The sequence below is a fragment of the Scyliorhinus canicula genome, chromosome 20 (genome assembly GCF_902713615.1).
Source record: "Scyliorhinus canicula chromosome 20, sScyCan1.1, whole genome shotgun sequence".
Classification (NCBI taxonomy): domain Eukaryota; kingdom Metazoa; phylum Chordata; class Chondrichthyes; order Carcharhiniformes; family Scyliorhinidae; genus Scyliorhinus; species Scyliorhinus canicula.
In genome coordinates this window covers 11,002,807-11,074,895 of record NC_052165.1, presented here as the reverse complement: position 1 = coordinate 11,074,895, position 72,089 = coordinate 11,002,807, and the positions used below count along the sequence as shown (strand labels likewise).

Here is a 72,089-nt window from a genome sequence, read left to right as displayed (position 1 = left end):
CCCTGATTTTGAAAGAAAGAGGTTAAAGGTTGTAACCGGTTATTAGTGAACACATTCTGCTCTTCTCTCTACTCTGGACCATGCTCCCCAACCCCCTCCACGCCTGAGAAAGCTTCCTCTGATCTTTTGCCCATTATAATAAATGTGGTGTTCGATTTTTCTATGTTTGATTACTATTGACTTACCATTGATGCTCACTGCTCTCGATTAGCTAAGCCTGGGTGTGGAGTCTGAGAAAAGTATAAGGAGAATTTGGCACTCCATTCCTGGCAGTGGGGACAGACGGGGAATACCGACCTAAAATATGCAGGAAATGAGAGGTGGGAGCACGGAACAGACATTTCAAAGCAGTGCGAATAAAATAAGCTACTCACGTAAAAATTAATGTAATCTCTGCATCGCTCTGAGATATAAAATATACAACAATAAGCACAGCTAAGCACTAGTGCTAGGGCACAGTGCCAAGGGGAAATATTAGGGTGTTGCATGAGGGGGGGCTGCGGTGAGGGGTTCCATTCTAATGTTTATGTATCGGAGAAGCTTTTAAAAATGGCGTCCTGGTCTTTAAAGAACTAAGTTGCTGGTGGAGCGGGCTATGATGTCGTGGGACCCGCCCCTTCAAGTTGTGTTAACTATATTCTGAGCAATATGGCGGAGGAAGCCGCCATTGGGACCAACGGCTTCGAAGCCACTTTTCACGTTGGATGCCACACTCTGAATAAAAAAGTCAAAACTCCACCCTCAGTTTTCTAAGTGCAGATTTCCTCTAAATTCTAATAAAGTCTGGAGTGTGTATCAGAAAACTGTCCCCTGACATTCAGCGACCAGGCTTCAATCTAGCTAGGAACCATGGCCTTTAATAGATATCATAGCTTGTATGCGATAAACTTGAGCAGATTAGATGCTATTTAATGACACCCTAGGTAAACTCTGGGTTTTTAATCTGTTTAAATGCTTCGCCATGTACTTTGCTTTTAATTCATCTCGGATTAATGCACACATTTTTAGAAGTTCCCTATTTAGCACAGTTGAAAAGTTATAGGTCAATGTTCAAGTTTGTTTCATTCATTATAAATGAAGAACAGAGAAGATAAGCATGGCTGTAGTAACAGCAAATGTACTGCACATTTATCTTAATTGCACCTTGCGATATCTTGGCAGGGAAGAAATACTTGCGCATCTGTATTGAGTTGTAGTACCCAACTAAACTGGTTTATTCTGATTTTTACTTTTATATATATGTATGGAAATGGTCACAATAGCATGCTCTTACATTTGATACTCATTAATGAAAAAGTTACACAATGTTCAAATTCTATACAGCTTATATACGTTTCTTGTTTTTCATTTATTTGCATACCCAACTTAGCAAATGATTTCCTACTCTGAAGAGGATGTTGTCCTTTTGACCCGAACTTGCAAAACTTGGGGAAGGACCTTGATCCATCCTGGTCTGAGTCAGAGGAAATGTTTTCTTTACCCAAGATTGTTTTGCCCTTGGCTTTCAATTTAATTTTGCACTTTATCAGGCATGTCTGTCTGATTTTAATTGAACTGCTTTCACAATTTAGAATTCATAGAATCCCTACAATACAGAAGGAGGCTATTCAGCCCATCGAGTCTGCACCAGCCCTCTGAAAGAGCATTCTAACTAGGCCCACTCCCCCACCCTATCCCTGTAACCCAGCACATTGATCATGACCAATCCACCTAACTCTGCACATCTTTAGACACTAAGGGACAACGTAACATGGTCAATCCATCTAACTTGTCTCAGAATAACCTAATTTGTATCTGAATAACTATTGGTACTCTGCTTGAATCCCAACTATCCACTTCATTTGATGTGCATGGTAGCACAGTGGTTAGCATTGTTGCTTCACAGCTCCAGGGTCCCAGGTTCGATTCCCAGCTTGGGTCACTGTGCAGAGTCTGCATGTTCTCCCCTTGTTTGCGTGGGTTCTTTCAGGGTGCTCCGGTTTCCTTCCACAGTCCAAAGATGTGCAGGTTAGGTGGATTGGCAATGTTAAATAGCCCTTAGTGTCCAAAAAGATTTTAGGTGGTGTTACTGGGTTATGGGGATAGGGTAGAGGTGTGGGCTCAAGTAGGGTCCCCTTTCCAAGGGCCGGTAAAGACTCAATGGGTCAAATGCCCTCCTTATGCACTATAAATTCTATGATTCAATGATTTTTCCCGACTCCCTTCTTCATTGTAAACTTCTGAAGCTAAAATGTGATCTAAATGTACAAATCTTACCGTTCCACTGCCAAACATCTTGATCAAATATGTGCAAGGACAACATATTTTCACGGCTCTTCCTGGTAGCCATTTCAAGCACAACACATACTGATCTTTGACCGTAACCTTCTGGTTTAACTTTAGATTCCTTTCTCTCACTCCTCCTCCATCATGATTCTCTTTGTGCCTGGACTGTTGCTTTGTCACTGACTGAGCCAAATGTTGCTTCAGCTTTGAAAACCTAGTTCTCGGCTGTCTTCTGAGAAATAATTCAGCTGGTTTCTTCCGGTGGATACCAAATTAGCTGAATAATGTTCAATGGTATTTTATGGGTGAGAATAAAGTTTGTAGTGCTGTTCCCCAGGGGTTGGTATCGGGACCCTTGATTTTCCTGATAAATATTAATGTCTAGACATTGACCTGCAGGGCATAATTTCAAAGGTTGCGGATGACACAAAACTTGGAAGTATTGTAAACTGACTGTGAAGAGGACAGTATTGAGCATCAAAGGGACAGAGATTATTTGGCAGAATGGGCAGATAGGTGTTAGATGAAGCGCAATGTGTAGAAATGTGAGATGATGCATTTTGCGAGGAAGGACATGGGAAGACAATCTAAAATAAATCCTGCAGTGAGTAATGCACTCCTTGACCTCCCAAAGCCTGTCCACCATCTATAAGGCACAAGTCAGGTGTGTAATGGAATATTCTCCACTTGCCTGGATGAGTGCAGTTCCAACAACACTCATGAAACTCGACACCATCCAGGACAAAGCAGCCCACTTGATTGGGACCCTTTCCACAAACATTCACTCCCTCCACCACCGACGCGCAGTGGCAGCCATGTGTGCCATCGGCAAGGTGCACTCACCAAGGTTCCTTCGACAGCACATTCCAAACCCACGACCATCTAGAAGGACAAGAGCAGCCGATACCTGGAAACTCCACCACCTGGAGGTCCCCGTCCTAGTCACACACCACCCTGATTTTGAAATATATCTCCGTTCCTTCACTGTCATGGGGTCAATGTTGGAATTCCCTCCCTATTAGCACAGTAGGTGTACTTACACCACATGGACTGCAGCGGTTCAAGAAGGCAGCTCACCACCATCTTCTGAAGGGCGATTAGGGTTGGGCTAGCCAGCGAAGCCCTCGTCCTTTAAAAAAAATGAAGAGCAAGAAGGTTATGCTGAATTTATACAAGACATTAGTTAGACCTCAGCTGGAGTATTGTGAATAATTCTGGGCATCACACGATAGGGAGGATGTCAATGCAATCCAGAGAGTTTAGAAAAGGTTTTGAAGAATGGCACCAGGGATGAGAAACTTCAGTGATGAGGATAAATTGGAGAGGTTGGGACTGTTCTCCTTGGAGAGAAGAAGGCGGAGGAGATTTGATAGAGATGTTCAAAATCGTGAGGGGGATGGACAAAATTTGTTCCCTCTCGCAAAAAGATCAAAACGAGAGGGCCCAGATTGAAAGCGATTTCCAAAAGAAGCAAATGCGATGTGTGAGAAAGCTTATTCACACAACGAGTGGTTGGGGTCTGGAATACACTGTGTGGTAGAGGCAGGTTCAATAGAGGCATTCAACAGGGCATTGGATGATTATTTGAATAGAAACAATGAGCAGAGGTGCGGGGACAAGGCTGCGCAGTGGCACTAAGTTAAGATGCTCGTTTGGAAAGTCACTGCAGACACGGTGGACTGAATTGCCTCCTTCTGCACTGTAACAAATCTGTGATTTGGTAACATTGTAAGGTGTGTTACATAAATCAACAAAGAAAATCACCACTTTGTGCCTCAATGGAAACTGACATGAGTTCCGATTGTTATCCATCATTTGCTCAACAAGAGCATATTTATTTGATGGGAAGCCATGATTGAGACACATGATCAACGATTGGGAAATGAATGAAATGAAAAATTAAAATCGCTTATTGTCACGAGTAGGCTTCAATGAAGTTACTGTGAAAAGCCCCTAGTCGCCACATTCCGGCGCCTGTCCGGGGAGGCTGGTACGGGAATCGAACCGTGCTGCTGGCCTGCTTGGTCTGCTTTAAAAGCCAGCGATTTAGCCTTGTGAGCTAAACCAGCCCACCACATCATCTCCACACCATCTCCAGTCAAATGGAAAGGCTGAGGCAGCGGTGAAAATTGCCAAAGGGATCATCAAAAAAGTGACTATATCCGGCACAGATGTACAGATGTGTAAGAGGCAGTGTTCGAGTGGAGAAACACACCTACTGAAGGCATGGAAAGTTGTCCAGTTCAGTGGCTAATGTGGCATTGCACCCAGACTACTCTTCCAATGGCTGAAGAACTACTGAGGCCAGAAGGAGTAACAGGAGTGAGTAACAAGATGAAAGTGAAACGACAGAATGACAAATTTCAGTTCAAGAAAGCTGCCAATTTTTTGCCAGAGCTGGGAGTTGGAGAGCTGGTATGTGATAAATGTAGAAATTGTTCCATATTGTACTTCATATTTGTAGCACTAATATTATTAAAAACCCTGGTTTAAAATATATACAGGCAGTATGTTTCTATTCTGCCTGTATATATAAGAGGCATACTGATTCCAGGGATGGCGGGACTGTCATATGAGGAGAGATTGACTAGGTTGGGATTGTTCTCGCTGGAGTTCAGAAGAATGAGGGGGGATCTCATAGAGACTTATAAAATTCTAACAGGACTGGACAGGGTAGATGCAGGGAAGATGTTACCATCCAATGATGGGGGTGTCCAGAACCAGAGGTCACAGTCTGAGGATTCAGGGTAAACCATTTCGGACAGAGATAAGGAGACATTTCTTCACACAAAGAGTGGTGAGCCTGTGGGAATTCATTGCCACAGGAAGTAGTTGATGCTAAAACTTTGAATATTTTGATTGGTTTCACAGGTCGGCGTAACATCGAGGGCCGAAAGGCCTGTACTGCGCCGTAATGTTCCATTGTTCTATTGTTTAACAATTTTAATGTGCTCTCTGCTCTCGTTATGATGCAGCGAAACTCTATTGTGTTTTTCCCAGTAATTCCCATTGAGAATTAAGAACGTTCCTGAACAAAACAAATCCGTTGTCAGTCACAGCTTCCTACGGGAACCGATAAGCAGAAAACAAACCAAAGAAAATATTTAGAGTTATTGTTCGATTTATTGGAACCCCTTCTACCAACTTGAATGACGATCACAGCGAATAGAGATTAGCTGTAGATAAGTGTAGTTTATATGTCAACTGTGTATTATTTAGGAGCGCGTGTTGAATACGCATTAGTAGTGTTAATACATTTAGAGCTTTGTTAAAGTTCGAGTTATTTTGTGGTGTTTGTGAACACTACACCAACCAGCCTGAATTTACCAACACAAAGATCACCACAGGAAGTACCATCTACTGAAGGAAATGAGGACACTTTTAAAGGCCACTCGCCTCGCCTCCTATTCTCCCATCCCCGGGGGGGGGGAGCTAGGAGCGGCGCCGGGTCATTTACGCGCGCCGGGCCTTGGCACCGCGTAAAAGCGGCGCCGCGTAAATTACGCAGTCGGTGCCGCGTAAATGATGTCACCCTCGCATGCGCAGGTTGGCAGGCACCAACCCGCGCATGCGTGGTTGCCGTCCTCCCCACGGATGGGGGAGTGATCTTGTGGGGCGGCGGAGCAAAGGAGTGCGTCCCTCAGAGACGCCGGCCCGCCGATCGGTGGGCACCGATCGCAGACCAGACCCCCTTTGAGCGCCCCCCAGGCGCTCGATCCTCCCTCCCCCCCCCCCCACCCCACAGGCCGCCCCCGCAGCATTCGCGCGCTGTTCACGCCGGCAACGACCAGGTGTGGTTGGCGCCGGTGTGAACCCGTCGTATTGGGTAGGCCCTCGGCTCATCCGGGCCAGAGAATCGCCGCTCGCCTGTTATAAACGGCAAGCGGCGATTCTCCGAGCGGCCTGCCGTAAATCTCGGCGTGCCGTTTTTTGGGGGGTGGGAGAATTGCATGCGGGTGCCAGGGCGGCGTGGCGGGACTTGCCCGGCGCCCCCCCCCGATTCTCCCACCCGGCGTGGGGGTGGAGAATTGCGCCCTGTCTCTTTAATTGTACACATGTAGAAAATAATACTTAAGTTGATCTTTTGTATAAATGTTTATTGTTGTTGTTGCACTAAAGATGTAAAGGGGGGAGAATGTTATGTTTCAGAGAATATATCCCGGCTGGTAAAGTGTCTCGTGATGTGTCAGCAGAGAGTGTTTGCGTGAGCTTTGAAATTCTCCATCTTAGAGTGGGGGACTCAATTACGAGAGGTCACAAGTTCAAGGTGAGAGGGGAAAAGTTTCAGGGAGATATACGTGGAAAGGTCTTTATGCAGAGGGTGGTGAGTGCCTGGAACGCATTGCCAGCGAAGGCGGTAGAGGCGGGCACGATAGCGTCATTTAAGATGTATCTAGACAGATACATGAATGGGCAGGGAGCAGAGGGATACAGATTCTCAGAAAATAGACAACACTTTTAGATAGAGGACCTGGATCGGTGCAGGCTTGGCGGGCCGAAGGGCCTGTTCCTGTCCTGAAATTTTTCTTTGTTCTTTGTTCTTCTTAGATTGTATGAGCAACACCTCTTAATAAAACCCGCTATCGTGTTTTGAAAGAACCCAGAGTGTAGGCACCTCCTTTCCTTTTTTTTCTCTTTGCGGCAACAAAGAAATATAACACCCGGCCACTGGACCAGCATGATTCATTCAATCGAATGAGTGAATGATGGAGCAGCAGATGATGAAGGAGCAAATAAGAGAGTCTAAAGGTTACCAACTTCAGGGCTAACCAATAAATGTAGTTTTTGCCTCTTTCAAAATTCAAAATACGATCACTGTGCCATTTAAGACCATAAGACATAGGAGCAGAATTAGGCCACTCGGCCCTTCGAGTCTGCTCCGCCATTCAATCATGGCTGATATTTCTCTCATCCCTATTCTACTGCCTTCTTCCCATAACCCTAATACCCTTATTCATCAAGGACCTATCTATCTCTGTCTTAAAGACACTCAGTGATTTGGCCTCCACAGCCTTCTGCTGCAAAGAGTTCCACAGATTCACCACCCTCTGGCTGAAGAAATTCCTCCTCATCTCTGTTTTAAAGGATCGTCCCTTTAGTCTGAGATGGTGTCCTCTGGTTCTAGTTTTTCCTACAAGTGGAAACATCCTCTCCACGTCCACTCTATCCAGGCCTCGCAGTATCCTGTAAGTTTCAAAACGATCCCCACTCACCCTTCTAAACTCCAATGAATATAGACCTAAAGTCCTCAATCATTCCTCATATGACAAGCTCTTCATTTGAGGGATCATTCTTGTGAACCTCCTCTGAATCCTTTCCAAGGCCAGCACATCCTTCCTTAGATACGGGGCCCAAAACTGCTCACAATACTCCAAATGGTGTCTGACCAGAGATTTATATAACCTCAGAAGTACATCCCTGCTCTTGTATTCTAGCCCTCTTGACATGAATGCTAACATTGCATTTGCCTTCCTAACTGCTGACTGAACCTGCCCGTTAACCTTAAGAGAATCGTGATCAAGGACTCCCAAGTCCCTTTGTGCTTCTGATTTCCTAAGTATTTCCCCATTTAGAAAATAGTCTATGCCTCCATTAATCCTTCCAAAGTGCATTAACCTCACACTTTTCCACTTTCTATTCCATCTGCCACTTCTTTGCCCACTCTCCTAGCCTGTCGAAGTCCTCCTGCAGCCACCACCCCCCCGCCCCTACTTCCTCAATACTACTTGTCCCTCTACAGTTCTTTGTATCATCTGCAAACTTAGCAACAGTGCTAAGATAACATCCTTGGGATCAAGAATGTGACACTTATCACTTGCCCCAAACAAAGCAGGAAGCTTACCATTCATTTCCCACCCCCCAAACATTGTTCACTTGCGGGAACATGCATTATAATTTGACACCTCTTGATGAAAGTTTCGCTCGTGCATACAGCTGACTTCCCCAGTATATGCCCATTAGCCTGCACTGTTCTCAGTTTCTCTGGCAATAGAATAGGAACCTTTGCATTTGTGTTGCATGCACAGCTCAGTCAATCCACCCACAATTATGAATAGCGCATAGTGCATTCAGTAGTGATTGCTAAGTGTAATATTAATTTGAATTTGTGAAAAGATTTGGATTTGATCTAATGAATGCTCAGTTCTCAGGATAATGTTTATCATTTCCACACTGGTTGAACTAAACGGCAGCTTATGTTGCTGAGCACGGGAAAATACAAGGGCTGCATTTGAGCTCCCACAGTAAAACTTACACATTCAAAAGTCAACAACTGTCTACTATCTGTATATTATTAACCAACGACCTTTTGAGTGCATTGCATATTTTTTTTGTAATAAATAATCTAAAGTCTATTACCTTCCACAATGCTATTTTTATACAGATGCGCCCATGCATTTCATAAACTTGCTGATCTTTGGCAGCTTTGAGTATTTGTTTCATTTTGAGCTTGGGGCATGTTGGATCAGCCAGAGCACCACAGATGTTAATTTATATATTTGACCTGCTATTTTTAGTTCCAAAAATCCATAAGTTATGCAGTTTATAATAACGTTCTGTGGCATTAAACATTTGGGCTATTTATCGTTTAGCAACAAATCCCATTTTAGACTCTGAATTTTTGCATGGTAATTACAGGCAAATGTCAGGAGATTAGTTTTTAGATCAAAAGTCGGGGAAGTCTGGCAATGAATAGAACCTTCTCTTCCGCATCAGCTGTGAAACTCATCAGTGTAATCTTTACTTGACAAGAACACAGTTGTCTAAAGAAGTTCACAGATAGTCACAAAATGGCTGCGGAACAGAAAGCAGCCATTTCGGCCCATCTACTCCATGCCAGCTCTCTGCAGTGTCTACTCTCCCCTGGACCTTTCCCCCAGAGCCCTGCAATTCTATTCCTTTTTGCAATAATTGTCCAATTCTCATTTGAAAGCCACAATTGAATCTGCTTCCATCACACTCTCAGGTAATGAATTCCAGATCCTAACCACTCACTGAATAGAAACGGTCTCTCCCTATGTTGCCATCGCATCTTGTGTGTCAGTCAGCTTAAGTTGGTGTCCCCTAGTCCTTGTTCCTGCTGACAACAGATCCGATTTCTCCCTCTCTGCTCTCTGCAGACCCCTCATGATTTTTAATGTCTCAAATAATGTCATTTTAATCTTAATTTCTCCAATTTGAACAACCCCAGCCTCTCCAATCTGTCCAAGTAACAAAAGTGTTTCATTCCTGGAACCATTCTCGTGAATCTTTTCTGCACCTTCTCTAATGCCTTGTAGAAACATCTTATTGAAACATCGAAAATTATGAAGGGAATAGATAGAATAGCTGCGGGGAGGCCGTTTCCACTGGTGGGTGAAAGCAGAACTAGGGGGCATAGCCTCAAAATAAAGGGAAGTAGATTTAGGACTGAGCTTAGGAGGAACTTCTTCACACAAAGGGTTGTGAATCTATGGAATTCCCTGCCCAGTGAAGCAGTTGCGGCCCCTTCATTAAATGTTTTCAAGATAAAGATAGACAGTTTTTTGAAGAATAAAAGGAATAAAGGGTTATGGTGTTTGGCGGGTAAGTGGAGCTGAGTCCGCAAAAGATCAGCCATGATCTCATTGAATGACAGAGCAGGCTCGAGGGGCCAGATGGCCTACTCCTGCTCCTAGTTCTTATGTTCTTCTGTTACGATCCGAATTGGATGGGAAGATCCCAGAAGAGAATTCTGGCTCAAAAGACCCTGGTGTTAACTTTTTTGTATAAAACATGGAGAAACAGAGTCACAGGTCTACTAATTAGTTTTAACAACAAGAAAAAGAAAACACTTATTAAACACGAAAAGTTGGATTATTTTACAATACACCTTTACTCCCCACCTTAGCTTAACAAATACACACACTTTTTAAGACTAACATGGATTACAAAGTACAAAGTAAGCTACAATGGTCTCATTAACACAAAGTCCCTTTTTAAGCACAGAAGCCAACTGTGGTGAAATACATGCACTGTGCTCTGAACCCAAGTTAGTGTCTTTGGATTTCTCCTCATACTGCCCCCAGATGATGATCAGACGAGAGTTTCCAAGCTCCACTCCCAGAAACACGCTTTAATATCTTCTCTCATAATAATGCTTTTCCTTAGCAGTTTGCATTCCAAAATCCAGTCCAGGTTTAACAAATGACTTTTTTAGTGGGCGGCACGGTGGCACAGTGGTTAGCACCGCTGCTTCAGAGCTCCAGGGTCCCGGGCTCAATTCCGGCCTCAGGTGACTGTCTGTGTGGAGTTGCACTTTCTCCCCGTGTCTGCGTGGGTTTCCTCCGGGTGCTCTCATTTCCTCCCACAGTCCAAAGATGTGCAGGTTAGGTGGATTGGCCATGCTAAATTGCCCCTGAGTGCCCAAAAGGTTAGATGGGGTTACTGGGTTATGGGGATAATGTGGAGGTGTGGGCTCAAGTAGGGTGCTCTTTCCAAGGTCTGGTGCAGACTCGATGGGGCGAATGGCCTCCTTCTGCACTGTAAATTCTATGATTTTCATTCCCTCAATATTCAGATCGACCGTGACCACACGATGCACATCATGCATGTGCGTGTCCGTTTCCCAGGGACTGTCCATGATCGTTACATCTTTGGGCACCCTCACATCCCAGATATTTAGAGGGAGAGCAATGGATGTAGGGATGGCTCCTCGGGGACAGGATGTACCCATTAAGGATGTGACTGATGACGCCGCTGCACAGAGCACGGGTTGAGGTGGAGACTCACTACAATGAGGCTCATACATCAATGCGTTTCTTATCGAGCAGGTGATTGGGCTGTTGAAGATGCGGTTGCGGTGCCTGGACTGGTTGGGTGGTCCCCTCTAGAATAGCCCCCAGAGGGTGCCCCGCTTAACACTGGTCTGCTACACTCTCCACAGCTTGGCGCGACAGAGGGGAGACTACCTGGACCAGAGGCGATGGTGGGGCCCCATATCTCCTCAAATGATGAGGAGGTTGAGGAGGGTGGCGAGGAGCAAACCACGAGGAGGAGGAAGGACCTCTGGCCTTGGCCAGGGCCCACAAAAGCCGTCGAGCTACGAACACCCTTCATAGCCTCTCGATTTGAGGATGAGCAAGAAGACTGGGGAGGGGGTGGTGGTGAGGAAATCACCTGCCGTGGGGGCTGTAATCTGGTCATTAGTGTGGTGCCAGCGGTACGTTTCGTGATGATGCCCGATTCCACAGGCAGGGCTGAAAATCCATTTGCCAGGCTCTGCAGGAGAATGATGAGGACTTGCATTGAGGATTAGGCCATACTCCCATCTTCCTCAGCGAATAGTCTGACTCCTGCCTGACAGAGAGCCGGACGCATCCTGCCAATGAACGGGCTTATCATGGAGTCTAGAGACGCAGAATGAGCTCTGATCTGCTACAGCCCCCTTCAAGGTCAGGGATTCTGTTGTGTTTCTCCAGCTCACCTCCGGGGTGAGTCAGCCTCTCCACAATTTGTCAGTCAATGAGAGGCCTCAGCATTGATGAAAACTTGGAGGGCGGAGGAGCAGTGGAGGGGCGGTGGGGGTGGCGGTGGGGGGAAGGAGCAGTGGAGGGGGTGGAGGTCAGGGGGAGGAGCAGTGGAGGGAGGGTTGGGGTGGGGGGTGGGGGGAGGAGCAGTGGAGGGAGAGTGGGGGGGTGTGAGGGGGAGGAGCAGTGGAGGGGGTGGAGGTCAGGGAGAGTAGCAGTGGAGGGGAGGTTGGGGTGGGGGGTGGAGCAGTGGAGGGGGGTGGGCGCCAACTGTTTCATCCCCTTCCTCGCCTTCCTATTATGTCTTGGTGTATCCTGAGCATCCACACCTGGGATTGAGGTGCTCTGCTGCCTTCCGCGACCTGTCGCCTGAGATCACCTTGGGGGGTGTCCCCTGGCGGGCCTGGATCTCGAGGGTCTGGGCCCACCTTTGGGCTGCACGGGTGTTGCAGTGCTGCCCTCCTTGGTGTGCGGGGCTGGAGGTGTGTTGTTCACAGTGAGTGGGGTGTCAGGTGGGCTGGACACATCCAGGTGCAGAGCCCTGAGCGACGCTCCTACCGATTCTCTTCCCTTCGGGTGCCCGGAGGTCTCTGTGCTCCTCCTAGGGAAAGAGGAGCAGCTGGTGTGAGATCCACAAGCCCCGCCATTCTCTGGCGCTGACCCCCGTGCATTCCCACTGGTTCTAGGACCATGCAGTTGAAGCCTTGCACCATGGGGCTCATGCCCACACACATGGAGGACATGAGCTGAACCATTTGTGGGCATCCCCCACCATACAGTACGCGTCCTGCGCCAAACTCCACTGCAGACTCCACCCGAGCAGCGTCGACCATGTTGCATTGGAGTGACGGCACCATCTCCTCAGACAGAAGCCCTTGCAGTCAGGGGAGAGATGCTGTCATTCCTTCCTGATCTTCTTTGCAGTTCCAGCAGCTCTGGGACAACTGGACCCATGGGAGTGTCATCGGCATGGAGTTCAGGAGAGTCCTGGGTTCCGACATCCTTCCGTGCTGGATCCCTGGAACGTTCCTTCCTCCGCCTGCAGTGGATCTTCAGCTGCGAGGTTCTCACCAGTGAGGTTCCGAGGAGCCTGCCTACTGGTTACTGCCTCCGAGGTATAATTATCTGCGCTGGTGTCCGAGGCTTCTCCTTTGGACATGCTCATCTCAGTCACTTCCAGGGGCCACACGGATTTTCCAGATGTTTCTACTGATTGCCCTGCAAGGGAAGGGAGATGGCATTAATACATCACGGTAAATGATGCAAAAACGTTTATTCACGGGAGGTTAGAGACATGCGTCATTACGTTTCTCACTTTTGCTCGCTACCCTCACTTCGCCATCAGCACAGACGCGGTCATGCCCCTCCCTGGCCAGCTCAAGGGCTCTTGGGGGAAGGGGGGGGGTGCGGGTGAGGGTGCAGAGGTGCCATATGACTCTGGCTGGCTGTGCCCTCTCACGCCGTTTCTGCTCGCTTTTCTTCCACGAGGAGAATGTAGGCGGGTGTCCTGCCAGTTCAGATGGTTGAAGAATGGCATGTGTGGGACTGCAGTGGGAGCGGGGATGTGAGGAGCTGTGTGGAAAGTGGGGGGGAGGGGGTGGTGCAGAAAGAGGGCTTGTGACAAACGGGTGGAGGTCATAATCTTTTCTTAGTAAGTTCAAAATTCCGCGAGAAACGTCGGCGGAATTTGAATCGTTTGTGTCACCTTTTGGGAAGATTGCACCCACTGTGAAACCGGTGGCATTTTCTGGAGCACGTGGGAATTAGCTTGCAACTTTACCATTCGGTTTTGGGCTGTGGGGCAGGCTCCCCTCGGCACACTTGGTGAAGCCACCTTGGGATTTTGTATCTCCGTGGCAGCCGGCACATGTAAAAGAAGGCAACACTGCATGCCACACTTACTCAGAACAGGATGGCATAATTTCATCGAATTTGACTTAGAACCATAGAATTCCTACAGTGCAGAAGTACTGCACTGGCCCTCTGACAGAGCACCCTAACCATTCCCAGCCCCCTCCCCCCCCACCTCTCCCCACCCACACTCTATCCTCGAAACCCCATAACCCCCACCGAAACTTCACATCTTTTGGACACTAAGGGGCAATTTATCATGGCCAATCCACCTAACCGGCACATTTTTGGACTGTGGGAAGTAACCGGAGCACAGGGAGGAAACCCACACAGACACGGGGAGAATGTACAAACTCCACACAGACAGTCACCAGAGGCCGGAATTGAACCCGTGTCCCTGGCGCTGTGAGGCAGCAGAGCTAGCCACTGTGCCGCTGTGCCGCCATCACAAGGCACCCTCAAGAAGATTAAGACTTGAGAAAGACTGTCTATGGCAACATCGCTGTCAGAAATGCCAATTGTGCTACATGGAGGGTGAGGCTAGAGGTTGCATTCCACCAGGATTGCAGACTGGTGCTGTAAAATGTTCCGTGACTTCGCCGGGCTAGGTAAAGTACTGCAGTGGACAGTTTCCCTTCTCCTTGGGTACTCTAGGTACCGGTACTCCCTTCAGTCACTACAAGGAACACTTGCTTAGCCAACCTTTCATAATGCAGTTATAACTTGGCATTTTGTATTAAAGCTAACTATACCCTTAACAACAATTGCATTCAACTCTAAAGTCCTCTTTCTATTTTAACAGACAGATATGCCATATTCTTTTCAGCTCTCCTCTGCTACTTGGCACACACCTCAATCTCCTTGCAGGAGATTGTAATGTTCAAAATAATTAAGCCGCTGGCGAACACTCTACTTTTGCCATGGGGAAGGAGCAGTGCTCCGAAAGCTAGTGTTTGAACCAAACCTGTTGGACTTTAATATGGTGTTGTAAGACTTCTTACTGTGCTGACCCCAGTCCAACGCCGGCATCTCCACATCTTTGCCATGGGAGATGGTGAGGTTGGAACCCCATTGCTACATCCACACTTTAGTTCTGGCAACACCCACATCATCACAAGCTCTCTCTGTCCTCTTAATGTCGGGGTACAGGGCAAGGGGTAATGTTCATCTATTCTTAGCTTCTATCCTCCTGCTTTGAAGATATACCACAGGAAAGGGGAGAACAATGGATGAGGATGATAATGAGGAAGAACAGCAACAGAGATGGAACCATGAGCGAGGATTCTGATGATGAGGTGCAGGACAAGGGCGACGATGACCAAGAGAGAGAAGTTAAACCCACCCATGAGTTCCTGGACAGACCAGCTACACCATATTCCTTACTCAACCTCTTCAAACACAGCTCCTGCATGACTTGCTCATTCCTATGCAGCCCCTTTAGTCTTACCCACGGAGAATGGATGTGTTTGTGAGGGTAGTGAGTGATTCGCAGAGCTCCAGAAAAACAGGAGGCATTTGAAATGGGTGATTATGTACTATCCCTCTGTGTGGAAACGGATGAAAAGACTGTCTTCAGCTTCAGAATTCACGGGATTCAGATGTCTGAGGGACATTGCTCCCTTTGTGCCCGGTTTGAGGTCAGTCCCTGAGGATGTGTGGTGCGACCATCAATTCACACGAGACAGAGAGTTGAAGTGAACAGTGCCTTTAATCAACTGGAACAGTGCCTGCCTGCGACTGCTCCGCAATGAGAGCCGCCTACAGGGCAGCTGCTCTTTATACCTCCCCTCAAGGGGGCGGAGCCAGGGGCAGAGCCCACAAGGGCACCAACATGATACAATCAGTGTAGTACAGTACAATGGTCCATAGGTGGAGCCCACGTGGGCAACAGCGTGATACAATGTAGTACAGCGGTGAATGGTTACTATAATACGTTCACCACAGTGTGACAATTGACAAACGCCACCCTTGGTCCCAGCTCTCAATGGTCCTACATGGCTTGGTGTCAAACTTTGCTTCATAACTCTCTATGAGCATCATGGCATACTTTATTACATTAAAGATGCTGGACAGGATTCTCTGTCCTGCCGCACCTGGGGCGGGATTCTCCGAGCCTCCGCTCCGAAATCCCGCTCGGCGTGGAGGCGGAGAATGGGCGGCCGACCCGAGATTGGGTCCGGCGCTGGTCCCCGGAGAATCGATGGCAATCGGGTGTCGCGGTCGACGGAGCGCAGGTTGGGGGCCATTGAAAGAGGCCCCCGCGGTGATTCACCGATTGCAGCTGGCAGAGTTCCCGCCGGCGTGGCTCTCTCATAGTTCCACCTGGCGGGCAGTCCGCATGGCGGCTGCGGGCTCAGTCCGCGGCTGCCCTGGTGGCGAGCGGGGGGGGGTGGGATCATTCACAGGGGTCCTCTAGGATGGCCAGGCTATCGATCGGGGGCCATCGATCCGCGGGCGTGTGCGATCTGGAGGGGGGGACCTATCTTCTTGGTGCCGGTCCGCGGTGTGAATCGGCCACGTCGCGTGGGGCGGTCAACTAAGGCCGTCGCTGTGCGCAGGCGCGGACCCCTTACTGGAAGTGCAGAGTCCCGTATCGGCAGCCGGAGCTGCAAGGAGCATTCCGGGCCTCTGCTGGCCCCCGGAAAATTGGAGAATCACCCTGGACTTACTCCAGGTAAGACTAGAGTGATTTGCGCGCTTTCTTTCGCAGGCGTGGGGATATAGCCCCATTACTGGAGAATCCTGCCCCCGTACTCTTGTGCAGCGCCCCCACCCCCCACCCCACCCAGGCAGCCGGACCCTCTTTCCCAGCAGGTGGCCAATGGTGATTCCTATTGTGGAAATCCCCACGCCGGCGGGAAGTCCGTGCGCTGCCGGCAAAGCGGAGGATCCGCTGATGGAGAATCCAGATAGCTGTATGAATATAATTTGCAGTAATATCAGTGAAGCTTTTTCCTTTCCCCTAGGTATCCAGATGGAGTGTGTGACAGCTCCTTTGGAACCTGGAGCAGACATTCACCGAGGTTGCAACCAGGGAGGAGTCAGTTTTCATCTCATTGGAAGTACAGGCTGCAACCCAAGTAGCAATGAGGGGGAAAGTAGACATTGTCCTACATGCCAGCTTCCAGTCCACACCAGCTACAATTGTCTGTCAGGGCTTCGGGGAAATAATAGCTGCCATTAGACCAGCCTCCCACTCATCCACATGCTCACTGATCCCACAGAATGATAACAGAAGGAGTTGTCCTGTCTGGCAAAGCTTCCTCAAAGAACGGCAGCACATAACTTTCTCCATAAAACACCAAGTTTGTGGAATGTGGCGGCTGACGCCAGGATGCCCAGTAACAAACTCTATGTTTGCAGACAGCTCCCAACTTCATCCAAGAAGAAGCTGTCAGACGTCAAAACAGAAATAGTCAGCAGATCAGGCAGCATCTGCGGAGTGCGACGGAGTTAAGATTTCCCATCATGCTGACCCTTCCTCAGGATGCTGCCTGAGCCGGCCCTCTGAGTATTTCCAGCACTTTCTATTTTCATTTCAGATTTTCAGCATCTGTGGTGTTTGGTTTTTGTGGCAGCTGTACGGGTTCCAATATCCTCAGTACAAAATGAGCAGTCAGCCAGTCTCACGATACCAACTCTCAGGTTGCACAGCGTTTGGCGTTAGAATAGGTGAAAGATAGGCATCTCCAAGCATTCCGGGGACGTTGCAGTGAGGAAAATAGTAGATGGTTCACTGTCGACTTCATTGTAAAATAAATGGATTGTGAGCTGATGCTCACGTGGTTGTTCATAGAGGCTGGAGTGAAACGGTAAAGGGCTTTGGTCTCATTTCCATCCTAGCCTGGGGTCTACAATGCCAGTGAGGTTAGTCATGGGTCAGAAGATAAAATTAATATCCCTGGTTTCTGACAATGTTTCATGTCATGATTTTGATGGGATAATATTGAGGACTTTTGGATCCCCCTTACCACCAATCAAAGCTGATTTCTAAAGGAGATTTTGTTTTAATTTACTTTCATCTTCAATGATTTGGTTTCCTTCACCAGTGAAAACATCTTGGGCTGGATTCTCCGCACCCCGACGCCGAAATTACGTCCGGCTCCAGTGCGGAGATCCAGTTCCACGCATGGAATCGGAAAAAGTGAAACGGGGAGTACGCCGCGGCGCATATCCCCCACCTGCGGCCATTGCTTGAGACCCGCCGCGCTATTCTTCGCCCCCGACCGGCCAAAGTCCCGATGGCGTATTTTAACATGGTACCAGCCGTTCGGGAAACTTGCGAGGCGGCTATGGACTCAGTCCACAGCCGCAATGGTCGGGGGCAGGCCGATCGGAGGGTGGGGGGGGGGGGGGGGGGGGGGGGTCTCATTCAGGACTGGGCCTTTATTGTGCGGGCAGTCCGGGTTGGCCGATTGGGGGGGCATTATTTCCGGGTCCAGCTCCGCGGTCGGAGTCCATCATGGAGCATGGCGCAGCCACTGGAGGCTGCCGCCGTGCACAAGCATGACCTCTGACCTGGAAGTGCGGGGCTTAGAGCTTCACAACAGCTCTCTGCTAGCCCCCTGCAAGGTTGTGAATCTGTGTCCTTTTACACCAGTTTTTCTGGGGTAAAAGGCCAGAGTTTTCACGACGGCGTGGGGACATAGTCCCTGAAACGGAGAATCCAGCCCCTAATCTACATCCACCCTGTCAACACCCTTGCCAATCTTAAAGACCTCTATCAAGTCACCTGTTAGTCTTCTCTATTCTATAGAAAGGAACCCCAGCCTGCGCAATCTCGCCCTGACAGTTGATCACACTCTGTTCCGTTAACATCCTTATTAAGCTCCTTTGGAACTTCTACTCCATTTCTCTGTTATGAAGAGAAGAACTGACCACGGATTTTATGTTCTTGGAGTATAATCAGAAAAATCAGAATTAATAGCCATTTAAAGGAATGTTTCGTTTTCAACCATTTTTGATTCACAGCAAATGTTTTGAGGCAATTTCTTAGTGTAAATGCCAGAGTCCCTAAGCACTTGTTTTTATAATTTTTGAAATATGTGTGTCTTTTTCTTCCACGACAAACGTGAGATTGTGATTTGTGTTGCTGAATGCAACAAAATTGTTAATTCACAGAAAGTATACTTGCACAGTATTCTTCAAAGGACATCATAAAAGTGACCTTTGAGCCCGGTGTTTTTTTGCATTTTGAAACAAGCGCTTTGCCTGCTTCGGAAAGTGAAAGAAGAGAATCATTATCCAATGAATCTCATAAATCCAGAAGGGCATTCTGAAAATCAGAATCTGGGTAGAGATAGTTTAAAAATAACACTTCAGCTCTGATGTAGTTTGAAGTAAGAATCCAAACTGTGGCCCCCCCGGGGGCTCTTTGAAAGGTGAAAGCAACTCTCTCTTCAAATCTAAAGAGCAAATTCAAAAAGCATTATATGTTGTTTTTGTTTACAGTGGGATTGTGCCCTTACCATTTCAGAGTCAGCACCGATGAAAGTATGTCCTTCTGTATGTAAATAGGAGCAACACAGTAAGCTATAGAATAAAGTAATAAAAATGACTGGAGCCTGTTTTGGGTGAGGAAGAACAAACAGTGCATTATCCATAGAGACCCTGGAGGTTAATCTGGCAGAAGACAGTCGCATAAATAGTTGCGATTTAACAACTATTAAATCGGTACTGGTCTGTCGACTTCTTGATAACAAGACTCTGCAGAATCACTGCTGTGATCAAACTGAGGAAAAGTGACGTCTTTTCAAATCATTAGCTCTCTGAAGTAATTGACGCACTGTGCAAGGGAAGAATGGTCCTAGCTGCGCCAATTAGATACTTCAGCATTCCTTGTCAGTTTATAAAGTCTTCTGCTTGGCTTCGAGGGCAGCACTCTTCTGAAGATTGGCCGCAGGGGGATAATTCAGCAAACGGCTGTGGAATTGTTGCCCTCGCAAACTTCAAGTGAACTACACACTCTTCGGTGATCCATTATGCCGCACATTTCAGAATATGCATATTGCAAGGTGAGAATTAGATACATTACGGTGAACAGTTTAGCCTTTGTGGTTGGCTTCAGCAGAGAAATTCATCTATTTTGCACTTTATCAAGGTGCACATGTCGCTCTGTATTCCCAATGACACAATGGCCTTCCAAGGAAAATTTGAAAAGGTTTCATTGGTTTTAGTATACTGTGTGTGTGTGTGCGTGTGCGTGTGTGTGCGTGTGTGTGCGCGTGTGTGTATGTGGACTAAGTGCAATTACAGTCTAACAGTGTGACCTCAATTTAATTCAGTTATTACCATTGATAATTCAAAGTATTTCGCTAAGCGATAAATTACTCAGAGTTTCAGGATATTGATTCATAGAAGTCATAGAATCCCTACAGTGCAGAAGGAGGCCATTCGACCCATCGGGTCTGCACCAGCCCTTGGAAAGAGCACCCTACTTAAGCCCATGCCTCAACTCCACTGTTGTAACCGAGCAACACCATCTAACCTTTTGGACACTAAGGGGCAATTTAGCACGGTCAATCCACCTAACCTGCACATTTTAGGGCTGTGGGAGGAAACCGGAGCACCCGGAGGAAACCTACAGAGACACGGGGAGAACGTGCAGATTCCGCAGAGACACCGGAGGCCGGAATTGAACCTGGGACCCTGAAGCAATGAGGCAGCAGTGCTAACCCTTGTGCCACCCTCACTTCCTTGTCAAACTAGAGGTGATATTTTTGCCATATTTAAAGATAGCTAGATTAATGGATTCAACAGATTTTATTACTTCAAAAATGTCAAAAGTTCAAATATTTATAATAAGTACTACAAATAGGTCAGCGATCTCTCAAATCAGAAGTATGGAGACAATGTCCAGTTACACTGGGTTAGGTGTGGATGGAAGAATTCCTCCGATGCTGTGCAGCAAACCCCTTTTTTCTAAACAGGTTTAGATTTTTATTGCGCATCATGCACATGGAAATCTTCTAGCTTATTATGGGGATTTAAAAAAATATTTTTGTATTTCAGTTTCTTTCTGCAGGGTTAGGGAGAAAACAATCTGTGTGGTTTGCCTAGACTCTGGAGAAACCTGGAGTGAAGTTGTATAAGACTACTAAAGGCAATAATTGAATAGTTTGTTGTCATTTTAACAAGTGGAAGTTAAAACCTTCAATAAAATTAAGCTTATTTGGTGATATTCTAAACTACAAATTGCACGATTCTGTTGACACACCTTCGAGTTATTGCACATCAGAGATCATCCATACAGTAATATTATCTGACTCGCGCAAGGTCTTGGAAATCCTTTGATATATAAAATGCATTTTGGAACTTCTTATAGAGCTGTGCAAAAGCAGAATTGTAGGATCCCTGCAAACATAACCCCAGTCAAACAATTGATATTACCATGTCCCTTTCGCCAATATTTCAGTTTTATAAGATCATAAAATCACGACAAATGCAGCAGGAGTAGGCCATTTAGCCCATTGGGCTTATTCTGTCATTCAATAAGGTCATGGCAGCCCTGAACCCCAGTCTGTCCCCATAACCATGAACAAAAATTTGTCCAACTCTGCCTGGAATATACTCAATGATTCAATCACCCACTGTACCCTGTGGTAGAGAATTCCAAAGACTAATTACCCTTTAACTCTGTCATTGCACAGATTATGCAACAGCAATAATGAAGACTTTGAAGCAGTTAAACGTCTGCTGCTTCTGTACTTGTTAGGTCCTAACTGTACTCAAGTACAGTGATCTCGACCAGAAATGTACCATTGTTGCCATTCACGGTGAAAATACATTGAATCGATTCTCTAACCATTGACTGTCACTTTTAAAATTATTTGTTAATGACAAGTCTTCCAAAGATTTTTACATTATTTTCAACAGGTTCAAACACACCTGGAAAACCCAACAAAGTACCATCTTCACCAGACACAGAGGCAACAGGTGAAACAGTACCTGGCCCTGGGCACCAAGCTTTCCAATCAGACACTCTCCATTTCTCACTCACACCCAGGAGAATCTGTTAGAGCAACACCTATTATGAGAAATGCCCTCATTCCCCCTGGCAATGAAAGTACGCCCGACAGTCCCATCACACTGCTGACCCTAGGAGCAAATCATGAAAATGAGGTAACCTTTCTTTTAGTATTTTCGCATCTCTTTTTTGCAATCAATTAGTTACAAAAGTATATGTGTTTCCATAATTTTTATTCAACATCTATTTACTTTGCTGATGAAATATTTCTGGGTTATAAAACAAACTATTTTCATCACTTGTTTTGAACAATGCAACAACTTATATGACACCTATCAGGTAATGAAGAGTCACAAGGTACTTTGTAGAACATTACAAAACAAAATCACATAAGAAGATATTAGGACAAACGACCATGAGCAAAGAGCTAGCTTTTAAGGAGTCTTAAATGAGTTAAAGTGGCGGTGAGGTACAAGGAGGGCACTTGAGGCTTGGACAACTGGACACACAGCCACCACGGATAGAGGGATTAAAATTGGGGAGTTTGCCAGAGGCCAGAATTAGAGAGTGCATATTTATTGGCGGGTCCTGGGGCTGGAGGAGATTATAGCGATCGGGAGAGGTGTGGATTTGAAAACAAGGATGAGGATTTTAAGATCGAGACATTGCTTGACAGGAAACGGTTGTAAGCCAGCAAGCAGAGGGGTGATAGGGGAATTGGATTTGCTGTAAGTTAACACAAGGAGCAGAGCTTTGAATGGACTCAGAAGGTCGAACCTGGGAGACCATCGAGGATTGTGTTAGAATAGTCGAGTCTCAGGATGCTCAAGGTATGGATGAGGTAAGTGCAGTTGATGAGCTGTGACGGGGGTAAAGTCAGGCAGTATTGATGATGTGCAAATAAGCAGTCTTAGCGATGGTTTGTTTGTTTTTGCCAATTCTTATGAATTTGTTTTTAAAGCTCATTACAGTACTAAATTAGTCTGGATATATTCTGAAATGCCACATTTTTGAGTAGTATCGTCTTCATTTACAGATGGTCAAATGCATTTTTTGTTTGTTTAAAAATACAGTGATGTCAATCCATCTAAAGTATATAATTCTGTTGTCTAGTTCTGCATTTTTCAGAGTGCAGATTTTCCACAGTGTAACGGAATCTGCACAGTCACTGCAGCTAAATAACTTGCAGAATGAGGTTTTGCATTGACTGTCAGAAATGTCTATGTAAATCACTGGACCCTTTTCACTTCGAGGAAGGTGCATGGTGAAAGTCTTCCGGCACTAACCATTCATCACTTACATGAATTATAATGACGAAAATGACCCTTCCGATTATACTTCAAGTGCATGGAAAAAATTGGGAAATACATTGACAAATGAGTTTTTATGTTGGAATTAGATTAGGTTAAGATATGGTTTCCAACATGCACAGGCTGCCAAGCTGACATTTTCATGAGTAACATCAGAGTGCAAGGAACACATCCAAGATGGTGAGATCAGGGCAGGAGACTCAATGCAATTTACCATATGTTATATACGCTTGGGGATTTATGAATTCCTCTTGAAGAGTCAGTCACATTATTTAAACTGCTACCAATTGGCTGCCATTTTAGCTCCTAAATGCAGATGTAAACGTTTATCAAAATGACATTATTTTTATTATAGTTAAAGAACAAGTCCTCTGTGACGCTGATTATGGACAAAGCAGGCTTTGCTGAAGTGCAGAACTTATTTTTTTTAATGTTCATTTTTTTCAACTAGATTTATTTTCATCACCGCTTTCCCATGCAGTCAGAGGACAGTGAGAGATTTTCCCCAAGTTGCCCATTAGAGCCACTGTCAGGGTGTCTTTTGTGACACTTTCTCCAAATGTTCTTTTCCCTTGTGGAGATACCTCGCCCGTTGCACACCTTGTCGGATTTTCATTCTGCGCACCAATAGTTTCCTCTTAAGTCATCGATACACAAGGAGTGTTTTTAAGTTATGTTCAATTATCGCTCTTCATGCAATTTGTGAGTACATTTTTAGATGGAATTTTAAAATGTCTTCTTTGGACTTCATAATGCCACAGACCTGTCCCGGCTGGGAATGCAGGTAGCTGTGTAACTTGTGTGACCCAGACAAAGTGCACATGAACCTTTGGTAAGAGGCAGGCCAGCAGATTGGCCAGGCTGAACCATCCCACATCCTATCCTCTCTGCGAGGAAGGGCAGAATTCCTGCTTGCCCCGTGGCAACGTCAAAATAGGCAACTTACAACATGGAGAATTGCAAGTAAAAGCCTGTTTGTATTATGTTGCATTGAAGCACCAAAATGCTGGACTCCCAATTCACTCAAATGTGCTAACCACTAGGCCACCATGCTGCCCGTTTTCCACAGTTTCTGTAGTGTGGAGGCTTTCGCCATTTCTTCTTGTAGCTGCTGGCGATTGCATTGCACAGTATGTGCCAGATGAATTGATGGACTTGCATTCTCCTGCAAGCAAGATGCTGCAGCTCACTTGAAACTGCGACTTTGTCAAAACATCCTAGATATTTCGATGTTAGGTCGTGAAAAGAGGCGATGATTAACTTCTGAGTTTGATCTGCCTTGTGATGGCTGGCTAATTCCATTGCGATTCTGGCGGGTGCAAGGTCCCGCCATGCTGGTAGACCTGCAACTGCTGGGCCTCTAGTCTCCACAATGGAGTTGTGGATAGTGCTGAAGGATGTTATAGGATACAGAGGGACATAGATAAGCTGCAGAGCTGGGCTGAGAGGTGGCAGATGGAGTTTGATGCGGAAAAGTGTGAGGTGGTTCACTTTGGAAGGAGTAACAGGAATGCAGAGTACTGGGCTAATGGCAAGATTCTTGGTAGTGTCGATGAACAGAGAGATCTCGGCATCCAGGTACATAAATCCCTGAAAGTTGCCACCCAGGTTAATAGGGCTGTTAAGAAGGCATATGGTGTGCTAGCCTTTATAAGCAGGGGGATTGAGTTTTGGAACCACAAGGTCATGCTGCAGCTGTACATAACTCTGGTGCGGCCACACCTGGAGTACTGCGTGCAGTTCTGGTCACCACATTATAGGAAGGATGTGGAAGCTTTGGAAAGGGTTCAGAGGAGATTTACTAGGATGTTGCCTGGTATGGAAGGAAGGTCTTACGAGGAAAGGCTCAGGGACTTGAGGTTGTTTTCGTTAGAGAGGAGAAGGCTGAGAGGTGACTTAATAGAGACATATAAGATAGTCAGAGAGTTAGATAGGGTGGACAGTGAGAGTCTCTTTCCTCGGATGGTGATGACCAACACGAGGGGACATAGCTTTAAATTGAGGGGTGATAGATATAGGACAGATATCAGAGGTAGTTTCTTTACTCAGAGAGTCGTAGGGGTGTGGAACGCCCTGCCTGCAACAGTAGTAGACTCGCCAACTTTAAAGGCATTTAAAGTTGGTCACTGGATAGACATATGGATGAAAATGGAATAGTGTAGGTCAGATAGGCTTCAGATGGTTTCACAGGTCGGCGCAACATCGAGGGCCGAAGGGCCCGTACTGCGCTGTAGTGTTCTATGTTCTATGTTCTATGAAGAACGTCTGTGACACACCCAGGAGGATTGACCATACTTGCACTCCAGGACCACGGATCCTGCACATGGAATGAGTGAATGTTTGTATTCAGACTTTCACTCTTGGCCCTCCACATCTGTTGATACATTTCTTTTAGAATTGGCAAGGTTAGTATCTTGGCACTTGCCCGTGTGTCAATTTTGGCCAATGGTGAGTAGCTGCCATGTTCTTGGAGAAGATAATTTGAATCTCGACGACCACCTCAGATTGTGTGGTGGTGTCTATGTATTCCATGAGAAGCCTAGATAGAGTGAAGGTGGAGAGAATGTTTCCACTTGTCGGAAAACCTAGAACCCGAGGGCATGGCCTCAGACTGAAAGGACGATCCTTTAAAACAGAGATGAGGAGGAATTTCTTCAGCCAGAGTGTGGTGAATCTATGGAACTCTTTGACGCAGAGGGCTGTGGAGGCCGAATCACTGAGTGTCTTTAAGACAGAGATAGATAGGTTCTTGATGAATAGGGGGATCAGGGGTTATGGGCAGAAGGCAAGAGAATGGGGATGAGGAACAAATCAGCAATGATAGAATGGCAGAACAGACTCGATGGACCGAATTCTGCTCCTATGCCTTATGGTCTTATGGAGATTGACGGTGTGAAACCTGTGTTCACCATTCTTTGTCTCATCGTGCATATCTTTGTCATATTCTGGTTTGTCAGTCACATCTTGTATATGTTTCGGACAGGATGTTGGATCTTCTGAATGCCTGTCAACACACGATGTGTATGGTCTGTTTGGATCAGTGCGTGGCTCTTCGTAGTTGCTTCAGCCATTGCTCATGCACTGCCACTACCATGGGCCTTTTCAGCCACATACCTTGCAGAATTGACAGAGCGCTGGGAATTTCCTTAGTGCATGCAAGAAGCCACAACTTCTACGTGCCTTGCTAGGTTTGGGTGTTCTGCAAAGTGTGTCAACAATTGAGGTGCTGCTAGGACCTGTAAGTCTTGTGAGGATGAAGCTTGCTAGTCCCACAGTTTGGTGTTCTCAGTCAGGTTACTGTTGTTCCACCCTCTCTTACTCAGCTTGGATATAGCAGCTGCAGCTTTTGCAACCCGCGTGTTGATTTCAGCATCAGGTCTCTCACCATAGGCTCTGGTATGAAAGTAGTCTCCTCCTGTAGATGACCTCAAGGAATATTACAGCAGCAAAGAGAAGAATATGCAAAAGAGTGTTGGTGCCAGAACAGTTTGCCTCCACTGCGGATTTCAAAGGGTTGTGATGTTGCCCTGGCGTATGTTGTTATCGAAAGTGGAGGAGGTCACATTGAGCAGCTTCAGCAGACAGCCAATTTTCTCCAGCGGCTTACATAGACCACCTCCGCTCACATGGTTAAAAGACTTGGTGAGATCGATGAAGGCAAAATATAGTGGTCTCTTTTGTGCACGGCATTGCTCTTGCAGCTACTAGACTGAGCAGGTCAATTATAGATTGTCCAGTTCTGAAATTACAACGGAGTCAAGATTCATGTGTTTCAGCCAAGATCAGCAGTCTGCCAAAGGCAACATGTGTTTCCCATGATGCTCAGCAATTAGGCGGCTTTATACTTGTTGCAATCACTGCATTTGCCCCGGTTCTTGTCCAGGGTCGCACATCTTTGCATCGAACGTATCCTGCGGCACTGCTCCCGCCCACTTGCAGATGCTGCAGGATTGCCAGTTTTGCATGGGTTCAGGCAGTATCGCATCAGCAGCTGGAGCTTTGTACGTGGAAAGCAAATAAACAGCTTTTCATGAGCACCTTGCAGCCCAGGCTAAAGTTTCAGAGGAACACAGAGATTGATAGGCCCTCAGACATGCAGCATGCAGGCCCACTGCCAGGTACACGCCCAAGCACACGTGAACCAAACTTCCAGCTATGAGCAAATCGTTCCAGTGCCTTGTGGATACATTAGGGGAGTTGAAGGTTAATGGAGTAAAGCTTGACAAAAAATCTGGGGCAGAGCCCAAAGGCGCACTGGTGTCTAAGTATGTCATATTTCCAGCAACTCCTGCAACCGAGCCGATCTCAAACGTAGTGCCTTGTGTTCCTTTGGATGCAACTGGGGAGGTCTTGATGTCTAGGCAGTCCAAGGTCTCCAGAAAATGTTCCCAAGTTTACACCCTGGAGACAAAACTCCGGTATCGCTACAGTGTTAGCACAATACAGGATGGCACTGCCAGATGGGCACTGCGCCAACCTGATGGTGCCATCCTGGAAGTGCCAACCTGTGCCAGTGCCCGGGCATGTCCCTCTCTCCCCAGGGGTTGAGGGCTATACTTATCTTTGTGCTGTTGGAGGGACCCCCTTATCTGGGGATGTTATAAATATAACATTCAAAAACAGATTAAAAATACAAGTGTTTTGTATAGACAAAGTCAAAGATTCAAGTCTGGACCTGTAAATACTTAATTACCTGCAAAGACTCGCATTCAAAGTATCGTCTTGCATCTTTGACTTTGTCTATATATATGTTTCTGGAACCCACCTCTTCATTCACCTGAGAAAGGAGCAGTGCTCCGAAAGCTAGTGATTCGAAACAAACCTGTTGGATTTTAACCTAGTGTTGTAAGACTTCTTACAATGAAGACATGGGCAATGCCATGACTTCACTCAGGATTTGTGATGTATGACACTCCCAGCCCATTCCCTATCGATGGTCATTTACAATGAAATTGAGGGCACGTTATGCTGAAAACGTAATTTTTACCTGCACAACACGTGTTGTTTTTAGATGGATGATGTTATCGATGATATAATCAGTTTGGAATCCAGCTGCTTCAATGAAGATTCTCTCGGTTATATGGAGCCACATTCTCTCATCAATAACACAGTAAGTACTAATAGAGGAAAGCGGGTCATCTTTAGCAGCCAGTCGATTTTGGGGCGCAGGGGAGTATCATGGGGAGGACTAAGGATCTGATGTTGGGTCACCTCCAAATGTTTTGTTCTTCCTTCTATATCTCTTAAAGTGGGTGAAAAAATGTTTCCTTGCCATTCTTCATAGCATTCTTTCATGAAAGCAGGACAAATAGTTCAAGTGATCGTGAACAGATGGAGAAGCTATTTCAATGCGGTCTGCTCCACAATGGAGAGACTAAACGCAGTCTGGGTGACCTTCAGTCCATTCGTAAACAGGATCCAGACCTTCCTGTCGCTTGCCATTCCACTCACCAGCCTGCTCTCATGTCCGCATGTCCGTCCTTGTCCTGTTGCAATGTTCCCCAGTGCAAACTGCAGGAACAGCTCTTCATCTTCCGATGAGGCACGTTTACAGCCTTTCGGACTTAACATTGAGTTCAACAGCTACAGACTGAACTCTCTCCTCCAACTTCACCTCATCTTTAATTCTATCAATTTATCTTTGTTTCTTCCATAGATCTGTTTTTCCCTCACTATTGTTCCTTCCTTCCCCCACCCCACTTGGGCCATTTGTTCCCTGTGCCTTTTGACGCACTGTTAACCTTCGTTCTGCCATTCGCACATTCTAATCTCTTTATGTGCCACTATCAGCCCCCTTCTTAGCCTTAATCACCCCCATTTATATTCCTTTTGTCTTTCTGTCCAGGACATCTTTGTCAATCTCTACCCTCCTTGGCCCCCTATCCAGCCCCACCGCTCCACGCCCCCTCCCCCATCACAATGCTATAAATCTGACCCTATTTCTGGTTTTCTCTAGTTTTGACAGAGTCATCCAGTCTCGAAACATAAGAACATAAGAACTAGAAGCAGGTGTAGGCCACCTGGCCCTTCCAGCCTGCTCTGCCAGTCAATGAGATCATGGCTGATCTTTTGTGGACTCAACTCCACTTCTCCACCCGAACACCATAACCCTCTACTCTTTTATCCTTCAAAAAACTATCTATCTTTATCTTGAAGATATTTAATGAAGAAGCCTCCACTGCTTCACTGGGCAGGGAATTCCATAGATTCACAACCCTTTGTGTGAAGAAGTTCCTCCGAAGAGGTTCCTCCTAAACGTTAGCTCCCTTCTCTCTCCACAGAAGCTGTCAGACCTGCTGAGGTTGTCCAGTATTTTCTGTTTTTGTTTGAGAAGCTATTCGAAATGGGCTGAATGGCCTCTTTCTGCGCTGTAACCTTTCTATGGTTCCGTTTACTCATGGAGATCTTGAAATTGTTGTTTAACATTTAGGTTGCAGCATTTTTATAAACTGTTGCAGATTAGTTGCTTTACAAAACACCAGAACTACATCATGTCATATTATTGTGCTTACTGGAGAAGGCTAAATCACTGTGATTTTCTGCCTGTTTCTAAATTTCCACAAGAAGTGTTAAAAATAAGCAACTGTAATTCTAATATTGATTTCAACGTAGGATTCAGCTTTCTCTGTGCGTGTTTGCAGAGCTGTCCTTGCCACATAACCCCTTCCCGCTCCCATGTAAACTGAATACTTGATCCTGTTTCTATGTGACAGGCGTCCTATGTTTGGTGTTCCACTGGGAGGAGAGAAAGGGGGAGTTGAATTCAACAAGCTGTTGGACATCATCAACATTAGAGTCACCTTCTATTCAAAAGCTCAGGTTACAGATTTCAACCTAACAGTTGCTGCTAAGATCGCTTAGGAGAGTTCGCTGTGAAAGTATAATATAAAAGTCTACTCAAAAAAACCCTGCCCTGAAGAGCATGTTTGTCCTCTAATTTGATGAGTCCAGACAGGCATCTTATTTATTTATTTTTAAATGTCACTACAGGTTTTTAACCCATCATTCCTGTAAGTGTTGAGGGGTTCTGACTGCTCACTGGAATGTTGCCACCGTCTACGGTTCATGCATGTTCTGCAACAATAAAGTGAAAATAGATTCTGTGACCGTTACTGTGTGTAGTTTTGGTCTCCTTATTTTAAAAAAAGATATAGGGTTGGATTTTCCGTTTGGAGACTTTTTCTCTCCCGTCGGAGTCGAATTGCAACTGTTTACGATGCCCCTCGGAGCGCAAATCGGCAGGCAATTCCGTATCCATTGCCATGCAACTTAATGCATGGCGTGGAATATGAGGGATTCCCGAGGGAATCCCGATATCAGGTGGCCATTTTGAGCAGGCAGCCCAATAACTGCTGGCCAGCCCCCGCGCACCGCAAAGCACCCGCGAATCCCCATCACCCCAGCACCGCACAGTAGCCCCTATACACCTGGATTACCTGGGTGCCGTCCCCCACCCCCAACTAGGGGGGTGTCCTGACCTGACCCCTCCCCCCTCAATGGGACCCCTGTAAAGGGTAACCACCCCCACAGAGATCCCTGTAACAGGAAGAGCCCTCACAGGGACCCCTGTAATAAGAAGAACCCCCAGGGACCCCCCCCACCAGACCCCTGTAATAGAGGACCTGAAAAAATGAAAATGTAAATCGCTTATTGTCACGAGTAGGCTTCAATGAAGTTACTGTGAAAAGCCCCTAGTCGTCACATTCCGGCGCCTGTCCGGGGAGGCTGGTACGGGAATCGAACCATGCTGCTGGCCTGCTTGGTCTGCTTTAAAAGCCAGTGATTTAACCCAGTAAGCTGAACCAGCCCCTTAGGGATGTCTGGAATAGGGAGACCCTCCACAGGGACCCCCTGACCAAAGAGGTTCCCAAAGAGATCCCCTGCTTAGAGGGACACCCCCAGGCCCCACCCTCTCCAGAAAAGAGACCCCTGCTAAAAGCGAGAGAGTAGTCCGGACAGGGGCAGTGAGAAGAATTACAGCTGTTAACACTTACCTTGAAGCTCCACATATCCATTCCTTGATGGAGAACAGCTGTGGCCTGAGGCACAGTCCTGCAATCAGGCTCGGTAGTAATGATTTTTCATGGTTAAACAATTGGTACCGCATTGGCACATCACACATGGAGAATGGACATTTGGGCATGATACTGTCGACAAACTTCAATCTTTAGAATTGTGGCTGATGTTTTCTGCTCTCTGGTCCATGTAAGTATCATTACCAAAGTATTATCAAAAGGGAGAGGAATACTTTTTCCCAAACTTACTGTCTCATTACCATATTGGAAATGACTTCAGTAATTGGAAACAGGAAATGACTTCAGTAATCTGAAACAGGAAACTGTCATTGAGTGGTTTTCAGTGCATGAGATACAGTGATGTTTATCCACATTATTTATCTAAATATGTTCAGTGTAAAATAATGGCACACATTTTGCAAAATGCAATGCCGAATGGGATGTGGAGGAACGACAATGGCACACCCAGCCTGGTCAATCTTACAGAGTCCTCCTGACCAACATCTAGAGGTTTGTGCCAAAATTGGGAGACGTCCCATAAGCTGGTCAAGGAACAGCCTGACATAATCATACTCGGGGAAACATAACTTACAGACAGTCTCCCAGACACCATCGCCCCTCTGGATTTCATCTCCCACCACATGAGGACCCCCCCCCCCCCCGCCCCAGAGGTGGTGGCTGAGTGGTATACAGTTGGAAGAATGCCCTTAACAATATCTCTGGACTCCATGAAGTCTCATAGCATCAGGTCAAACATGAGTGAGGAAACCTCCTGCTGATAACTGTTGCAATATACCTTTAAGGGATAGGAGCATGGCATCACTAGGAGGGAAGTGTGTCATGCGATCCAGTTTAATTTCACTTTTGTTTTTCAACAGAGCACATAAGCTCTGTTGCAAGCTTTATATTCAGGTGTGAGCGCTATAAAGTAATTTTTTTTCACGCGGCACGGTGGCACAGTGGTTAGCACTGCTGCCTCACATCTCCAATTCCGGCCTTGGGTGACAGACTGTGTGGAGTTTGCACTTCCTTACCGTGTCTGCCCTGGTTTCTCTTGGTTGCTCCAGTTTTCTCCCAAGGGCAAAGATGTGCAGATTAGGTAGATTGGCCATGCTAAATTGCCCCTTAGTGTCCAGAAGGATAGGTGGAGTTACGGGGTTTCTGGGATTAGGGTGAGAGTGTGGGCCTGGGTGATGTGCTCCTCCAGAGGGTCAGTGCAGACTCAATGGGCCGAATAGCCTTGTTATGCACTGCAGGGATTCTATATGTTCCCATGTGCCTAGTCTCAATAAATGAACCCGCAATGTGTTTGCACCATTCCTTATGAGTTATTGTCATGTTTATGATCATAATTACCACCTACCTCATTCAGTTGACGAATCAGAACTCTTCCGTGCTGAACATCACTTAGAGGGAGAACAAGGGGTCAAGAGATCACAGAACATACTCTGGAATTTCCATCACCAAGAGTGACTTGGTAACACCACTGCTGGCCAATCTCTGAAAGACATAACTTCTGGACTGGGCCTACGGCAGGTGGTGTGGGAATCAACAAGAGGAAAAAAAGTACTTGATCTGGTCTTTGCCAATCTACCTGTCACAGGTGGACATGCCCTACTGGAAACATTCTGGTATTCTTCAGTATTTAGAAACATTTGTGAACATTCAATACTGATCGGACTTCATAATTTGGAACGAGTGTTTCTTCACGTAAATAAAAGTTTACTTTATCATGATCACACCTGAAAGCACTCAAAAATATTCGGAAGCCATTGCTGCTTGTCAAGGTTGTTCAGAGGGATCATTAGTAATTGGAAGCACTTGGGAATTGAAGAAAACAACGCCTCCGCCAACCAAGAACATAAGGAACTGGTTTGGGTAGCAGTTACCACCACGCAGTTCTTGGGGAGATGGAGTCCTGTCTTCACATTAAGGGCTGTGGGGCACTAGCCAATGTGATAATTGAGATAGATTTGGACCAGATCTAGAAACTCACAATTGGGCATCCATGAGGTGCTGCGGGCCATCAGCAACAGCAGAATTGTACTCAATGACAATCTGTAACTTCATGGCTTGGCGTGTCTCCGCTGTACCATTACCATCAAGTAGGGTGACCAACCCTAGTTCAATGAAACGTGCAGGAGGGCAAGGCAGCAACAACACCAGCCAAACCTAAAAATTAGGTGTTAACCTGGTGAAGTTACAACACAGGACATTTCAGCACGTAATAGACAGAGCTAAACTATTCCATAACCGACGGATCAGATCTACCCTCTGCCATCCACTCGCATCCAGTTGCGAATGGTAGTGGATAATTAAACAACTAATTAGAGGCGGAGGCTCCAAAAATACCCCTAACCTCAATGATGGGGAAGCCCAGCACATCAATGCAAAAGATGGGCGGCATGGTAGCACAGTGGTTAGCACTGTTGCTTCACAGCACCAGGGTTCCAGATTTAATTCTTGCTTGCACATCCTCCCCATGCCTGCGTGGGTTTCCTCCGGGTGCTCCGGTTTCCTTCCACAGTCCAAAGATGTGTAGGTTAGGTGGATTGGCCATGTTAAATTGCTCTAAGTGTTTATGTAAAAAAAGGTTGGGTGGGGTTACTGTGTTATGGGGATAGGCTGGAGGTGTGGGCTTCGGTAGGGTTCTCTTTCCAAGGCTGGTACAGACTCTATGGGCCGAATGGCCTCCTTCCGCACTGTAAATTCTATGATTCTATGATAAGGCTGAAGCTTTTGCAACATTCTTCAGTCAGAAGTGCCGAGTGGATGATCCATCTCGGTCCCTTCCTGAGGTCCCAAACATCAGATGCCAGTTGTCAGCCAATCTGATTCATTCCACATGATATCAAGCAATGGCTAAAGGTACTGGATACTGCAAAGGCTATGGGCAATCGTACTGAAGACTTTTGCTCCAGAAATTGACGGGCCCCTAGCCAAGCTGTTCAAGTACAGGTACAATATCGGCATCTACCTGGTAATGTAGAGTATTACCCAGGTATATCCTTACGACAAAAAGCAGGACAAATTAAACCAGGCCAATTATCGCCCCACCTGTCTACTCTCAATCATGAAGCCATTGACAGTGCTAGTCTCCTTATTTCTGGAAGGAAGTAAATGTTTTGGGGGCAGTTCAGGGGTTTACGAGACTAGTAAATGGAATGGCAGCATTGTCTTATGAGGAAAGGATGGACAGACTAGACTCGTATCCACTGGAGTTTGGGAGAGTAAAAGGCAGCTTGATTGTAACATATTAGATCCTGAGGGGACTTGACAGGGTCACTTTGGAGCGGCTGTTTCCTCCTGTAGGACAATCTAGACCAAGGGTCACAGTTTAAAAATAAAGGGTCGCCCATTTAAAATGGAGATGAGGAGAAAGGTTATCTCTCAGAGAGTAGTGAGTCTTAGGAACTCTCTTCGTCAAAGAATATTTTTAAGGTTGAGCTAGATCGATTCAAGTGAATGAATGAGTATTAGGGGTAGGTGAGAATGTGGGGTTGAGGTTACATTCAGATCAGCCATGATCTTATTAAATCACGAAGCAGGCTTGAGGGACTGTATGCCCTACTCCTGCTGTGTCAAGCGGCAGTGACTCAGCGATAACCCGCTCACTGATGCTAAGTTTGGATTCCACTGCGGCCTCTCAAATCCTGCTCTCATTGCATCCTTGGCCTGAACCTGGACAAAAGAGCTGTCCTTTAGAGGCGAGACGAGAGTAACTGCCCTTATCTCTATTACGGCCTTGGTTCGGTTGACTGCTCCGCCTCACGCTGCAGTAAAAATACGGCCAATGAAAGGAGATAGCCTCCAGGTGAGAGATCGATGGAGGTGGGGTGGGAGTGGCACTTCACTCCGCCACTGACCCACCCCACACCTGTCATGACCACAGCTATGGTTGCTGTCTGTCTAATCAAGGGGTTGCCCCTCCACAATCAAGGGCTATAGCTATGGCAGTTTATAAATATTTTTTGAATTGGTCTACAGAGGGACATCCATTGCGACATAGGAACATAGAAAGGAGGAGGCCACTTGACCATTCGAGCCTGCTCCACCATTCATTATGATCATGGCTGATCATCAAGTTCAATTCTCTGATCCCGCCTTCCACCCATTTCCGTTGATCCCTTTAGCCCCAAGAGCTATATCTAATTCCTTCTTGAAATTACACAGCGTTTTGGCCTCAACTACTTCATGTGGTAGTGAATTCCACAGATTCACCACTCTCTGAGTGAAGACATTCCTCCCCACCTCAGTACTAAAGGGTTTACCCCTTATGCTCAAACTAAGATCCCTAGTTCTGGACTTCCCCACCATCCGGAACATTCCTTGATAAACCCTCTCTCTCTTTCTGCAGGAATTGACATCTTTCAATGATGGTGGGGCTGCCAATGTGTCATTGCTGAATGGCCTCTTATTGGCCCTTCAGCCTCAAAGGTCTTCACCCTTCCTTGATTGGGGCATCCTTGATTGAATAAGATATCTTCCCCACAGAGACCTTTTAAGCAAAACTAATGCCTTTAAAATGAAATGGAATGGAAGTCTTATTCAGTCTGGAATTGTTGAAAACAACTTAATCCTCGAGAATAAATGTTATTAATCACAGAATGCAGAGAGAGTAGGAAGGGCATTTGTGGATACTGTGAGCAGAGTGAGAACAGGTCCATTAGTCTTCCTTCCATTTTATACAGAGTAACCAGGCGTAAACCTATCTGTATGATAATGTTGCTGAAAGAGCTTCATAGTAATACCAAGCCAGGGCAATTCCATGACCAATCACAATCAAGCTGCCTGGTTGAAATTTTAAACAATGCTTGGCAGTTAACTGTCAGCCACCATCAACTGGTGCATTCTCTGTGGCAACATCTCTACCAATACAAATCTACTTGTCAACCAATCAGCACTTTCTTCTCATACAGTGCAAATTTGTTGTTTTCCCTGATGCTAGTATTCTTGCAAAATATCCTGAGGGTGCTGTGATGAATGTTGGAATTTCAGATAAATTGTATTATAGGCACCTGGTGAAGTAAGGGTTAAAAGCCTGGGTTAGTGTGTGTATGAATGCTGCAGTCATATTTTTAAAAATCCTGATTTGAAATGTTGGAAGCCAGGGGTGAAATGAAAGCATCATAAAAGACTTGGGATAATACAGTTTTGTTTGGATGAAGTGGCAGGGGGGGAGTTCCCTGTAGAATTAATTAGATTTCAGTTTGGTGAGGGGATGTAGTTATTGGGTGGAGCTAAGGTATCAGGCATTTTGCAGAATAGCAGGTCAGTGGAGCTTTAGATGAAGATGTGGGCAGAAGTCAAGATTTGCTAACACTGCAGTTCAGTTAAAAGTTTTGTCTGTGGACAGATTAGCAGTGTGGCTGGAAAGGTGAACAAACCAGCTGACGTAGCTTCTGAAGTTTCTGCATGGGTCTGACAGGATTCAGATATTTCCTTTAAAGCAGTGTCCAAAGATCTCTCTTCCACATAGAACATCAACGTAAGGCAGTATTGCTGAGTGCTAAATGTATTTTACCAGTGGATTAAGAGCTGAAAGCCGAGATATGTTTTTGTTTGACTGTGAATAAAGATAGCAGTTAAGGGTTACTGTGTCACTGCATTGATTAGCATTATTTAAGGGGTAATTGTAAGTTATTTTCTGGTGAGATGTTAAAGATATTTTATACTGTGTTAGGAATAAAGTTTGTTCTAATAAACCATATTCTTATTTCTTTGTGCAATCGCTCCTCGAGCGAGGTGTCCTTCCCTCACAGTCTTACAAAGTTAAAATATAATGTTGGGGTTTCTCTCCAGCATCCTAGCCACTCTTGGGATCTGTTCTGGGATCATAGCAGTGCAAAATGCTGCAACAAAACAAGGTCTGTTTTTTCGGCAGTACTTAACTTCTGCACGAGCAAGCAACAATATGTATAATAATAATTAAAAACTGAAAATGCTGGAAATACATAAGCATGATCCAGGCTATGGTTCGCACCCAATAAAAGCGGAAAAATGGGCACAACGGAAATACTAATTTTGGCCATTGTTCTTCATATTGAACAAATTGATGACTTCAAATGGTGCAGTGAATCTTTTGCTTATCGAACAATACACAATTCCAAAAACCAGTCAGTTGTAATGAATGAAAAAAAAACAAAGTGTTAAAAAGTGAACAGTATCATTAAGTTAGGCAAACCTTGCCACTATTTTGGTGCACATAATAATAAATGTTATTATTGTCACAATAATAATCGCTTATTATAGTTACTCTGAAAAGCCCCTAGTCGCCACATTCCGGTGCCTGTTCGGGGAGGGAACCCCCTTTAGTTGGTCTTGCTCTGCATTTCAAGCCAGCTGTTTAGCCCACAGTGCTATACCAGCCCAAGTGTGCTTACATTAACATTGCAATGAAGTTAGAGTGAAAATCCCCTCGTCGCCACACTCCAGTGCCTGTTCGGGTACACAGAGGGAGAACTCAGAATGTCCAATTAATCGAACAAGCACGAATTTCGGGACTTGTGGGAGGAAACCAGAGCACCACGAGGAAACCTACGCAGACACGGGGAGAACATGCAGACTGCGCACAGTGACCCAAGTGGGATTTGAACCTGGGACCCTGATGCTGTGAAGCAACTGCCCTAACCCACAGTGGCGCCCATTATCTATGAAGCACGGTACTCTATATGATTATTAGCTGATGATGCATTGCAATCCCTGACCACTCTTCAAGGTTGCAAGGTATTTGATGCATTATTCCTAGGTGTTAAGAGCATTACAACTAAAGGTGCTGCTGGTGACCACTCTGCTGAATTCAGCTGTGAAGGAAATCCTGAAACAAAGCGAAATTAAAGATAAAAGGCAACTTGCTATTACTCATGACAGGCCCTGCAAAGTAAAACCTCTTTCTAGCCAACTCGGGGTATTCCTTTCAAATATCAGATCGCGAAACTCATCTTTATTGATTTTCTACACCGCTGTTTAACTTCTGTTTAAATAGTTTCTTGCAAGCCGGCAAACATTAACAATTCCACTGCTTGGCGTAACATCAAAGAGCTGAGCGGCCTGCAGGAGAACGATTTTGCTCCTAAAAAATTCTACATCAGGCTAGTGTTAAAGTCCAGGGTGTCAGAGTTCGCTCGCTTGTGGGAATTGATGTGCAGCATATATACTCAAACTGCTGCTCACGCTGCCTCTCCCAGGAGGAAGGAAAGTTAAAATGAAAGACAAAAACAAAACAATTGCAATTGTGGAGCTAATAGAGCCACAGAAAATAAAACTGGTAAGAAATAGATTTTTTTCCTTCCTATTTGGACTGATGGATTTTGGAGATATTTTATTGAGAAATGTATGCAAAGTTAAAATATCTTACCTGAGAAAACTTTAATGGAGCACATTATTACCTCAGGACAGAATCACTGTACTGAATGCAGATTTCGGAAATGGCAGCAGCATTAGTGCATCAGGGCTAAGTGAGCAGCCAACTTGCAATGGCTTTGCTTATTCAAGTGGCAATGCAGATCTAAATCATTCTTGGAATTGTGCAGCTTTCTATATTTCTCCTTTAATCTAGTCGCACGAATTTGCTGATTATTTTCACTGAGCCCACAGCAAGTGACTTACTGTATTTTCAAAAGCTACCTTGAAAACATGTCTATGATGAAGCATGCTTGAAGAATGTCACTTGCCTTTTCAAAAGGACATCGGGCAGCAGAATTGACATAATATTGAAGTGCAGGATGTTGCGAAAATTAACTATGCAACATTTTTGGTCAATATGCAAGCACCCTGCAGTTTTTCAAACGCAGTTTAGATGGGGTTTTTTTGTCTCCTGTGAGGCCTTTCAACTTTCAAAGGTTATCAATAGATTATAAAGTAACCATGATGAATGCGAGAGCGCAAACGTCACGCCTTGTGTGATGTAATTATTCGTAGCTTTGCATCGATTTAATCACTGACTATAACATAGAATGAGAAAGTGGTTGAATTCTCATTTTTGGTATTTTACAAGGCAGTTTAATGGTGAGAATTCTCAAAAGGCAACGTAAAATCGATTGACAGCAAGAGCTTTGAACTTACCTTTCAAAAGAAACATTCCTATTTAAGTGTGCCGCTGCAATATTTTGCCCCTTGTGCAGGTTTCTCAAAGTATTAGAATCATAGAATTTACAGTGCAGAAGAAGGCCATTCGGCCCATCGAGTCTGCACCGGCCCATGGAACGAGCACCCCGCTTAAGCCCACGCATCCACCCTATCGCCGTAACCCCGTAACCCCAGTCAGGGCAATTCATCACAGCCAATCCACCTAACCTGCACATCTTTGGACTGTGGCAGGAAACCGGAGCACGGGGAGGAAACCCACGTAGACACGGGGAGGACGTGCAGGCTCCGCACAAACAAGCCGGGGATCGAACCTGGGACTCTGGAGCTGTGAAGCAACTGTGCTAACCACTGTGCTACCGTGCTGTCCAAATTTAAATAGTTAAAATTTAACATTATTTTTCCATGTAAAATAGCTGTCTCTAAAACTGGAATGTGTCACTGTTCAGTGGGGGAGGCTACCTTTCAAAGCTGCAGAGTCAGTCTGCAGTATTGCTGCAAACTTAATTTGGTATAGCTGCTAAATTCATCCATTACCTTTCGTGATTTGACTATTTTACATGGGGTTACACGCACAGTTTAACGTTGAACGGAGTTTGACACTTCAATCCAAGTTCCTTTCTCAGCAAATTCCTGGTGTCACGCCAGCCATACTTATTGGAAATGGTGGAACGATCTACTCAATGTGGAAATAATGGACAGGCATTGCAACATTTCTTGGGAGCTTTCACAAGTTAAAGATAAACATTTGAAGCTGGATAAGTCGAAATATTTGAGAGAAAGTGCAAGTTTAAAAGCACCCCCAGCAGGGGAGTTCTCCCTCGTGCTGCCCAGTATTTGCTGTTCAGCCAACATAACTTTGAAATGACTTTTTGGTCATTAAGTCATTGCTGTTTGTGGAACCTCATTGTGTGTAATTTTCACGCTGTGATTCCTGCAATGTAACAGTGTCGGCCTTTCAGAAAGTAACTTCAAAAGTTGGCTGTGCTTTGGGACATAGGTGCTGAGTTTAGTGCAAGGATTTTTTTAATGTGTGATTTCAAATAAAGGAAATACTTTCAGGAACTTAATTCCACACCTTTGAGAGGACCCAATTCAGTTTTTTCCAATTAAGGGGCAATTTAGCGTGGCCAATCCACCTGCCCTGCCCTGCTAACCCACTGTACCAACGTGCTGCCCATTCCACACCATTGTCGATATAAAATCTATTCTCCCCAAACAGGCGCTGGAATGTGGCGACTAGGGGCTTTTCACAGTAACTTCATTTGAAGCCAACTCGTGACAATAAGTGGTTTTCATTTCATTTCATTTCATTTCATTTTCAATTCTTCCCAAAACAGAATTCTTAACCTAGTCAACCTGGTCTCAGTGGTAACCCTCGTACCTCGGACTCGGAGCCTGTGGATACAAGCCCCAGCCTAGAGATCTGATCAAATAGGTTGGCACTCCACTGCAGCACTGAGGGAGTGCTGCACTGTTGGAAATGCCATCTTTCAGATCAGACGTTAATCAGTGTGGCACCATTCGAAAAAGAGCAGAGGATTTCTCCCAGTGTCCCAACTACCATTTTATCCCTCCACCAACATCACCAAAACAGATTATTTGCTCATCAATTTAATTTTACCTATCGGCCATGATAGCATGGCGGAGTGGACTCGTTGGGCCGAATGGCTTACTTCTGCTCTTATATTTTTTAAAGATATGAACTTAATGCTGTCTGTGAAAATATGCCCTCTGCAAATTGCAGGTACTACACTTCGAAAGCGTTCCATAAGGCGTAAAGCACTTTGAGATGGCCTGAGACTGTGAAGGTGCCACTTGAAGTCAAGATCTTTCCTTTCTCTCTTTGAATTACTTTCCTAGTTTGAAGCCATGCAGTAAAACCTCCTTGATAACTCATGAATAAATACACCTCGAGTGGCTAGAAATTCCTCCAAATATTCTTTATATCTTGTTATATCCCTAATTTATAGTGGCTACATAATTTACCAATGGGTTGCATGAAAATTTTGAAATAGTTTGGAGTCTATAGAATTGTACTCATCCATATCTACCTGGATATCTTCGTTAATGGTTCATATTGAATCAACTGAATTAGCTGAGATGCTACAGAGGAGAGTAAAATGAATGTTTCCTTGCCTGATCACTATCTACTTGGGGGCCACACAAGGCTATGTGAATGCAGCAACCTTTTCTGATATCTTCCTTGCTGCAAGACTGTACCTCTCTAGCCAACTCCCCATTGGCATGAAGAGGCAGGGAACTATCCGACTGGCGCAACATTCAATTCACTCTAACCTCATCGAGCTTCAGTATTCAGATGATGCTTGTGTGTGCGCTCACACAGGAACTGAAGTTCCATGTCATTATTAACTCCTTTTATGGGCCTTCCACTAAACCACTTGGAAAACGGAGGTTCTCTTTCAAACAACTCTCACAGCAAGACACTTCTCCCCAATAAGATAGCTCAATGGCAAAATTCTGGAAAAATGAGGCCCATTTTCCAGATCTTGGGAGCGTTCAATCGATGAAGACAGGTGCAGTCACAGATAGACAGGTGCAGGCACAGGTAATGAGTTTTATCGTCGTCTCCAACATGCCAGTTCTGATTTTGACTGACTGAAGAAAAGCGTTTTTGAGGGCCAGGATCTCAAACCCGCTACGGTCGTGGTTTCCTGAGCGGCACGGTGGCACAGTGGTTAGCACTGCTGCCTCACAGCGCCAGGGACCTGGGTTCAATTGAAGCCTTTGGTGACTGTCTGTGTGGAGTTTGTACGTTATTGCCTTGTCGGAGTGAGTTTCCTCCAGGATATCCGGATACCTCCCACAGTCCAAAGATGTGCAGGTTAGGTGTTGGCCGTGTTAAATTGTCCCTTAGTGTCCAAAAAGATAGGTGGGACTACTGAGTTATAGGGATAGGGTGGAGATGTCGGCTTGGGTAGGGTGCTCTTTCAAAGAGCCGGTGCAGACTCGTACAGTGCTCTTTCAGATGATCGGTGCAGACTTGTTGGGCCGAATGGCCTCCATCTGCACTGTGGATTCTAAGTGATCCCTGCAATCATATATGTTTTGGAGACTTGGACAAGATGGAGTGAGTCACGTTAAAGCACTGGAGCATTAAGACCAGCGCTGCCTTTTCACTATCTTTCAAATCTGATAGCAGGAAAGGCAGTCCAGCAGTTGCATCTTCTCGTGAATCACTCAAAGACAGCTCCACTAGGTAGGACATATCATTTTTGTGCCCGACACCTGACCCCGCAATACTATCACTCTACTTGGAACTTGACCAGGAGACACCCAAGCAGGACAACAAAACATTTTTGGGGTGTCCTTAAAAGCATCCTTCAAGAGGTTAAACATTTACACTGTTCTGAAGAATCCTTCACTTTGTTTCTCTCCCCACAGATGCTGCCAGATCTGCTGCGTTTATCCAGCAGTTTCTGTTTTTATTAATAATATATACTCAATGAGATGGAAGTGTTGATTGGTTGACAAATGGACTCTTAAGGAATAGTCATGGAGAATGCACCAGTTGAACTGATAACTGACAGTTAACTGCCAAGCTTTGTTTAAATTCAAAGCAGGCAGATGGATTCTGATTGGTTAAGGCGTTGCCCTGGGGAATGAACCATTACCTATTTTGTTCAGTTGAAGCAGGTGCAATATGTGTACATGTTTTTTCTGTCTGCAGAGAACATGGCTGTGTGCATGAATATATGTAGCTTCTAGCTATGTAACTGATCCATACTGTGAGCCTGACTGATAATCTTATGTTGGTTGTCAGTGTAATTTGTAGCACAATCAGGATTGTTTAGCAAGCGCTGTGCAATTGCTGAGTAATCCCTAATGTTGGACATTGTGGCTGGAACATCCCAGCCATTTGAGATCCCACTGTGGGTTTCACGTTCAATGGGAACCCCTGTTTACAATGGTGGGACTAGAAGATCCAGCCACTGGCCAATGACGGGCCACCTTCACTACCGTGAAAGATGTGGCGGCTTGCTGAGGAAACTCCTGCCTAGAGTATTGGGTTTCACAAGCACGGATAGATTGGGTATGGTCAGTAACCTGCCCATTGAGAACAGGGGAAGGGACGTGCTGTTTAATATGATACGTCAGTCTTTGGAATGTGTGGCCTACATAGGGCATTGAAATTCATATACTGCACAACTCATTTGAGTGATAGGCAGAATGCCTTTATGGCTTGACGGCAGCATCTTGTTATTGGAAAATACCATTCATGTTGTTACTGCATAGTAGCAGCTTGAAACAGCTAGCTTTACCTGTTGCTTAGTTTTTTGAGATACCTTACCCTTAGCTGAGGTAGACTAGGCACTCTGCAGGACCAAAGGTGGCCCATTCATGAGTTTGTATGAAATACAACGAGCAATGGTGGTCCGATCAGGGTAGCCATTGTCTCACAGGGTGGCTTTGATGCCTTATTTCAACATCAAGCTTGCGCAGTGAGCAAATGGCTTGGTCGTATTTACGAGGTTGTAAATAAGGCCAATCTTATCACATGTGGAACCTGTCGGAATCCGAACATTTGTATTCACCAATGAAGGTCGGCCGGCAGCAGGGCCCTTGGCAGAATTCTCAATGAGATACATCACCTACAAATCAGAGAAATGCAAGGGATAGGTTAGGTATGATTCCATCACAAACGTGCTTCTTGTCGAACAAATATATTTGCAAGAGCTGGGCCTGGAGAGGATTCCATGGCAACGTGATCTATTTGGACATATTTGGCATCATTTAAATTGAACTTAACTGAGCGAGTTTCTGAGTTCATGAGTTCATGAGTTCAATAAACACTGATTTCGCAAAATCGTGGTGGGTCTAGCTTGCCATGATATAGTGCTGCAGTGTAACTATGTGTGACTTCCTTGAGTTGAATATTGGTGAATAAGCTAGCAAGAGTCAAATGAGCACGACATCTCTGTTGATATGCGAGTCCTGTATGGTCCTTGCAAACGTGAAGGGATCCTTCACAGTGTTGCATGTAAGGACTGCCGGGTGATACACATATGATAGGATTCATCCTCACAATGCACTGCATTCCTATATGCATGGGTTGTCCGGGCCAAGCAAAAGTGATGTCACTTTATGCCCTAACCTATCTATGACTGGTTCTACACAACATGAATTGGCATGGTTGGGCAAGTTGCAACCAGTTTTGAACAAATTTTCCAGACACATATATGATCATTGAGTGATTTTCTAACCTTGAAGTCTAATTAGTTGAATACAAACAAAATCAAGATGGCCGGGCAGGTGATGTGGTGCAGCTGAAGCACCTAGGTCTGGTGGATACCTGTGTGATCCACGGAAAGCATATCTGCCAGAACGGTCAGTGGCTCGAGGAACATTGGTTCAGAGTTCATGAGCTGGAGTCTAAGCTTGAGACACTGCGAGGCATTAGGGTGGGAGAAGGTTATATGGAGACCGGCTCCTGCCCTTTTTGTGGCCTTGGTTCAAACATGGACAAAAGAGCTGGACTGCCCTCGACATCAAGGCAACATTTGTGACATCAAAGAAATTGAGCAAAACTAGAGTCAATGGGAATCAGGGGGTTGGAGTCATACTTAGCACAAAGAAAGATGGGTGTGTTTGTTGGAGGACCGAATATAGGTGTTCTTCAAGAACGTGTCCAAGACCCAAACATCTTCGGCTGCTTCATGAATGACCCTCCTTCCATAATAAGGTCAGAAGTGGGGATGATCCCTGATGATTGCACAATGTTTAGCACCATTTGCGATTTTTGAGATACTGAAGCAGTCCGTATCCAAATTCAGCAAGACCTGGGCAATATTCATGCTTTGGCTGAGAAGTAAGCTTGGCGCCTGACAATGACCATCTTCAACAAGACAGAATCTAACCACTGACCTTGGCATTCAGTGGCATTATTGCTGGAACCTCCACTAAAAACATTAATTGACCAGACACTGAACTGGACCAGCCATATAAATATTGTGGCTCCAACAGTTGGTCAGAGGATAGGAATTCCGTGCAGTGAGTAACTCACCTCCTGACTCCCCAAACCCATCGACAAGTCAGGAGTGTAATGGAATACTCTCCGCTTGCCTGGATGAGTGCAGCTCCAACAACACTCAAGAAGCTCAACACCATTGAAGACCATACAGCCCGCTTGATTGGCACCCCATCCACAAACATTCACTCCCTCCCCCACCGACGCACAGTAGCAGCAGTATGTACCAACTACAAGGTGCACTGCAGGAACTCACCAAGACTCCTTAGACAGCACCTTCCAATCCCACGACCACTACCACCTAGAAGGACAAGGGCAGCAAATGCATGGGAGCACCACAACGTGTAAGTTCCCCTCCACGTCACTCCCCATCCTGACTTGGAAATATATCGCTGTTCATTCACAGTTGCTGGGCCAAAATCCTGGAACTCACTCCCTAACACCACGGATGTACCGACACCATATGAACTATTGCGGTTCACAAAGGCACTTCACCACCACCTTCTCAAGGGCAATTAAGGATGGACAATAAATGTTGGCCCACATCCACCAAATTAAAAAAAAAGATTTGCATCTTTGAGACGCCCACACCCTTTAGACTGATTACATTTGATTTGCTGCATGGCCAGGCCAGGGAAGGCAAATATGGGGATCTTAAAGTTGGCAATGGAGGAGCCTCAGCCCTTGCAATTGTCTCACGTTCAAGGTCTCTCCCACCCCCTCCAACGGTAGCCTAACACATATTTTAAGTTTATTGAGAACTCCAGCATACAAAAGAGTCAGCAACATGTTAAAAACACACAAAAAACCATAATATGCTAAAAGCATTTACAAGACACCAAAAAAAAACAAAACCACCAGCTTCCAAGCCAGCACCCGCCCACCACCCCATCGGTAGCCCCACATCAGTGGAACGGTGCCCAAATTAGCAGCACAGGCCACTGGAAGAGGACACACCGGTGCAGGACACGGTATATGAGAGAGACAAGAGAGAGACAAGAGAGAGTGAGAGAGAATGAGAGAGAGTAAGAGAGAGAGAGAACACCCCTCCCCTCGCAAGAGGGGGCACAACCCAAAATGGATCCTTTAAACAATCCACAAGCAGCAAAGGCAGAATATGGCCACCTCTCCTCTACCCCTCCCCAACAATAGCCCCGCATCTGTGGAAAGGCGCCCAAAAAAGCAGCGGAGACCACGGCAAAGGACATGGACAATAATATATTTTAGTTTATTGACAACTCAATAATACAAAAAAATAGTCACCAACATGCATAAACAGAAATATATCAAAAGCATTTACAAGATACAAACCAGCAGCTCTCAAGCCAACACACACAAAACCTGTATGCTTCATCCGATGCCAGTGCTTATGTAGTTACATTGTGTACCTTGTTTTGCCCTATTATGTATTTTCTTTTATTTGCTTTTCCTTTCATGTACTTAATGATCTGTTGAGCTGCTCGCAGAAAAATACTTTCCACTGTACCTTGGTACACGTGACAATAAACAAAATCTAATCCAATCCAACAACCACCAACGTTGATCCCACATCAGCAGATAGGCGCCCAACGAGCAGCACAGACCACCGGAAAAGGACACACCGGTATAGGACACAGCTTGAGAGAAAGAGAGAACACCTCTCCCCTCTGGAAAGGCACCCAAACGAGCAGCACAGACCACCCGAAAAAGACATGGCCAAAAACTGCAGGGAGGTTGAACAAACTAACGAGGTGGAATAATTGCCAAACACCATCATAATGGTTAATTGATTGATCGATGCACAAGTGAGTGCTTACTTCACAAATTGCAGGGAGGAAGACAACATGGATTTTAAATAATTGGTACAAGGGCCATTCATTCAATTGGGAGGAAGCAAAAAAAAAAGTGATGTGGTTTCAGTGGGAGCTCTGTTTTTTTTCCCCCTGCCTGGTGCTAGGGTTAAGGACAACTCCACAGGGCTGGAGAGGAACTTGTGAGAGGGGAAGGATCCAGTTGTCATGGTCCACATGGCTACTGATGACCTAGGTTGGACTAAGAAAGAGTTTCTGCTGAGGGAGCATGAGGAGCTAGGAAGTGAATTAAAAAGTCAAACCACAAAGGCAATGATTTTTGGAAATGTACTGTGAATCTTTCCTGGAACTAATAAATTGCATATTTACTCCTTTATATAGTGCCTGTCTGCAAATGTTCTCTATCAGCCTTTTAAACTCAGTTCCAATGATAGAAAACTAACAATAGCCAAACCCAGTTCTAATAATTATATCAAACTACTTTAAATTGCAACTCTAACTTCAGATTAGTGTGAATAATTAATAAAACCTAAATTTAAATTTAAGTCTCAGGTAACCAGATGTGAGAAGATATACACTTAGTGTGCATTAACCATTAGGGCTTCAGAACAAGAGCTGGAAGTTTGGGATTAGACTGGCAAATCTTTTTCAGATAGCTTGCTTCTGTGCCACAAATCTTTCTATACTTAAGTGAAACACACTTCTTTATTTGAATGTCTTTTTTTTTGTGGGGGTGGGGGATAAGTATTTTCCAATGTGTTGCTGTAGTTCATTTTGCCTGAATGGCTCTTTCAGATCTCATTCTCTTTTTGTGGAATAATTGCCAAAGATCCATCATAATAGTTAATTGATTGATTTGATGCACAAGTGATAACTTCATAAATTACAGGGAGGAATAAAATCATGGATTTTAAACAGTTAGTTTCAGCTGTGACCTGTAATAAGTTGATTGTTTTCAATTAAGGCAAGGTGTAGTTGATATTTTTTTTAAAGAAAGCTGCCGAACACTCTTGAATAGGTGGTAATTGAGGCAATTGCTTTCAGCATGGTGGGTTATATTTAGTGATTCTCTGCACTCTGGTGTTCTCAAGCTGAAGAAAATCCTAAGCATGTTTTCATAGCAATAACATTGATCAGATAGTTACTCCTTGACACTATATTTTTTATAGAAGTTTTGAGTTCTTGCCTATTTTGTTCTCTTCTCTTGCTTTACCAGATGCCTTTGTCCAGCAGTATTCTAGATGTTTTTGGAGGAGATCAGGGAATGACTGCAACTACTATTGGACACGCAGGCGGTACTTGCTCTACGAACCTACCAGTAAAAAGGGAAATTACAGCTACACATTCTGGAAGTAAGTAGTGTATTAATCAGCAGTGTATTAGAAACCATTGTGGTCAAGCCTTTTGATTTTGAGATTGATTTTAAGGTTACATCTTGAAAACCTCTGATGGGACAAAGTATAGCTCCTTATTACATTAAAGTAGATTCAGCTGATTTATTCTTGTTTATACAAGTGCATTACAAATATGTCCTTTAATGTGCACAGGACTCTTTAGTATTACATCTGAGTAGACTTGTTGGGCTGATATCCGAGGGAAATAAATTAACTGCACTGTTTTCAAAAGTAGCATCCTATTTACAACATCCAAACGGACTGAATCAATTCTTGTTAAAGGGATATGGGGAACAGATCTGGAGATGGCTTTGAGATCAGGAGATCAGCCATGATTGAATGGTGGAGGTGGATCAAAGGGCTAAATTGCCCACTGCTCCTAATTCCTTTTTTGTTAAGGGTAGGCAGCATACTTCCTGGTTACTGACAACATGGACATCAGGGTTGTTTTTTAACTTGCTATGGTAGTAAACTCATTTGATGCAATGAGATCATATCTGTAAAGGTTGCTCCAATTATCTCTCATTTTGAGTTAGAATCTTCATGCATGAAATATGAACATAGCTTGATGTAAAAGAGTCCTAATGCTGGGCTTAAGGCAAGTGCACCAATGATAACTGGTCTACGTTCTGCATATTTAAAGCCATAACTACGCTATTATACATATCTTTCAGTGACAAATATACTGGCAGAGATTCATACTGTTCATGCTTTTGAATAGGACAAAAGAAATTTCGGTGCAACGGCTTCACCTCTTTATTGACATTACTATTCTCTCCTTCCAATGGCACGGTAGCATGGTGGTTAGCACTGTTGCTTCGCAGCTCCAGGGTCCCAGGTTTGATTCCCGGCTTTGGTCACTGTCTGTGCGGAGTCTGCACGTCCTCCCCGTGTCTGCGTGGGTTTCCTCCAGGTGCTCCGGTTTCCTCCCACAGTCCAAAGATGTGCGGGTTAGGTGGATTGGCCGTGCTAAATTGCCCTTGGTGTTCGAAAAGGTTAGGTGGGGTTACTGGGATGGGCTGGAGGTGTAGGCTTGATTAGGGTGCTCTTTCCAAGGGCTGATGCCGGCTCGATGGGCCGAATTGCCTGCTTCTGCACTGTAAATTCTATGAAATTGGAACACCTTTTATTTTTGTTCGGAAAAGTGAGTCCAAGAGGCGTTTTCCTTTTCCCCAGCAACGTTTAATTTGCCATGAAGTTCCAGCCCTTTGAATTACGTATTTACATTTCAGTTCTCTGGGACCAATAGCTACTGACAGCCAAGCCACATCCTGTTAAAATTGCATTCTGAAACAAGGAATTCTGCATTCATGCAGAGTATCTCTTAATATTTTTATATTTTGGATTCCTAATTCTCTTCTTTTTAAAAGAAAAACTTTGCATTAACTGTAGGTAAATGTAAAAAGTATTGGGAGTGCCAAGGAACGGTTCCCCTCCTAACATGTGTTCCGGTTCTTTTTACCTCTTGTTTGACACTGCTGTGAATATGGATGTCAGACTACAATCCTTGGCGGCTCCCACACACTGTTCAGAAGATCAGAACCTGATACTACAACCTGGTGTTGGTACAAAGGCAGCTGATGACTTGCATATATAATTCTGTAACTGGAACTTGTTCTCACTCATACTTTCTGATACAATGAAAAAATGTTTGACCTTTTGAGGACAGCATGGCAAGTGGAGGCTTGAAAAAGGAGACCGAGAAGGCGATACAAGTGATCTTGAGTTCAAGGACTGACCCCGCCTGCCAAGTGTGTGGTTGTGGCTCTAGGCTTAGCCTCATCACAGCCATATCACAGAAACCATGGCCAGTAATAGTTGGGTGGACAATCCTACCCGTTAGTGAGCCATTGCCAAAAAGACTCTCCGTCTCTGTCCTGTGCTCTTTCCCTCTTTCAGTCTGTCTTGTCTCCGTTTTAGCAATATCGCAATGATCTATGCTTCCTTTGAACTTCAATTCTTTTCCAGCTCTAAATAGAAAGAAAATCAGACCTTTCCTCATCCATCCATACTGACTGACAGCATTGAAATTGAACTTGTCTTTCAACACCTGCAAAGCTAAAGTTGTTTCATGACTCCATGGTTCCTTTCCTTCCTACACCTTTCATACATTGAGCTTTACGCCAACTTTGCTGCACCTCTTTATTCTGTGTCCATGCAATGGAGGTGACATAGGAGGGTTCAATGTGTTTCTTTTTGAACGTTCAATGTGTTTTTTTTTGAACAAGGGAGCACTACGTTATTTGAGCTATATAAGCCTTCATTCTGGTATGTGCGATCTATTCCCCACCTCGTTACAGGGAGAAGGAATCCCGTCCATTTAAGCTGCCCTGTTTGCACGTTCTTCAATGGAGTCCTAGGGAAAAGATGAAAGCTTAATCTATTGGAGAAGAAAAAGACTTCTATTGCATTCCACCAATTTAACATGCAAAGATGGTTTCAGCTGGTTTTTTTTAACCACTTTCATAACCAAGAATAAGACTCTCTTGTCTGACATTTTAATTAATATCATGCTCTATTAAAGTCTAATGAATTTAGGAAGCTAGTGAACGCCTGCCTTCACCATTTTAAATCAATATAGCAGTCTTTCAGATGGTGATTTATTTAGAACACTAGCTTATTATGAAAATTCACAATTGTGCACTTCAAGTAGCTTTCACTGATCCAACTGGATTAAGGTTGATTGCTGGGGTGATAAATACTACTTCTTTCTACATACTGTGGGTGGGGGCTTGTGTAAAGAAAATCTAATTTAAATTTGAAAAGTTCGATTTGGAATAAATTAAACCATTCTGGAATGGGGGCTGGTTTAGAAATTGCTTGCAAAAAATGCAAATTGGACAGGGAGAGGATGTTTCCATGAGTAGGAAAAACTAGAACCAGAGGCCACAGCCTCGGACTGAAGAGACGATCCTTTAAAGCTGTGATGAGGAGGAATTGCTTCAGCCAGAGGGTGGTGAATCTGTGGAACTCATTGCCGCAGAAGGCTGTGGAGGCCAAATTACTGAGTATCTTTAAGACAGAGATAGATGGGTTCTTGATTATTAAGGGGATAAGGCATTCTGGGGATGAGGAACATATCAGACTCGAAGGGAGTTGTTTAAGAAAGGTAGTAGGGATAATCCAGGAAACTATCGGCCAGTGGGTCTCGCCTCGGTAGTAGTTAAATTATTGGAGAGAACCCTCAGGGACAGGATTTATGCCCTTTTAGAAACAAATGGACTCATTAGTGATAGACGGCATGGTTTCGTGAAGGGGCAGTCGTGCCTCACTAACGTGAGTGTTTTGAGGAGGTGACAAAAATGATTGATGAGGGGAGGGTGGTGGATGTTTACATGGACGTAAGTAAAGCCTTTGACAAGATGAATACAGAACTGGCTCGGTCACAGAAGGCAGAGGGTAACAGTAGAAGGGCGTTTTTCTGAATGGAAGGTTGTGACTAGTTGTTTTCCACAGGGATCGGTGCTCGGGCCTCTGTTGTTTATAGCATACATAAATGACTTGGAGGAAAATGTTGCTGGTCTGATTGGTAACTTTGCGGATGACACCAAGGTTGGTGGAGCGGCAGCTGGTGTTGAGAATTGTCAGAGGATACAGCAGGACGTAGATAGTTTGGAGACTTGGGCACGTAAATGACAAATGGAGTTTAATCCGGCCAAATGTATGGTAATGCATTTTGGTAGGTCCAACATAGAAGGGATTCAGTAAATGGCAAAACACTGAGGAATATAGAACATCAGAGATCTGGGCGTGCAGATCCACAGATCTTTGAAAGTGGCAACACCAGTGGTCAAGGTGGTTAAGATAGCATATGGAATGCTTGACTTCATTGGACTGGGCATGCTACAGTTGTATAGGACCTTGGTAAGGCAGCACTTGGAATATTGCACACAATTCTGGTGACAACACTACAAGAAGGAAGTGGAGGCTTTGGAGGGTGCTGAGACAGTTTACCAGGATGTTGTCTGGCCTAGAGAGTGTTAGCTATGTGGAGAGGCCGACTAGACTCTGACTGTTTTCATTTAGAATGGCAGAGGTTGAGGGGTGACATGATGGGAGGCTTACAAGATCGAGAGGCATGGGTAGTGGATAGGAAGGCTTTCTTTCTCAGGGTGGAGGGGTCAGTCACCAGAGGGCATAACTATAAGGTCCATGGGGCAAAGTTTAGAGGAGATGTGAGAAGCAGGTTTTTTTTCACAAGAGGGTGGTGAGTACCGGGAACACACTGCCAGCAGAGGTTATGGAACCAGATACATTAACGGTGTTCAAAAGGCATCTTGACAAATGCATGGATAGGATGGGTACAGAGGGATATGGCACTAGGAAATGCTGAGGGTTTTGGCCAAGAGTGACAGATACAGGCTTGGAGGGCCGAAGGGCCTGTTCCTGTGTTATGTTCTTTGTTCTTTGTTCAAATGGCCTAATTCTGCTCCAATGTCTTGTGGGATGTGTTTATAAATGGCAATGTGAGGCTGTTGGAATGCTGGGCACAAGTTTATCAATCCGTAGGTTGATTGTTTCTCGTTTAAAATGCAATTCATGGTTTCTTGAAACTAACCACATCCTCATTAACTGCCACAGATGCTGAATCACGGGCACTTGTTAAAGAAAGACAAAAGAAAGATAATCACAACTTGAGTAAGTACGAAAAGAAAGCTAATCGAGTATGGACTATATTTAGAACATACAAATATCTATTCCAGTAGGCTACATTTAGGTTTAATTGTATTTGCCTGCTGCTTGTGCAGTTTAATTACATTTTGTGTGACTAGTTTAACCCTTTCATTAACAGTTGAACGAAGACGAAGATTCAACATCAATTATCGTATCAAAGAGCTTGGTACCTTAATTCCAAAGTCCAGTGATCCGTAAGTAAAGATGCATGTGACATTATATAAATGTACAGCTATGTGAAGAGTTAATGTCATGTTAAATCTAGCCACTAGATGGAGCTAAGGGACAGTACTATAAAAGGCACTGGCTGTTGAGCTTCTGGGGCAGTGAGCTGGAGAGAGTGGAGTAGAGCTGGAAGAGACTGGAGTATTGTAGAGCTAGAGAAGATAGAATATAGTTAGAATATAGAGATGGTTTTAGTGAGTGTAGTTTAATAATCTATTTACCATAGGAATAAGTGTCGAACTCGAAACCAAATAGTGTAAATAAAATTAGTTAGTTCATGAATAGAGCTTCAGGTGTCATTGTGATCACTACGTCTTTCATCCTGAAGTCAGCCTCACAAAGATCAGCACAATGCATACTGATAGACTGTTTTAATAACTTTTTTTTTAACAAACAATTTTATTGAGGTATTTTTCGGCATTGTAAACAGTTACAGACATCAACAAAAAGAAAGCAAAAAAGGCAAAAGTGTGAAAACATCAACGTAGAATCAATACTTCAATCGTACCATGCTGCACAAGCCCGTTCCTCTCCCATCGACGCTACCCGCCTATTTATCCCTCCTACTCTACTCTAATCTCTCCCCCCCCCCCCCCCCCCCCCCCTGCTGATGCTCACACTCCCGCAAAGAAGTCGATGAATGGTTGCCACCTTCGGGCAAACCCCTGTACAGATCCCCTCAAGGCGAACTTAATTTTTTCCATACCCAGAACACTCGACATGTCTGAAAGCCACAGCTCAGTCTTCGGGGGCTTTGAGTCCCTCCACGCCAATAGTATTCGTCGCCGGGCTATCAAGGAAGCAAAGGCCAAAACATTGGCCTCTTTCTCACCCTGGACTCCCGGGTCCTCCGAAACCCCCAAAATTGCCACCCCTGGACTCATCACCACCCTTGTTTTTAGCACCCAGGACATAATCCCCGCAAATCCCTCCCAGTACCCCCTAAGCATCGGACATGCCCAGAACATGTGTACGTGGTTCGCTGGTCCTCCTGCGCACATAGTGCACTTGTCCTGTACCCCAAAGAATTTGCTCATCCGAGCCGCCGTCATGTGGGCCTGGTGAACGACCATAAATTGAATCAGCCTGGCACATGTTGCGCTCGAGTTTACTCTACTCAGGGCTTCTGCCCACAGCCTGTCCTCCATTTTCCCGCCTAGCTCCTCCTCCCACTTGAGTTTCAGTTCCTCCGTCTGGGACTCTTCCCCCTTCATGAGCACCGTATAAATATCTGAGACTCTACCCTCTCCTCTTTTCCCTCTAGAGACTATTCTGTCTTGGATCCCATTGGCGGGAGGCGTGGGAAGGATGGGACCTGTCTATGGACAAAGTCCCGCAACTGTAGGTACCTGAAATAGTTTCCCCTTACCAGACCAAATTTCTTCTCCAAGCCCCTCAGACTCGCAAAGCTCCCCTCCAGGAACATATCGCCCGCCGCCATGCTCTAAACCCCCCATCCATACTCCCGGGGGCAAACCGATGGTTGTCACATATTGGTGCCCAGACAGACGCACCCACCTCCCTTACATGCCTCCTCCACTGGCCTCATATCCGCAGGGTCGCCCCCACTCCCGGGCTGGTGGGTGTTTTAATAACTTTTAACACTTTGGTTTCAGTTGAATTTCTGCTTAAACATTGATCAGTGGCGTGCAGAGGTCTGGTGATGCCCGGGGCAAATCTTGATTGTATGCCCCAAAGACTCAGAAAGAGAAATATTATGAGAAAGGAAAACATTTTGAATATAACTTCCCGTACCAGCCTCCTGAACAGGCGCCGGAATGTGGCGACTATGGGCTTTTCACAGTAACTTCAGTGAAGCCTACTTGTGACAATAAGTGATTTTCATTTCAGTGTAGATGATGTTCTAAACCGCTGTGTGCAGAGAGCAGTGAACGGTCTCTCCCCAGTGTGAACTCGCTGGTGTCTCAGCAGTTGGGGTGAATGACTGAATCCCTTACCACACAGAGGGCAGGTCAATGGCTTCTCACCTGTATGAACTCACTGATGTCTCAGCAGGATGGATGGCTGAGTGAATCCCCTCCCACACACACTGCAGGTGAACGGCCTATTCCCGGAGTGAACTCTCTGGTGTGTCAGCAGGTTGGTTAATTGAGAGAATCTCTTCCCACACACAGAGCAGGTGAACAGCCTCTCCCCAGAGTGAACTCGCTGGTGTGTCAGCAGTTGGGGTGAATGACTGAATCCCTAATCACACTCAGAACTGAGGGAGTGCTGCACTGTCAGAACAGCCTTCTTTCAAATAAGTTGTTAAACTTAGGCTCTGTCTGTCCCCATTAGGTGGATGTTGAAGATCCCACAGCCACTATTTTGAAGAAGAGCAGGGGAGTTACCCCCGTGTCCTGGTCAATACTAGGGGCTTTTCACAGTAACTTCATTTGAAGCCTACTTATGAAATGAAAATCGCTTATTGTCACATTCCGCATTCGCCACATTCCAGCGCCTGTTTGGGGAGGCTGTTATAGGAATCGAATCGTGCTGCTGGCTTGCCTTGGTCTGCTTTCAAAGCCAGCAATGTAGCCCTGTGCTAAACAGCCCCTGACAATAAGCGATTTTCATTTCATTTCATGTGTCAAACTGAGGGAGCAAAGGATGTCAATATTTTTGAGAGAGAGACCTGGGCCAAGCTTTCCAGAGTCTGAACCCTCCCTGGATTCACTTCCTTTCCCTTCAGTTGCTGCAACTGACCAATTGATGGTCAGAATGAAAAAAAAAAATGGAAAGGGGGAGAAAAGAAAGTGTTTTACTCACAGATGTTGGAGACAGGAGGAAGATTCCGTCGGTGTGAAAGCTCAATTATCACTCGTACAAAGCCCGCACTCTGATTGGCTGGAGAACCACAGTCCCTCCGGTCCTCAATCTTTTTTCATTGGTCAACATCTCAGCACGCAGATCAGGGGGCGGGGCCTTTCCCTGCATGTGAGGAGCTCCCCCTCCCTTGGACATGCGCAGTCCCGGGCTGCCCGCCCGTGCGGCGGATAGAGTGGTTTCCCCACCGCGGGGGAGTCTGGGAGCGCAGTCACCTCACCCTGACACAAGGTACGTGTCGGTAGTCACTGGATTTAATTGTGACGCCCCCCCCTTAGCAAAACAATTTGTTAAATTCAGGTGGAAAAATTTAGCCATCTGGGTGACATTGGGGAGAGTAATAGCCTCTGATTGATGCCCCCATCCAATGGATGCCCGGGGCCAACGCACCGTCGCCCCCCCCCCCCCCCCCCCCCCCCCCCCGCCCCCCGCCCCCCGCCCCCCGCCCCCCGCCCCCCGCCACTGACATTGATCAATGACTTGCACAGTCAAAATTAACTCGAGTTGTGTCCTCTCTCTAATAGTACTCTATATAGTTTGGTAATTGCTTTAAATAGGTTATCCTTCTGGAGTTAAATGCTTTGAAAATGGACACTTAACAACTGTAAATTGAATCATGAAAGGAACCAGTTACCTGCTATTTATGTAGATCCCAGATTCTATTTCTGGATACTATTAATTGTTGGTATTAAAGAATAAGATAGGCCAATGACAGAAATGCATTGTGGTTAACTCATTTTAATCCAAGTAATTAAAATTGGGTATGAAGGCAATGAGGCAAATGTTTGGTAGCATGTTGGGGCATCCAGTATAAAAACTGACAAGTGATGCTACAGTTGTATAGAACTTTAGTGAGGCCGCACTTGGAATATTGCGCACAATTCTGGTCTTCACACTACCAGAAGGATGTGGAGGTTTTGGAGAGGGTGCAGAGGAGATTTTCCAGGATGCGGCCTGGTCTGGAGGGTCGCGGCCTGGTCTGGAGGGTCGTGGGTATGCAGAGAGGCTGAATAGACTCGACTGTTTTCATTACAATGACCGAGGTTGAGGGGGGGATCTGATGGAGGTCTACAAGATTGAGGGTCATGGATAGACTGGATGGGCAGGCTCTTTCCCAGCGTGGAGGAGTTAGTCACTAGGGGGAATTGGTTTTAGGTCCTTTGGGTAAAGTTTAGAGGAGATGTACAAGTCAGGGTTTTTTTGCACAGAGGACGGTGAGTGCCTGGAACGCACTACCAGCGGAGGTTGTGGAAGCCGATACATTAATGGCGTTCAAAAGGCATAGCGACAAATACATGGGTAGGATGGGTATAGAGGTATATGGCACTAGACAGTGCTGGGGGTTTTGGCCAAGGGTGGTATCATGACCAGTACAGGCTTGGAGGGCCGAAAGGCCTTGTTCCTATGCTGTATTGTTCTTTGTATATTCAAATACTTTCTCATTATGTGCAAAAACGGGTTTGAAACCAGGCCGGATAGGATACTGATCTCCACTCTGTTAAATGGTTTGATTGACTAGACTTCTTGGTCCTGCCAAATTAACATGCTGTCTGAAATGATGCCATCCTCCAATAAGAGAACAGAGGTTGAGGATTAAGACGATTGAAAGTGTTTCAATGATCTGTGAATGTTTGCTGAGATACAAATATTGAATGCGATAATATCCTATTGTCTCCCCAGAATTCGCTTACCAGAGTCCATAACCGTCTCAATATTGTCATTATTGCTTTGACTTTTGAAGTAACCATTCAGCAATTAGCTTTTAATATTAATTGGAATCAATTTTTCCTTTTTTGTTTTTTTTGATAAAATTCTGCTGAGGCAGACTTTTATTAAAAGATGAACTTTTACTCTGCAGTGATGTGCGCTGGAACAAAGGTACCATTTTGAAAGCCTCTGTAGAATACATTAAGTGGCTCCAGAAAGAGCAGCATCGCATCCGAGAACTAGAAAACAGGCAAAAGAAGCTGGAACAGGCAAACCGGAGACTACTGCTGCGGATTCAGGTTTGTAAGGAGTCTGAAGGCTAAAATGTGTTGGCTGAACTCTGCAATCAGTGGGAGGGGAGGGAAGGGAAGGCAAACTTGCGTGCTTCCAGTGATCATTTGGTGAAGGAGAGAGTTTGCTTTTACTTTATCCTTTGTGATGTGGGTGTCACCGGCAAGACCAACAGTTATTGCCCAGTCTTGTTGCTCTTTAAGGTGGTCTTCAGCTGCAGTCCACGTGGTGAAGATTTTCCAGCAATGCTGGTAGATAGGGTGCCCAGGCCTGTCCCAGAGCAGTAAAGGTAATCAAAAGGGTCTATGACTTGGAGGGGAGCTTGCAGGTTGCGGTGTTCCCATTATGTTGCAGTAGGGGAGCTTGCAAGTTGTGGTGTTCCCATTATGTGTTGCACTTAGCCTTCTCGGTGATGATGGTCATGGTTTTGGGAGGTCTTGCCAAAGAAGGTTTGGCAAGTTGCCGCGCTGCATCATGTAGATGGTGTTCACTACAGCCACATTGCACCGGTGATGGAGGAAGTGAATGTTTTTAAGGTGGTGGTTCAAGTGGGCTGATTTGACCTAGAAGGTGTCCAGATACTTGGGGTTTTGTCGGAACAGCACTCACCCAGGCAAGTTGAGACCTCTGCCTTCATGGACGATGGAGAGGATTCGGTTGAAATACCCAGCTTTTGATCTGCTCTTGTAGCTGCAGTGCTTGTTTCTGGTCAATGACCAGCTCCTGCTGATAGTTCCCTCCACTCAGACCTGGGAGATGCTGATGTTCCAGGATTCAAAGCTGTTGAGCATCAAGGGGAAGGAGGTAAACGTCCGTTGCCCTCTGCTGTTGTGGCATGATGTTATTTGCCATTTGTCAGACCTAGCCTGGATGTTGCCCAGGTTTATCTTCCATGTGGGGAAAGACCCCTTCGTTGGCTGAGGAATTGCAAATAGAATTAAAACATCGCATTCATCGACTGAGTATTTTCAAACAAAGTGACCTCTAACCTTCTGACGGAGAGCAGTTTATTGAAGCAGCTGAAGAATGTTGGGCCGAGCATATTGCGAAGTTTGTTTGAGTTTATGATCCCTATTAATTTCCATGTTTATCAGGGCTTCCCGATGACGCATTGTCAAATGCCATCTTGGAGTCAATGACAGTCATTCACCCTGCCCCTGGAATTCGGCTCTTTGATCATTTTTTTGAACGAAGGCTATATTGAGGCCTGGAACCATGTGACTTGGGGAGACTCCAAGTGATTCTTGTCAGCATTATTGGCTTAAGAGTACGCTAATTGGATATATGGAGGTTATTGGTTTTGTCTATGATAAACGGCAGGACTCTGGAAGCACTGTGGATCAGAGGGACCTTGGTGTTCATGTACACTGGTCCCTCAAGGTAGCAAAGCTGGTGGATACAGTGGTGAAGAAGGCATATAGTATACTTGCCTTTATTAGCTGAGCATAAACAGGCAGGTTATGCTGGAACTGTATAAAATTTAGGTTAGGCCACAGCTAGAGTATTGTGTGCAATTCTGGAAACCACATCAGAGGAGGGATGTGATAGCACTGGAAAGGGTGCAGAGGAGATTGTCCAGGATGTTGCCTGGGCTGGAGTGTTAGTTATGAAGAGAGATTGGATAGACTGGGGTTGTTTTCCTTGGAGCAGAGGAGACTGAGGGGGGACATGATTGCGATTGTATAAAATTATGAGGGGCAGAGATAGAATAGACAGGAAGAAACTTTTCCCCTTGGTGGAGAGGTCCAGGTGTCACAGATTTGAGAGACGGGGCAGGAAGGTTTAGAGGAGATATGGGGAAAATATTTTTTTTTTCCAAGGGGTGGCGAGAGTTTGGAATTTGCTGCCTAAGAGTGTTGGAGGCAGAGACTCTCCTCACGTTTTAAGAAGTATTTAGATGTACACTTGCAATCCCAGGGCATGCAAGACTATGGACCAAGTAGTGGAAAATAGGATTCTAATGGTCAGGTGATTTTCAACTGGTGCAGATGTGATGAGCTGAAGGGTCTTTTCTGTGCTGTGAGGGCCTTTCTGTGCTGTGAGGGCCTTTCTGTGCTGTGAGTCTACGCCTTTATTGGCGAGATCCAATGGCCAGGCTGCGCCCAACTTGGCTGAGCCAGGAGACCCAACTCCCGGGATCTGCCCGGCTTGCCCTGCCTCGAGATCTAACGTGATCTCTCAAAACGTTGTGATGTAAAAATGGGCAGGATCACCATTGGCAAATCTGCATATTAGAGTGAGACAGCTAATCTGCTAATATGCTGCATGCCAAGACACCAGAGGCATTGGGATCTATCCCCTTCGCCGTGGAGATCTTGGGCGAATGCCGTACGGTACTGGTCTCCATAAACGGATACCAGGCGGAATGGCACTCTGGGTCTCCCAGGTGCATGCCCTTTGGGCAGGGTGGTACCCTGGCAGTGCCACCTAGGTGCCAGCCTGGTACTACCCAGATGGCACTGCCAGGGTACCAAGTCGGCACCACCAAGGCGCTAAGCTGGCCTTTTCCGCACTGGCAATCGGGTGGGGGGGGGGGGGGGAGAAAGAGGTCAGTTGGCCTGTCGGGGGCTCCAGAGATTGGGACGCTATTTAAAAATGGCGTCCTGATCTCTTGCTATACTGAGGAATGCTAGCGAAGCTCCATTGAGGGGCTATGTGCAGCTTTGGCCTCGTATTCCCCACTGAGGCCCCCTATTTAACCTGAGGGCCGTTCAATAGCATTGTGTTTCTCGGCACTGAGAGCCACGTGGCTAAATATGCTCGCTATGGGTCTTCGTTCCCATTTAGTTACATTTAGTTATATCGCACCCTGTGACTCTGACTGTGGTTGTTGCCTGCCAATTTTCCACATTCCGTAAGATATGGGAGCAGAATTAGTCCATTTGGCCCATTGAGTTGGCTCTGCCGTTCAATCATGGCTGATCTGTTCCCCATTATCCTGCCTCTCCCCATAATCCCTGACCTTCATATTAATGAAGAAATTCCTTATTGATCATGAACACCCTATTTGTGCTTAAGATGCTGTCAACCTTTTTAAAAAACGAGTGCCCAATTAAGGAGCAATTTAGTGCGGCCAATCCACCTACCCTGCACATCTTTGGGTTGTGGGGGTGAAACCCACGCAGAACCTGGGTCTTCAGCAGTGCTAACCACTGCACCACCGTGCTGCCCCGGGATGTTGATAACCTAAAGTGCTACCAAGCTGGATTTGAAATCAGCCAGAGTAGTTCTTTCTTAGAACACATGAACTAGGAGCAGTTTAGAGTAGGCAATTTAACCTCTCGAGCCTGCCCCACCGTTCAATACGATCATGGCTGATCTCATCATGACCTCATCTACACCGTGCTGCCCGTTCTCCGTAACCCTTCAACCCATTACCAATTTAAAATCTGTCTAACTCCTCAAATTTACTCACTGTCCCAGCATCCACTGCACTCTGGGGTAGCGAATTCCACAGATTTATGACGCTTTCGGAGAAGTAGTTTCTCCTCAACCCCGTTTTAAATTTGCTACCTCTTATCGTAAGAGTATGACCTCCTGCTTCAGGATGCCCCACGAGAGGAAGCATCTGCTCCACATTATCCATACATTTTATAATCTTGTATACCTCAACTTGATCTCTTCTAGAAATTCGAGAGAGTACAGACCTAAACTGTTCAATCTCTCTTCATACGACAAACCCCTCATCTCTGGAATCAACCAAGTGAACCTCCTGGTAGATGCCAGGTTATATTTACAGTACAGGCCCCCATACTACAGCCTGAATGTTGTCGGGGCCTATAAACTATGCTGTTTGCAGTAAGCTTAGTTGTTTCTTCATCAAGTGGAGTGAATCAAATTGGTCAACAAGTACAAACAAGCAAAGAGCTTTATTGGAAAGGTGTTTGCTCAACAGGCTGCAATGGTCGACTAATCGTTTGCCATGAAAACGTCAAGTGATGTCACCAACACATGTCATTGGGAATGCATAACCCTCCATAGCAGGCCAAAATTGATCATTCAAACTGGTATTTCTGACTGACGGGGGACTGAGTGATTCAACCTTCGTGTACTGGGTTCCATCTCCTTCCATTAGATATTTTATTGTCCACCAACATTCGTGACTGAATGTGACAAGATGACAGAACTTGCAACTGATCACCTGCTTATGGGTCATTTTAATTGACTCTGGCTATAGTATTCTGCTTTAACATTCATTTATTACTGTGGTGTGGCTTCCTCCAGTTGACACCTGTATTTAAGGCATGTCTGCTGCTGCTCCTGGCATTCTCTTTTATACCCCAAGGTTGATCGTGTTGTCAGTGATCCGAGTGATATATACCAGGTCCAGGTCATGAAGTCTCATAACTAAATCCCTCAGTCCTGGCACCATTAGAATCTCTTTACCCACTTAAGGCTTTTAATGCCTGGATTTGAGCAGACTTCCTCAGCTGAGGGGCGATCTACTCACCTGCGTCGTGATCGACTGGGAGCGCAGTGTGGCTGGTAGATGCCAGGTGTAGCCTCTCGTGGGCTAGCCGATAGCCAGTGCGCCTTGTGATATCTGGATCGTCCCAGCAATGTGCGTGACCAAGCTGTGCTCACTTAAGTAGGTTTTAAACGTACTCCAGCGAGCTCACCTGGGATCTCTTGGTCTCCCCACTGAGGCTCCAGCCAAGCGCCATACTGGTCCACACACTTGCTGACCAAGCAGAACGGCACTCTGGGTGGGGGTCTCCCAGGTCATTGTAGACGCCTGGGTGGCTAGGGACAGGACGCCTGGGTGGCTAGGGCCCTCTCCCTGGAATCTGGCTGCCTGAGTGGCACTGAAAAGCTGGCAGGAGCATCACCAGGCTGGCACTGCCAAGTGTTGGTGCCTGAAGATGCGCATGAAGGGAAGGTGGGGGAGGTGGGACATGCAGGTAAGAAGGGGCCTCTGGGGGTTTGGAGAGGGGTGATGGGGCTAGCAGGGAGGACTTAAAGGAATGTGTGGGGCCTGAAGGGGATGGGGGGGTATCTGCCCAGGGACCCCATAGTGTGATGTCATCACTTTGTGAGGGGGAGGGAGAGTTAGAAATGTCCAAATGTGTGGAGTGGTGACACTGCTCATGGCAGGGGCTATGGGAGCCCATTTAGAGATCGGGTCACCTTTCAAAATGGCGGCCCAATCTCTGAGGATCTGGTCTGGCCAGTTCAGTTCAGCTCTCCAGTGTTGTAAATTCCGAAGTGTGGGTTCTGCCAGGCAGAAACTCCCCAGACCCCAAAAAGTGGCTCAAGCGTGATTTAGATAGCAGTGGGGAAACCACAGCCACAAATGGCACTCTGTTAGATCTCTCCCCTTGGTTTTATAATTTTGCCTTCGGGCATGAGCTGTCCTTAGTGCTATAAGGTAGGGAGATCCAGGATTTTAACCCAGTGAATGAATAGTGGGAGAGTTCCAAGTTTGGGTGATGTGTGATTTGGAGAGAAACTTGAAGGTAGTGGTGTTCCCATTCATCTGCTGCCCTTTTCTTTCTAGATGGTAGAGGTTGCGGGTTTGGAAGGTGTTGCTGTTGTTAAAGGAGCCTCAATGAGTTGCTCCAGTGCATGTAGAGTATACAACCAACAAATACAACCATCTTCCTTTTTGTGCTAGGTATGTCAGAGTTTCCCCTCTCGTTCCTGTTGGCTCCAGTTTTTCTGGTAGTCTTTGATTCCACACTCCCCAAATGATGCTTTGGTGTCGATGGCAGTCATAATTGTGTCCCACAGCTTTTTGCATCCTGGGATGTTGCCACTGCATGCACAGTGCATGCCAAGAAAGTGGTCTTTGTCCCACCTCATATTGAACGACTTGAGCATTGTTTGAGTTTCACTCATCCAGGTAAATGGAGAGTATTCCATCGCACTCTGACTTGTGCCTTGTATTTGGTTGGCAGGCTTGAGGAATCAGGAGATGAATTACTCCCTTCAGAAACCCAGCCTTTGACCTGTTCTTGCAGCTACAGTATTTGTATGACCAATCCAGTTCAATTTCTGGTCAATGATAACTCCACTGATTTTGATAGAGGGGTAATTCAGAATGGTAATGCCATTCTGTCAAGGAGAAATGGTTGGATTCTCTCTTGAAGATGGTCATTGGCTGGAATTTGTGTAACGTGAATGTTAATTGTCACTTGCCCAAGACTGAATGTTGTCCAGGTACTGTGAAATGGTACTCAACCTCCAACTTCTGACCTTGTGATGGAGGGAAGGGCATCGATGAAGCAGCTCAAGGTGGTTGGGTCCAGGAACTCCTGGGATTGAGATATTGACCTTCAATAAATACAACTATTTAAATACAAAATTTCTATTTGGGTAACAGGTTTTATTCAGTCCTATGTCACTGGTTCCTTCTGCAGTCCACACGCAAGTTCAACTAATCGAGCACAATGAGCATCAATAACAAGCAGATTTGCACAATATACACTTTGCCACTTTCAGCACAAGTCTAAAGGTTGTCAAGGACTTGTTACATGTATGCATAAACTGCTTCAGTATTGGATTGAACTCATCACCCCACTCTTAGCCTACTGTCCCCCTTGTGACCATTTCCCTTTGTGCTTGACATGAATCTGAGACAGTAAAGAATTTTCCCTGATTCCTATAACGTTCAATTTTACTTAATATCGTACTCTGTCAAAAGCGGCATTCACTCTCTCACCTCCCCTCTGGAATGAGTATTTTTCTTCCATGTTCGGACCAAGGCAGTAATGAGATCTGAAGATGACTTGATGCATCCGCTGTGCTAGTGAACTATTTCTCCTGGAATTTTAACATTTTTGAAAATGCATTCTCTTGAACCTCTTTTTCCCTCTGATTCAATGCCTGGGATTGTTCATATGACAATGGCACCAAATTAAACATCAAACCAGCCTTGGTATTAAAGGAGAAAGTGTTTTTTTTCATATATAAAAAGAGTTTTGCAGAGTTGCTTTTGAGATTTGAAAATAGTTATTGTTTTATATTTTCTTCCATCACCCCGATATTCATTTTAGAAAAAGGGTGGTAGAAATGTTGAGCTCTGTGACTGCAAACTAAATATCTCTATTGAATTGGTAAGAAGTGTCTTGTAATTTTTCCCTTCTGCCCCCCAACACCTCCCAGAAAGTCATATTTGGTTATGGGCTCTTTAGTTTCACTTGACACTGTTGTAACTTGGTCCAAAAAGTCCGACATTCAGCGTGGATTAAGGATTGTGGGTGGGATTCTCTCAGCCCAGGCTGGGCCGGAGAATCGCCCCGACACCGGTCCGTCGATTCTCTGGAGAATGGAGAATCTGTGCCATTGGCGCTGGCACGGTGCCGGTCGGGGGCCCCCGTGCGATTCTCTGTCCGGCATGGGCAGAGAACAGGGGGAGGGGGGCCTGGCCTGTGATCGGGGCCTACCGATCGGCAGGCCGGCCTCTCGGGCTGGGGGCCTCTTTTGTTCCCCGCCGGCCTCTGTAGCCCTACTCCAAGTTGGTCAGTGCCGGCGCGGAGAAGGGAGCCACTGCGCATGCGTGCGTTGGCGCTGGTTCTCCTGCATGTGCAGACCCGTGGTGCCCATCTGATGCTGGCATCGGCAGCTCGAGCGGCGTGGGTCACTCCAGTGCCATGCTGGCCCCCTGTAGGGGTCAGAATTTCTGATCCTGAGGCCATGTTGACGCCGTCGAGTAAAGTGACCGTCTTTACGACGGCGTCAACGCTTAGCCTCGGGATCAGAGAATCCAGCTCTATTATCTTAATTTGTGATTTTATTTTGCGTTTATCAATGACTTGATGTGTCTAAGATGACTTCTTCTCATTTTCAGGAGCTCGAAATGCAGGCCCGAGTCCATGGGTTGCCCACTATGTCCTCGGCCCCGAGTCCAACGGAGCTGGTGACTCACCTTGTTAAGCATGAGTCCTACCAAGGGGACAATGGCCCTGATTACCTGCAGCAGCAAACCTTTCCTCAGATGTTGAACGAACTCAATGAAGGATCCTGCAGCTTCTTGGACCCCCTCTCCCATTTCACAGACTTGTCCTTCAGTGCTGCTTTGAAACAGGAAAACCGGCTTGATAACATTCTCATAGATAACACGATCTCTGATCCTTTGTTGTCTGCTGCAACGTCACCTGATGCATCGAAAGGAAGCAGCCGGAGAAGCAGTTTCAGCACAGATGAGGAATTATGAAAAGTATCATTATTGTGCGGTGAGGGACTATGATCATTTCACTTCTTTAAAAAAAAATGATTAAACGCACTTGAGCTGATTTGCTTACTGCTTGATGCCCTGTCAGCCGTTTGCACATCAAGTTGTTCAACTTTTATACTCTGAAAGGTTAGAATCCTCTCCACGTTTGCTGTTTATTTCACCTTTGGTGCTGCTATTAACAATCCTTCACGAGGGAAACTCGGATCTCGCGTTCACGTGGACAAATAAAACTTGCATATTTTCTGAAGAAATATGTAATGATGTGCACAATTAATAGGGAGTGTGCAGCTCCAACATTCCTTTCCAAGTAGATTTGCAAATTGTTCGGTATACTCTGGCTCGAATTGAAGTGGAACAATTATTATTCCATAATGGAAATGTTTTTTTTTTGTGGCGGAGAAACAACGAGGTCAAAATGCGGAAATACGAATCTGCCAAAACAGTCGGACAAATGCACATTAAACTATTTTATGCAAATACAGCGTGACTATGTCTTATCCAACAGTTACAGCCACTAGATGGACTATTGAAGGGTCAGCTGGAGTTGCACTTTTTTTCTAAATACAAAATAATGTTTGTATCATTTAGAAATTTCTGGTAAGGTTGTGTTTCTTCCCCTGTCGCCCACATCCTTTGCCAAGGTACCTTTTCAGTCCCAGCTGCATTGTTGTGCTTCAAGGGAGACAAAGATTCTCAGCTCAGCTGACTGGGTGTGGATTAGAATTGTGCATTACTGCCCATTCCTGTTTCGTTTTGACAGGAAGCAAAGAGGAGATGGGAGAGTTCATTGCGAGAAATAAGTGCCCAAATGATGCAAAAAAGAAAAAAACTTAAAAAAAAAAAAATTATTGGAATACTGAATCTTTCTTTCTGGACATGAGGAAGAATTATGTTGCAGTGTTACACACGAGCCCTTGTTTAAACTACATTGTGTGTATATTAGTTAATTAGTGATGCCTTAAGCAAGTGCATATAGTAGAAAGTGCTTAATACATTTTTGATTTCTTTTTTAAATGTTGAAAGAAAGCTCCCACAATGTCTTGAGTTTTCAGATGTTTAATTCCTAAGGAGTGTTACATAACTTGTATTTTACAGTAGCAAAAAGTAATGGTCTTGGATTTTGTGCTTTTGAAAAACTACTTAATGTACCTCAAGCCATGTTTCTTTTTTTTTAAATAGTAACCTATTTTCCCCACTATGTATTAATTGTTGGATCTATTTGATTAGTAGTTAAGAATGGCATAATTAAAAAATATGTTGCAAATAGCAAAAGGGGCATTGCGCAAGGTTTTTTTCTAACTATTTTCCATTTCTTTTTTCAACAATAGTAATGGTATTCATTTATACTGCATCTTTACTAGAGCAAAATGTTCCAAAGTGCTGCTCGTGGGACACTGAGCCAAAGATTTGGGAGGGGAGGGGGATGGGATGGGCGGAGAGATAGAGAATCAATGAAAGGACTTGGTCAGAGCTGAGTTTTAAAAAGGTCTTCAAGGGAATTGGAAAATTCAGAGAATTCTAGTGTGTGTGACTGCACTCAGCTACCAGCCACCAAACGTGAGGGTCAATACAAAAGGGAGTCAGAAACAGAATGGTCTTGTCTCACTGTAGATGGGGAGAAGGTTACAGAGATTGTGCTGAGGTCATGTAAGGGTTTAATGATGAGGGTGAGCATTTTAAATTTCGAAGTGCTTGGGGGACCAGGTGCCAATGGAGACTGGCAAAGATCGGGGGGGGGGGGGGGGGGGGTGCAGGATTTGTTCGAGGAGACGATACAGGCAGTATAAAATGTTGAAACCTGTAATTGGCCTTTATTCATTTAACTGATGATGATGATTTGGTGTTGCATCAGCTTTTTTGGACCTGCTGGAAATGTCCCAAATTGATCAGTTATAATGTTGTTATCTTGAGTGGTATTTTCCAATACATGGATCAAATTGCAGTTTTATTTTGGAAGGTTGTCGTTCAAATAAACTAGAATTCTTGAAAGCTGTGTGTGAATGATTTAGCACCAAACAACAGAATGGAAAAGGAAAAACTCATTCAATCTCGGGCATTTAGTCAGTCTTTGCTTTAGGAAGCAGAACAAAGACAAGCAATATTGCTGTTGAAGCCGCAATGTTTACCCTGTTCTGTGTAAATAGGTTTATTGTGCCAGTTATGAAATGAGGGACAAGGTGACTATTTTGACAGCTTAATGACCATGTTAACCAGCTACTTGTGCAACGATTCCTGGCCTTGAGCACCGATGATGAGTGAGAGACTCCAATCTCTATTCAAGGTTATAAACTACTGAAATGTACTGTCATTGTATAATTACAATTTTTGTATACAATAACCATTTGTAAAATTTGTACAGATTTTAATCTTGTGTAAAAGATTGAGTGCTAAATTCTTTATGTACAGTCAGTGTCAAATGAAATGGCCATGACTAAAACCAGTAAACTCACCATAAAACAACTTTGAAACTTGTGATCTTCATATTCAGCCTTGTGTTGCCATGTGCCCTCATAAGGTCACCTAGCTTAAAGGCGGGAAAAAGAAAATATTCCATGCCAAAAATACCAAAACATGGGGTGGGATTCTCCATTGTCCGACACCAAAATCGTAAATCGGCGATCGGGCAGAGAATAGATTGCGGGGCCGGCACCGGTTTGCGATTCTCCGTCCCCTCCGAATTGTGGTCATCGTGTCGCACGCAGTCGCAATGCCATTGGCACCTCATTGGCCTGCCCAGACGTGATGCTCCGCCTCCAATGTGCCGAGTTGCGATGGTGCGGGACACTTAGAGTCACACAAATCGTGAACCTGGCGCAGCACCTGCAGACTGTGTCCAACGGCGCCACACTCGGCTGGGGTCCATGTAGCTGCCCGGCTTCTGTGAGGGCTGGGGGAGTCTAGTGATGGGTGGAGCTGTGTTCTGTCCATGTCTGCTTTTGCCAGTTAATGAAAGGAGGGGGTGGCCCTGCTGGAATTTCTCAGCTAAGACTCAAGGCCAGGCCCTGGCAAGGGGAGGGAACAGGTGGCTGGTGAGGGAAGGGACTGATGTCCTCATCGGGATGGCCATTGCCAAGGGTGCATTATCAGGAGGGACATGCATGGAGGACACCATAGTTCACCACTAGGGCACAATTGGTCTCTGGGCAGAGGGCATCCTTCACCATCTCTGGCAAAATGTAATGATGGTCAGGTGATGGATGTGATACACTGGCTACATTTGGTAGCTCCCACATCATATCCTGCTCTTGCAGGCCCGGGAAAATTTAGCCCCCTGTTACTGCAGGGAACCAGGAGACCCGAGAGGCAATCCCTTGGATGGAATGGGTGCAGGCACTGAGGGAGATCAATTCATGGAGTCTTTGTTCAAGGATCTGGCGGCAATGCCACAAGAAACATAAAGACCTTTAATGCGTGATGAAGGCTGGGGAGTGCAGTTTCATATAACCTCTCATACTCTTCCAGACTCTGCTCAATGTACTACATCCTGTTCACTCCCCCCAGAACCAGTTCCTAACACTCCGGATTTGCACCTATCCACCTCAAATTGACCTGTAGGAGGCTCATCACCTGAACGCAGTGTAATACAATCGCTGATATTCTGCCTGCCTTCCCTCTTGTGGGCTAAGGATGTCTGCCAAAGAAGGGAACAAAGGGGAAGGGAGGGAGGGATGGGGGGCGGGAGGGAGGGATGGGGGGCGGGAGGGAGGGATGGGGGGGGGGGGGGGAGGGAGGGAGAGCAGTGGTGGTGTTACATCTTCATTCCCTGAATCTTGTGGAGTAGATTATTTTTTTATGTCTCATGCCCGTTCTTAACTCCCACCTTGGCCTTAACTTACTACATGGTATGCAGGGCAAGCTGGAGATGGCCTGATCATCTTTGCTTCCCTGGCCAGCACAACATACCCACGAGGATGTGAGAGAGTGGCCGAGACCTCGGGAAGAAGGACCATCGCTTGACTGAAGAATCCCAGACACAAACTCTGATACTAGGGCACGGCATACCTTAAAAGAGGCTATTCTAGGCATTGGGTGAGTCACTGGACATTACAGCCAGGCGAGCGAAATGGGTAACTCGTATCGGGTCACTGGAGGATGGGGTCATACAAGTTCTTCGCCAGGGGACTCTTGAGGACCTACATGAGCTTCCATACAGGAGAATGTTAAATTCCTGGCAGCCAGTTCGTGAAGCAGTTGACTAGAAGCCAATATTTGGGTCCCTAGACAAAGCCCTGGAACCTCATTCCTAAAAGCATTGTGGGTGTACCTACCGCAACTGGTCTGCAGTAGTTCAAGAAGGCAGCTCACCACCACCTTCCCGAGGGTAATTAGGGATGGGAAATATAATAATAATCTTTATTGCCACAAGTAGGCTTACATTAACATTGCAATGAGGTTACTGTGAAAATAAATGCTGGCCTTGTAAATGATGCACCTATGGGTAGCATAGTTGTATGGGCAGCACAGTGGTACAGGCAGCACAGTAGCATAGTGATTAGCACAGTTGCTTCACAGCTCCAGGGTCCCAGGTTCTATTCCCGGCTTGGGCCACTGGCTGTGCGGAGTCTACACGTTCTCCCCGTGTCTGTGTCGATTTCTTCAGGGTGCTCCGGTTTCCTCCCACAGTCCAAAGATGTGTAGGTTAGGTGGATTAGCCATACTAAATTGCCCTTGGTGTCCAAAAAAGTTAGGTGGGGTTACTGGGTTACGGGGATAAGGTGGTGATGTGGGCTTAGAAAGGGTGATAATTCCATGGGCCGATGCAGACTCGATGGGCCGAATGGCCTCCCATGAAAGAATGAAAAAGATGTGTTCATAAGATAAGTCTATTGGTAAAGAAATGGAATGGTTATATCAGATGGAACACACAACAGCAGCCATGTGAGAAACCCGCTTTTCAATTGATTCTCAGCAGGTGGGTCTCGCTGGCACACACATTGCCCATCCCTATTACCCATGAGAAGGTTGAGGGTGGGCCTTCTTTGTGAATTGCTATAGTCTGCAGGGTAAGCTCTCACGATACTCTTTGATGTATTACATATTCACGAACACATGAATCATATGATTTTTTTTGCAGATTGACAAATAGTTTTCTTCCACGCTGAATGCTGTTTGATGTTGCCAATTATATTTACTTTCTTACTTATTTTCTTATCCTTAGGAGGAGAAAACTCCACAAATAATCCATCATCGATGATGGGGGAGCCCAACAGATCAGTGCCAAAGACGAGGCTGAAGCTTTTGCAACAATCTTCAGCCAGATGTTGCGAGTGGATGATCCATCTCTGCCACTGTCGGAGGTCCTCAGCATCACAGATGCCTGTCATTGGCCAATTCCATTCGCTCCACATGATATCAAGAAATGGCTGAAGGCATTGGGTACAGCAAAGGATAGGGGCCCTGGCAATAGTACTGAAGACCTGTGTACCCAGAGACGAGCTGTTCTAGTACAGCTGCATCGACCAGGCAATGTTTAAAGTTGCCCAGGTATTTCCTGTTCAATTACTACCCAATCCGTCTACTCTTGATCATCAGTCGAGTGCTGAAAGGGTTCATTGACTGTGCGATTGAGCTGCTCGCTGACGCTCAGTCTGGATTCCACCAGGGTCACTCAGCTCCTGACCTCATTACAGCCTTAGTTCAAATATGGATAAAAGAGCTGACTTGAGGTTAGAGTGACTGTCTTGAAATCAAGGCAGCATTTGACCAAATGTGGAATCAAGGAGCTTAAGCAAAATTGGAGCCAATAGGATTCACCAGGGGGGGGGGGGGGGGGATCCGATATTTACAATTTATACAGTTTCACATCTTTCTTGGTGTATCTTCTCCCCCTCCCCCTCTTCCACACTGGGTGTTCTATCGCTGAACTCCTGTTCTCCCTCCCCCCCCGCTGCGATTTTTGATGCAGGACGTGTGGGTTTTTGGGGGTGGGGGGTTCCTGCCCCCTCCTCCCTCCTCCCTCTTCCCACCCCTCCATGCTTCTCCCTGTGGATCTCATGGGTTTCCTCCTCATCTCCTCCCCTTCCTTCTTCCCTCTTTGTAC

At 45.6% G+C, this 72,089-nt stretch overlaps 1 protein-coding gene and 1 long non-coding RNA gene across 4 annotated transcripts in view; one reads left to right on the top strand and one right to left on the bottom strand.

Moving 5' to 3' along the window:
* The window catches only part of LOC119955107, a 19,095-nt gene extending 15,741 nt beyond the window's left edge, over positions 1-3,354 (bottom strand). Inside the window, exon 1 of one of the 2 annotated variants that reach the window (XR_005458384.1) lies at positions 3,306-3,354. This is a non-coding gene — a long non-coding RNA (uncharacterized LOC119955107). Of the gene's footprint in view, positions 1-185; positions 304-3,305 lie in introns of those variants that run through there. The other variant, XR_005458385.1, reaches the window with a different exon arrangement.
* A 15,268-nt stretch (positions 3,355-18,622) lies between these two features.
* Positions 18,623-67,317, top strand: tfec (transcription factor EC). 2 transcript variants are annotated; one of them, XM_038780986.1, is made up of 8 exons: positions 18,623-19,615; positions 21,477-21,722; positions 27,889-27,987; positions 47,973-48,108; positions 52,732-52,788; positions 52,943-53,018; positions 57,701-57,881; positions 65,663-67,317. In XM_038780986.1, exons 1-8 carry the CDS (start codon positions 19,583-19,585, stop codon positions 66,026-66,028), a joined length of 1,194 nt encoding a protein of 397 aa, XP_038636914.1. In that variant the 5' UTR covers positions 18,623-19,582; the 3' UTR covers positions 66,029-67,317. The 2 variants fall into 2 exon arrangements, with proteins under 2 accessions (XP_038636914.1, XP_038636915.1); XM_038780987.1 differs by having other exon boundaries at positions 18,626-19,615; positions 57,734-57,881.
* The last annotated feature ends 4,772 nt before the right edge of the window (positions 67,318-72,089 follow it).

What these genes read in the sequence shown, in the direction of transcription:
- tfec (XM_038780986.1), top strand. Translation starts at nt 19,583, where the DNA reads ATGCCGCACATTTCAGAATATGCATATTGCAAG. An exon ending in ATTCTCTCATCAATAACACA is followed by an intron (nt 27,988 to 47,972) that starts GTAAGTACTAAT and finishes TTGCTTTACCAG; the next exon opens with ATGCCTTTGTCCAGCAGTAT. An exon ending in GAAAGATAATCACAACTTGA is followed by an intron (nt 52,789 to 52,942) that starts GTAAGTACGAAA and finishes TTTCATTAACAG; the next exon opens with TTGAACGAAGACGAAGATTC.